Source organism: Mya arenaria, chromosome 3 (genome assembly GCF_026914265.1).
Source record: "Mya arenaria isolate MELC-2E11 chromosome 3, ASM2691426v1".
In the NCBI taxonomy this organism is placed as follows: Eukaryota; Metazoa; Mollusca; class Bivalvia; order Myida; family Myidae; genus Mya; species Mya arenaria.
This window is the reverse complement of record NC_069124.1, coordinates 80660509-80719959: the sequence shown is the minus strand read 5'-3', so window position 1 is coordinate 80719959 and position 59451 is coordinate 80660509. Positions and strand designations below refer to the sequence as shown.

At 35.9% G+C, this 59451-nt stretch overlaps 2 protein-coding genes across 6 annotated transcripts; both read left to right on the top strand.

Moving 5' to 3' along the window:
- The first annotated feature begins 8155 nt into the window (after nt 1-8155).
- LOC128229411 (retinal homeobox protein Rx3-like) lies at nt 8156-12750 on the top strand. Its single transcript, XM_052941323.1, has 3 exons — nt 8156-8446; nt 11028-11401; nt 11953-12750. The coding sequence occupies exons 1-3, from the start codon at nt 8317-8319 to the stop codon at nt 12520-12522; spliced, it is 1074 nt and encodes a 357-aa protein (XP_052797283.1). The 5' UTR covers nt 8156-8316; the 3' UTR covers nt 12523-12750.
- Nucleotides 12751-39845: 27095 nt separating this feature from the next.
- Nucleotides 39846-59082, top strand: LOC128228743 (dynein intermediate chain 2, ciliary-like). Of its 5 annotated transcripts, none has more exons than XM_052940231.1 (22): nt 39846-39940; nt 41721-41759; nt 43824-43877; nt 44050-44097; nt 44691-44771; nt 45413-45539; nt 45752-45828; nt 46195-46227; nt 47005-47136; nt 47721-47822; nt 48499-48582; nt 50183-50270; nt 50655-50816; nt 51368-51612; nt 51879-51968; nt 52240-52327; nt 52578-52723; nt 53820-53944; nt 54109-54208; nt 54764-54897; nt 55103-55154; nt 58542-59082. In XM_052940231.1, exons 1-22 carry the CDS (start codon nt 39908-39910, stop codon nt 58650-58652), a joined length of 2151 nt encoding a protein of 716 aa, XP_052796191.1. In that variant the 5' UTR covers nt 39846-39907; the 3' UTR covers nt 58653-59082. The 5 variants fall into 5 exon arrangements, with proteins under 5 accessions (XP_052796191.1, XP_052796190.1, XP_052796189.1 ...); XM_052940230.1 differs by lacking the exon at nt 41721-41759 and adding an exon at nt 41593-41646 and having other exon boundaries at nt 50186-50270; XM_052940229.1 differs by lacking the exon at nt 41721-41759 and adding an exon at nt 41593-41646.
- The last annotated feature ends 369 nt before the right edge of the window (nt 59083-59451 follow it).

Below are 59451 nucleotides of genomic sequence, written 5' to 3'. Positions count from 1 at the left end.
TCAGTTGTATAAACAACCTTAATTTGTTATCATCATCCTTTACCTTTAAATAACAACGTTTCTAAACAAAGGATGTATAATAACGGAAGTCAACTACTGAGAAGTACATTTTTAAATCATACCATTAAACCATCTTTAGTTTAGACAAATTTGACCTTATAATGAGCTCAATTAAAACATGACTTTCATCATAACATTTCAAGGTTTATATATTCTGCAAATGAAATTCGAATCTCACAAATAAATGTTCGTTCCTTACTCTTTTTTTTACTTTTTAGTGTCATGTTTGATTGTCTTATCCATTTGTTGCGGATGTATTTGCTACAAAGATGGTGTTGTTTTAAGCAATAAATTATGCAACTGAACTGAGAACATTTTATTTAGTTGTTTGTCAATCTGTACAATTTCAAATAAAATGTGATGTCTTCAACAGAAAGTATTCACGGCTTCGTTATCTATAAGCCGAAGTAATACAAACTCTGAGATGCCCATATCAGGCGCGTGCCAGCTTCCGCGATACCGCGCGAGAAATAATGATAACTTTGTGTACACTAGTTTCCAAATACATTAAACTTCTAATCCTGTTTTCTTCATAATAGTCTCTTAATTGCTTTTAACTAAGAGCAGATTGCTTCATTATTTGTTGATGCTTTAGAAAATCGGGCCCTATCTCTGTCGCACCGCCATTAGCACGTGCTTATCCTGCCAATTTCCCGCCTTCTGAGATGAAGAGTATCTTTAAGGATTACGAAGGGCAATAACCAAGGAATTTTGAAAACACTTGAAATGGTTTTTACCTCCGGGCAGTGCTTGATTTCACATAGTGGTCTTGTTGACACACATAATGAATCGCATTGTTTGAATGATTAAATGAATCATGTTTTGTCTTTAGCGACGTTTGTTTTGTTATAAATGATCCCTTTTCACTTGTCTTTTAAAGGAATTTTTGACTGTTTTCTTTCTTATTTCTCGATATACTTCATACCCAAACCATATCGCAATATTTAACTTTGATGGTTAAAAGAATGATGTTACTATTGATTGTATTTTATACTGTTTTTTGAAGACAACAGACTGACTTTTAATTGTTTCTATCGCTTTTATACTTTGATTCTAGACCAAAGTATGTTTACATCTAATGCATGATAACATTTATATAAAAAAAGCACATATGGAATTAAAATGGAGACGTACATGTTAAAGAAATAACGTACATTACAGCCGTGCTTTCCATCATTCTGCGCTATCTAGTAATACATGTTCAGTAACAACATGGTCTTCTACTGCAAGTCTTTATTGCAGAGCAATACTGCAGTCCTTTATAACAGTGGTATATTTGTTATATTGCATTTTTATATTACATTGTTATTTATGCTGAGCTATACTGCAGTGCTTTATTGCAGCTTTATATTGCAAAGCTAGAGTGCAGTTGTATATTGCAGTTGTATATTGCAGTGATATATTACAGTGATATAAAGAAGTGGTATATTGCAGTGCTGTATTGCAGTGCTAAATTGCAGTTGTATATTGCAGTGATATATTACAGTGATATAAAGAAGTGGTATATTGCAGTGCTGTATTGCAGTGCTAAATTGCAGTGCTATATTGCAGTGGTGTACTGCAGTGTTATATTGCAGTGTTGTATTGCCGTGCTATATTGCAGTGTTGTATTCCAGTGTTATATTGCAGTGCGATATTGCAGTGCTATATTGCAGTGCTATATTGCAGTGTTATATTGCAGTGCTATATTGCAGTGTTATATTGCAGTGCTATATTGCAGTGTTGTATTGCAGTGCTATATTGCAGTTTTCTATTACAGTGCTAAATTGCAGTGTTGTATTTCAGTGCTGTATTGCAGTGTTATATTGCAGTGCTATATTGCAGTGTTGTATTGCAGTGCTATATTGCAGTGTTGTATTGCAGTGCTATATTGCAGTGCTGAATTGCAGTGCTTTGTTGCAGTGTTGTATCGCAGTGCTATGTTGCAGTGTTATATTGCAGTACTATATTGCAGTACTATATTGCAGTGTTGTATTGCAGTGCTATATTGCAGTGATATATACCAGTGATATATTGCAGTGCTATATTGCAGAACCATATTGCAGTGTTGTATTGCAGTGCTATATTTTGCAGTGCTATAATATTGCAGTGCTCAGTTGCATTGTTGTATTGTAGTGCTATATTGCAGTGCTATATTGCAGTGGTATATTGCAGTGCTGTATTGCAGTGCTATATTGCAGTGCTGTATTGCAGTGCTCTATTGCAGTGCTGCACTGCAGTGGTATATTGCAGTGCTGTATTGGAGTGCTATATTGCAGTGCTGTATTGCAGTGGTGTATTGCAGCGTTATAGTGCAGTGTTATATTACAATGTTGTTTTGCAGTGCTAAATTGCAGTTTTATATTGCAGTTATATATTGCTGTGTTATATTGCAGTGGTATATTGCAGTGCTGTATTGCAGTGCTATATTGCAGTGCTGTATTGCAGTGCTGTTTTGCAGCGTTATATGGCAGTGTTATATTGCAGTGCTATATTGCAGTGGTATATTGCAGTGCTGTTTTGCAGTGCTATATTGCAGTGCTGTAGTGCAGTGTTATATTGCAGTGGTGTATTACAGTGCTGTATTGCAGTGTTATATTGCAGCGTTATATTGCACTGCTATATTGCAGTGTTGTATTGCAGTGCTGTTTTGCAGTGCTATATTGCAGTGCTTTATTGCAGTGGTGTATTGCAGTGTTGTACTGTAATGATATATTGCAGTGGTGTACTGCAGTGCTGTATTATAGTGGTGTACTGCAGTGTTATATTGCAGTGCTGTATTGTAGTGGTGTACTGCAGTGCTGTATTGTAGCGGTGTACTGCAGTGTTATATGGCAGTGCTGTATTGTAGTGGTGTACTGCAGTGCTGTATTGTAGTGGTGTACTACAGTGTTATATTGCAGTGCTGTATTGTAGTGGTGTACTGCAGTGCTGTATTGTAGTGGTGTACTGCAGTGTTATATTGCAGTGTTGTACTGCAGTGGTGTATTGCAGTGGTGTACTGCAGTGCTGTATTGTAGTGGTGTACTGCAGTGTTATATTGCAGTGCTGTATTGTAGTGGTGTACTGCAGTGGTATATTGCAGCGTTTTATTGCAGTGCTATATTGCAGTGTTGTATTGCAGTGCTGTTTTGCACTGCTATATTGCAGTGCTTTATTGCAGTGGTATATTGCAGTGTTATATTGCAGTGTTGTATTGCAGTGTTGTACTGTATTGGTATATTGCAGTGTTATATTGCAGTGGTGTATTGCAGTGTTGTACTGTAATGGTATGTTGCAGTGGTGTACTGCAGTGCTGTATTGTAGTAGTGTACTGCAGTGCTATATTGCAGTGGTGTACTGCACTGTTATATTGCAGTGGTGTACTGCAGTGGTATATTGCATTGATGTACTGCAGTGGTATATTGTAATGGTGTACTGCAGTGGTATATTGTAATGGTGTACTGCAGTGGTATATTGTAGTGGTGTACTGCAGTGGTATATTGTAATGGTGTACTGCAATGGTATATTGTAGTGGTGTACTGCAGTGTTATATTGTAGTGGTGTACTGCAGTGGTATATTGTAATGGTGTACTGCAGTGTTATATTGCAGTGGTGTACTGCAGTGGTATATTGTAGTGTGTACTGCAGTGGTATATTGTAATGGTGTACTGCAGTGGTATATTGTAATGGTGTACTGCAGTGGTATATTGTAGTGGTGTACTGCATTGGTATATTGCAATGGTGTACTGCAGTGTTATATTGTAATGGTGTACTGCAGTGTTATATTGTAATGGTGTACTGCAGTGGTATATTGTAGTGGTGTACTGCAGTGGTATATTGTAGTGGTGTACTGCAGTGGTATATTGTAGTGGTGTACTGCAGTGCTGTATTGTCATGGTGTACTGCAGTGGTATATTGTAATGGTGTACTGCAGTGGTATATTGCAGTGGTGTACTGCAGTGGTATATTGTAGTGGTGTACTGTAGTGTTATATTGTAGTGGTGTATTGCAGTTTTGTATTGCAGTGCTGTATTGCAGCATTGCTATATTGCAGTGGTATATTGCAGTGCTGTATTGCAGTGCAAAATTGCTGTGCTATATTGCAGTGTTATATTGCAGTTGTATATTGCAGTGCTGTATTGCAGTGCTAAATAGCAGTGCTATATTGCAGTGTTATATTGCAGTGGTATATTGCAGTGCTATATTGCAAATGTTGTTCTGCAGTCTTGTTCTGCAGTGCTGTATTGCAGTGCTGTACTGCAGTGTTATATTGCAGTGTTGTTCTGCAGTGTTGTTTTGCAGTGCAACATTGCAGTTTTGTATTGCAGTGTTGTATTGCAGTGCTTTATTGCAGTGTTATATTGAAATGATATGTTGCAGTGCTATATTACAGGGTTATTCTTCAGTTTTATATAGAAGTGGCATATTGCATTGTTGTGTTAAAGTGTTATACTTCACTGGCACATTTGAAATGCTATATTGAAGTGATATAATGCAGTCACTGTGCTATATTGCAGTGTTATGTTGCAGTGTTATATTGCAGTTTTATATTGCAGTGTTATATTGCAGTTCTATAGTGCAGTGTTATATTGCAGTTCTATATTGCAGTTCTATATTGTATAGTGCTTTATTGCAGTGTTATGTTGCAAATGTCTATATTTCTTATATTGCAGCGCTAAATTGTATACGTTTCCCTGAAGATGATCAATTGGATCGTCTATACAATGGGCCATCTTATATCAACGAGCGATCGACAAAATGTCGTAATTTACTTAAAAACTCATAAATATACTATAAACTATAAATCTATATACTTTGATTTAGCTGATGTATAAAGCTCTTAATTTCGAAAGATATATTAAAACTACTACAAATGTACTAATTATAAATGCGAAAAAGGATCGTACGACACGTGCGTTAATATGACTTGCTGTAGCGCATACAATGTCTTCAATACTAACAAATTAAATTCTTGTTTCGTTGTCTGGCCAAAAATGGTATATGGTTATTATATCATATTGGTATGGTAGATGTTTTATTTAAACAGAATAGATTGAACTGGTTTATGTAACGTGGTTGACTGCGCGGAAAAAAAAACGTTCATCCTGCACATGTCTGCGATTGTATTTCTTTTCGATATTTAAAGCGAAGAGTGTAAATGATTCGTTATTGAGCATTTCTTATGCAAAATATTGCTTTCCGTACATCAACTAAAGTATCCAACCGATATTCCGTTCAGTCTCTTATGATTTGTCTTGCTGTTTGATCTAACAAGACGAATCATGTCCCGAGAGTTATAGCTCTAACTTACCAAATAATTATATTTTGCTTAAATGTTTAACTGTCTCAAATGCAGCGATCTGTTACCGAACTTGTCAAAGTGAAGGTTTGCAAATGTGCGCATATAAGTCTTATCATAAGCAATATCGTCGTAACAAGGTAGTCACTAAAAATAAGAATTCAAGTATTATAGAAATTAAATGTGGAGAATATTGTTCATCTATGGCAATATTGAAAGTTTCTACTACATCAATTTGTAATAATCTTGTGACAGTATAATGGAATTGTTATATATAATTAAGAGAAACAAGAAGAATGTTTATCCAGAAAACAAATATGTCTCAAGAAGTTCAATATCACCCATGGTCAGATAAAGACAATATAATGAAAGCAATATGAATAAGTAAGTATTCGTACAATCATGATGGATGGATATAGTATAATGGTTCATTGCATATGTGTATGTATATTTCACGTGCTTTGCATGTACATAATGGGACTATAGCTAAAATATATTATAAATCTTCATTTTATTATATTGAGGGCTAAGAGTACATGCACGTTTATACTCAACGGGTGGAAAATGTTGAAAAAATAAGTAAACAAATTAACAAACCTCGATAAGACCTGACGTCTATTAGCGTCATTGTCGAGCACCTTGCGGAGACTCCACACGTCCCTGTAAACCGTGAATTACATTCAATTAGCTAAAATTGGCTGCATGACAATTCTGAACTAGAGGACCAACATTAATCGATTCTATCACTTAACAAAAGAACTTCCAATCGACAACAAATGGTTAATGCAATATGCTGTCATAATAGCAAAGATAATGCTTTTAAATCAGAATGTTATCCACTTTTAACAAATTATTATTTCAAAATCTGTTAATCTCAATGTTAGAATCAGAGATAATCCGGGAATTAGGATAGACATCCAGTAAAGTAGGGAACTGCAGGGAACCGTTGACACTTAGCTGCTTGTTTCGACATAAGTCTTTAATCTTGTATGTCTTCTATTCATACCAAATAGACTTACATTTTGACACTATTCAGCAATCGGGTTGTTTCCTTAAATCTATGTTAATCAAATTGTATGTATTATCTTAATGCAGTTAATTGTAATTATAGTTCATTAAAATCATATATAGATATATATATATGATACAAACGAAATCAACGGAGGTCAGGTGGAGGAGCGTAGTGTCTGGTCCGATAGCCATAACAACGATGGTTATGAGGTTTAAACACCTTACTTTCTGAACGTTTAAATAATATACACAATGTGCTATAACAAAACTCTTCCCCACATTAACCAAAGTTCACATAGAAAATTGAACTCAACGAAGTGTGCCTTTTTAACAATATTAAGTTAAACTAAACGTTTCGATGATATTAGTAAATTGTTATAATTGGGAGTAAGTACTCTTTCACAAAATTTATGTATGGTTATTTAATTTGGAAACACTTGTCTTTATTTCCGTTATTTTCAAAAAGTACCAGATCCTAAATTATATTAAGCATATTTATTTAACATTGATATTAACGACTCCTTCAGAAACAATGCTTTACTTACCAGTTGTAAAGTAAGTGTGTTTTATTTATTTAATCAATATGGTCAATGATGGGGCTACACCATGAACGGTTAAATGGTTAATTTGTTGCGCAAACACTCGAGTCCCTGACACTTGCGCCAAGAACGGCTTAATTATACCTGCAACTGCCAGAACTGGATCATTGAAGAAGTTACAAAATTAAATGTGGTATTTGATTAGTATTTCAGCAAACTTTGCACACCATTTCCAGCTTAGTGTCACGAAAATCTCTACCGATAAGGGGTAACAAACTCGAAATGTTTGTCAAACAAACCTAATATGTTTTCCTCTTCAAAAATCGCTTCAAATCGCATTATCGTTAAATGGACACACGTCGTGAGCGAGAAATTTCTTTGTCTGACCTTGTTGAAAATAAATTATCAATAGAATTTCCACAATCTTCGGCGATTGCATTTTGCGAAGTGTCACACTTGTATAGATTGTTACCTTATCAACGAATTTCATAGTTTGTATCATCCACTTGAAGGCCAGCTTGCGTTTTGCAGCCCTGTTATTCGCATATTCGTCTAGCAAGACACCCGTTAATTGTACAGTACAATGGCTGGTGATAAATGAAAGCTAATTCCAGAGAAGAGGCGATTGATTATGTCCACACGCGTTAAAATGTCATTGAAAGACACAGATTCATCTTTAATTTTCTATTATTGAAGCGAATCTTTCTTAATCATAGTCTTGGCTTGTTAATAGAAATCCCGAAAATCGAGTCAATTATAATATCGCAGTAACATCTTCAGTACTTGCTATATTTAAGACAGAACACGATAAAAAGATAGTTAATGAAGCGTTTAAGCAATCACTTGGGGGTCAGAACAACTTTATCCTGATCTGTTGAAGCGAATTATATGCCAATTTACCATGCTTCAAATAATGAGGAAGATTTCAAATCTCTTATTACGATTTAATAAACCGTCGAAATCTCTCCTCAGAAGTACAAATAATGGAGTGTAACGACAAGTCTCCTGGCATTGTCAGCAGCATTGAAAGAGCGATTCGCCACTAGCTCCGCCCCCTACTGGCGGATTAGGCAGTATCAATGGTGGATCGATTTCCCGCAGTTAATAAATATTTATTCCTTTCAATAGACAGATAACGATGTAACAATAGCACTAGCCAATGAGAGACTCGCATTCATTCTCGAGTGTTGTCCTTTACTGAATAGGCAAATTAGCGATTTAATTACCTTAAAAGGCATTACTTTCAGCGTTTAGGGAGATATAATTGGAAATCTTCTTTGGCAAACGATCAGAATTATATTTGACCAGCAGCAGGAGTTTGTCTGATATTCAGTAAAGAAAACATGGAGTGCTTGGAATGAACACTGTGGTGGACAATTCTTATATTTAACATCTGTATAGAAACTATTTCTTTTTCGTGGTTTATTCATTTTAATAATAACAAATATGGAAGCCAAGGCAAAGGTGTCGTCGTCGGTGAAATACAGTATAGACAGTATCCTTGGTAAACCCGACCGTAGGATCCCCGACATTCCCGACGATGTGGCAAAAATGAGGGAATCGCCGACCATGCTTTGTAAGTACTTATTTAATATAATATATTTATTTATTTCAACTAAACTCAACTTCACAATGTGTATTGCATTAAACATATATACATGTTAATGGCAATAACGACATATACAAAGACATGAATTTACTAACTTAATTATTTATTTACTAACTAATTTATGTATTTACTAACTTATTTATTTATCAAATCAATCATTAATTCATTAATTCGTGCATTCGTGCATTCGTTCATTCACTTATTCATTCATTCATTCATTTATTCATTTATTGCATTTTATAGTATTTGGTTTCTGATGGTTGATAGAGATTTATCAGTAAAATGAATTTGATATTTTACTCTTTCATGCCATGGAAGAACCAATTTGATAGTGTTCACTTTTTTAAGTTTTAGCCCGCTCTGGTGAATCAATTTTTAGCGTTAACATTTCGGTCAAACAATCGCGTTCTACAACAGCTTGAAATAAAAGGCCCTAAAACATTAATAAAAAGATACTTACCAAAGGAAATGTATTCGATGTGTATTAATTTAAGACATATAATCTAATCTATTTCTGTTTAAGGGAAGGTCATTTCCGTAGACACGTATCGGTACCACTTTAAAAAGTGCACATTGAGTTAATGTTGTACTATTGTTTCATAACAAAGTAATCATTTAAGCAAAAGAAATGAGATCATATTGACAACCTCGCGATTTTTTTTTATAGAATTTCGTTTGTTACTGAATCGTAAATTTGTTTCGTTTTTCTTTGTTTCTGGAAAAAAATATAATTAAATAAAAAGGCGCATTTAATATGATTTATCATTTCGTGTTTTTTCGTAACAATTACTTTTTTTCAATGTCATTATAATTTATCTCTCTTAATCGGAGATGCATGAGTCAATGTATGCCAATCTTGTATCATTTGTGAAATTGATAAAATATTTAAATATAAATCATTCTTCGATACAAACAATAACTTTTAAATGTGTTGCTGGACGCTGGGTGTGTTTCTAATATTATTGTATATGAATCATAAAATATCTTTTTTGTCGGTACAATTGTGAAATGGACTAGATGTTCCTGAACGGAAAATGTACCGCTGGCGAAATTGAGTTGCAAAACTTTGCCTATTTCAAAATAAAAGTGGACATTTATGATAATGTATGTACAAAATATTATATCGTGTCAGAAGACAATGGCATTGAAACAAACACGTTAGGAACATTTTTAAATGAATATTGAGTTGAGTTGAGTTGAGTTGCAATAGCTATACAAATTGCATTACTAGGGTTCCCGTAGCACGTACATAACTATTTACTTATATATACACACTATGTTATCTATACATGCGGACTATTTCATAAGCGATTTAGTGAAATATGAGTTCAGTATTTGTGTAAGAATACACTGATTGACAAACTGCTATCTGTCAATAAGCCATCTGGCTGCCATATCACTGGAAGGTTAAATTATTGAATTAAATAACAATCAGACAAGCACTTGCCAATTTTAAATACCAACTGATGAAGTGGCGCCTGTCAGACATTGCATTTACAAGTGATGCACAGTGCTGGACACGTTTTCGATGTCTAAAATGCCATTTTGTGACAATATGACACATCGCAATACCTAGCATTAATAAATGTGTTACCTTGTCGAAATCGAATGCACTTCGATACTGATTGACATCAAAGACAACTTGTTGTTTATACTGATCATTTATTTTTCAAACATTCTGGAAATGAAATAATACTTCCGAATTTTCTTCACAAAAGAAACGGAAAATTGGCCCCATACCTTTTTATGAAGGATAATGGCTTGCATTAAATGATTCTGAAATTATTGCAAATTGTAACATTGTGCAAAAAGAGATAATTTACTGTTTTTCAATATATAATGACAACTTAGCAAGTGTTTTGATGTTAGATAATCAAGTCTATTTTACAAATGAAGGAACAATTTCTAATTTTCTTCTGCCAGACACTCGGGCGCGTTCCTGTGAACGCCCTTTTAGGATTTTTAACAAAATATCAATTTTCTTATTGGCATTATGTGAACGCACGCGACATATAATAATCAAATTTAATACCAATTTGTATCATAAATAGAATTCAATCAACAATGTGAAAAGATGTGCAGAATAATGAAATATTAAGATTATCTAAGAATACAGCTTTTAATGCTTTCATACACGAACTGTAACCATTTAAAAGTGCTATAATTTACTGTTTGATTTTTATTTTACTAATAACGTCTTCTTTTTAAACTGATGATCAAATCAATGTTTGCATACCTTTGAAAATTTAAATCATTTTGGAAAATTTAGTTCGTTCTTAAAGAAAATTACAAATAGTCATTGTTATATACCGGTTTTCATTAGTGTTTGGGTTCATAAAAGGTCCGACCATTTCAAATTAGTATTATTCCGTATCTAGACACTTTCAACTGTAGTGATATATTTTGTTAAAGGATTATGTATTTTTACAGTAAGTAATAATTGTTTATTTGTAAAAAATGTTAATTTCGTGTTCACATGTTTAGTAAGTTTTTATCACCCTCATCCTTTTGCGTCTTCTAACCGTGTATTGCTTTTTTTCTTCGACAGGTCAACAAAGGTCATCGCTTCTGTCGGTGCAGAGTCCTTGCAAGTCGGAATCCGACGACCGCTCCCCGGGCACCTCGAGAAACGGCGAGAACTACTTCGACTCGAGCCCGGAGAAATCCGACGGAGGCGACAGGAGTTCCGGTCTGGATCATTCCCAGAGAGACCTGAACGGCTCCCTGTCTGATGCCGAAGTGGACGACGATGGCAGCGGAAGTGGGGGGAACAGGCCCCGGAAGTTGCGCAGGAGCCGCACGACATTTACGACCTTTCAGCTGCACCAGCTGGAGCGCGCGTTCGAGAAGACGCAGTACCCGGATGTATTCACTAGAGAGGAGTTGGCCCTCCGCCTCGACCTAAGCGAGGCTCGCGTACAGGTAAGACAGCTAGAGACTTCGTAAATATGAACACGTTGCACAACGCACACAAAGCACTAACGACCATAAATGATTGGTTTTACTTGCAGCTATTTAAAATGAGGTGATGCAAGAAAACCGCATTTAGACCACGTTTCCAATAAGATAGCAGTCCTTTGGTAAATTAAAGATTAATTTAATTTAGACGCTAGAGAAGTGGGCTCCGTATTGTATATGGTATTACACTTGATTATCACTACCCGGTGAAGCTGTGTAACCCGCTAATGACGATCGGACCGCCGACAGAGCCGCTAACAGGTGTCGTGTCGTGCTGAACTGAACACAAAGACATTTAATGATGTCCAATACATAAGCAATTTAATTAGCACTTTGTGCCCGTAAAACCCATATGATATAGTTGCTAGTTGATGCATTAATATTGGTTCATTTAATTGAAATCGAAGAAACACATTCACTAAATGTTAAATAATCGCATATTTTTAAAACCTAAATTAACTATCTAGATGACCAAAGTGTAAGTTGTGCTCTGACAATGTTTGTACCTATTTCAGGTGTGGTTCCAAAATCGGCGTGCCAAGTGGCGTAAGCGTGAGAAAACACTTGGGCGTGAGAGTCCGAACTTCCTGCAGCGAGAGCCCGGGCTTGGTATGGCAGACCTGGGAGCCCCTCATCTTGGATTCCAGTCGCCCCTGGAGGCGTACTGGGCGAATCGTGTGCCCAATCTGACGGGCCTCAACCCACTACTCTCCGTCCCGCATGGGAGCGCCATGCTTGGGAACATGGCCCAGTATATGAATAAGATGAATTCCGGCGGCTTTTTCACAAACTACTTTACATCCAACGCAGGTAGTCATTTGGGATCACTGCCGGCCATGTATATGCGCGCTGGCCTATCGGAGATCACAGCAGCAGCTCAGGCGCAGGCGGCGGCTGCTCTCTCCGGCCAACTTGCAGCCCGCTACGCACACGAGCCAGAACAGGGCCTCGACTTCCGGCGCTCTAGTATAGACAAACTTAGGTTAAAAGCTAAGGAACATACAGTCCAGGGAGACAAGTCAGAGCCCGGCTCCCCCGAATCGCACAGTCCATGCCAAAGTCCGGGCCGCATGTGCAATAATTGAACAGCTTTCGTGACAAGTGGACATTGTATTATTTCTTTTACGGATCACAGGGTGTGTTAAAGTATTTTTATCGTTTTATGTACCTGTATCAATGAAATAGTGCTAACTGCGGAAATAACAAAAACAAACAAGATAAATCGTGAGTGCAGATATTACGTTTATAATGCATGCATGCATGTATTGAAATTGTCAGACATAATTGTTACATGTGTACTATTACTGAATCTGTTGCGTGTTGTTGAATATTGTTTGTTGCCATGGAGTTGTTAATTATTATGTTATTAAAAGTTAAAAAGCACTGTTAAATTGCATTTATTGTCCTTTTGTGGGTTTTGCTCAGGTTGCAAAGCTTCTCCTTAAACTTTATTTTGACATTACGTCAATTTAAGGAGAGAAACATTATCTTTCCACCCTTTCTTATAAATTGAAAATAAAATCACTCAAGGCGCTGAGGTACGGTACTCCATTCTGACCCATTGGGGATATAATGTGCTGCCGATACTGCACTTGGTATAATGTTTCAACAATTACGATTAAGTTGTTGTACGGTCAACGAAGGAAGCTATCAAATAATATTTACACCTCAACTACCATTCCTTAAATGAACTGCCTTTTGGCAATTGCGTTTATCAATCGATGAACGCAACATCTTCGGATATGTTCGGTTCGCAATTCATCGTATAACAATATGCATGAAAACTATCGATCTTGTTATTGTTTGTATTGTGTCAGCAGGTCCTGTCAAATATTAATCAACATTTAAGGAACCATTAATTTATTATATTTTAAATGTATTGGTTCTATAAGTGTTTAATTTCACGTTTAAAAGTGATTGTAAGTGGTTGATCTTTTCCCGCGTTTTGTGACGAAAAAGGTAATACAACATATGAACCATTAAAAAGTATACATAATATGTTCAAATAAGGTGAGGATGAACAGAAACAACATCGCACTTCCACATTCAGTATTGTTCGCTTTAAATACAAAGCTTCTTTAACAAACAAAGATATTTTCATAAATTCTTGTCTGTTTTTTTTTTAATTCAATAATAGTGATTTTTACTTGTAACTTGCCTTTTCTTTGAAAAACTTTATACTCTAAATATCAAATTGATCAATTTTGAAAAGTAATATGCTCGCAAATGCCGTTCTGTTTACAACATATTAATTATATGTAACTAGACATCAATATAATATCCGTATTTATATTCGGGTCAACGTACTATCTGCTTTACATGTATTATTATCAAATATCATGCAATTAGAAAATGATATCCCGTCTCAATATTGATAAAATGGTCGACGCTCTGTTGCTAAGCTACGAGTCGATTCGTTTAACCCCTTGAATACTCTATTCTTTGAATGTGTTTTTCGTTGACATATATTATGTTACGTAAGTTCTGAAAGTTAATGCTAAATATCCGTAAGACCAAAATTACGGACTGAGGTTTTAACATTTTTGGTTCACCATTCCATCATTCACAACCCTAAATCCATATCAACTATATCCGTGTTATCCTGGTAAAGTGCATTTATTCATTTTTTACGTATTGTTGATCGTCAGCTAGACTGTCAAAATTTGACTGTAATTCAGGATTATTATACAGCTTTTGCATGGGCATTTGTGTAACAGTCAAAACTGTCGTCCCTAGGTGGAGGGGATGACTTCTGAACTGTTGCCGATGGGCAAAGACAAATGCCCATGCAACAACTGTATTATTACCTGATTATATGTTTTTGTTTAATCACGAAAACGACAAATACTTTCGAATATATTGAAGTTTCACAACAAACATCAATATCACATGAGAAATATTCACTTCATGTACAACTGCCAATTAACTTAAAAACAGTTATAAAAAACAACAAATGTCTACGTCTGGTAATGATCTTGATCATAAAGACGTTTGAGCGCTTGAAATTTCTTCGGTATTCTCCACCAACTAAAATTACAAAACCAATACCGGCAATTCACGATATGCAATTTGTTTTTAGAATCTCGGTTAAGCCCATGACGTACCTATGACGTAGCCTCACGCGCGGTTTACAGTTCATACTGTTTACCAGTCAACAGTTCAAAATATTCTAAAAGTTCAGAATACTTTTAAAAAAGAAGTGAAATCACATCTCATTGTTGGTGTGAAATGTGCAGAAATGGAAGATTTCCTTTTTTATTAATTGTTATTCATTTAATCTTGCATATCAGTCCAAAGATTTTTGTCATATTATGCTAAAGTGTCATATGGTTTTAACAGTCGGTTGCATTATAACTGTAAAAGTTCGATATCAAACATTTAATCATTCTTTAACTGGTCAAGAGTACATGCATGTTATTTTTGTATAAGTAAACCTAATTTAAACAGCTTATAACTGAGATCTTGGCAAATAATTATATTTGTCATAAGGACCCCATTGGAAATAAGTTGAATAACTTTAATGGGTTATCCTGTGTTATATATTTGTCACATTGAATTAAATCTTTGTTAACGCACGTATGTATCCAAAGCATTCTAATGATGTTGTGCTTTAGTATAGATATCATCACTAATACTTTGTTATTCAGTCTGTGTTATAACTTTATGAGATATTTGGTTTGTTACAATGACATATATATGCACGAATAAATCTATCTATCTATCTATCTATCTAATGTTGGCTACTATCTGTAAAATAGTCGAAAATAGTGAACTACATTTATATAGGGAATCGGGTAATAATATGTTGCATTAACATTGCTTTTCATTCAATATTAAGAAGAGCATCATTTCCATTTTTTAAGGTTAGATTTGAAAAAAAGACAGCACGTTCTTAACTCTACGCAGCCGACAAAAAACTCTTCTTAGTGCATATATTACATTATATAGCATGTAGCATGAGCATGTGTTATATTCCAAATTCTCACTTATGTTCATATTAGGGTCCGCGTTTAACCGAGCGTCGGGGAATGCTTTGATTGTCTAGACCCATATAGGAAATCAACTCCTACTTTAGCACATAAACCGAATTGGCTTAGGTCCTAAACCGAAATGGCTTAGGAAGTTCGGTCTCAGATGTTTCATTGATAAACCACCACTTCCAATTGTGTTCACACTATGCCCCACTGTACAGGAGCTCAAAGCGTCTAAAATTCGCCCTCTCGCTCGAGTATATATATATATACTGTTGCTCGTTGAAACTCAAAACATTCAAGACCGGAGTCTAGATCGCTGGTTATTTTAAAATACAGCATTTGTTTCGTCAAAAAGTATTGTAATCTAAGCTGAAGTGCGACAACTATCCAAAAAAGCAATTCTATTGAAGAGTGTAAAGGTTTATGTGACTTATAAATGACTCATGGCTATAAATGGCGACCAATCAGCATACAAAATGATATTAAAGCCATGATAATCACGACAAATATACTTAATGATATCATCTTGCTGGCTGTTTCGTCACTACAGTAGACTCAGAATCTGGGTAAGGTGTGTGTTGATTGTTAGACGCTTGTCGCCAGACCTAGACAATTATAATTCATTATTAAATGAGGAATTCACAGCTTCTAGATTACTTGCAATGGTTTCAAATGACCGCGTTAAAAGCTTACCACGGCATACTTCCACATAAATGAACAGAGATGCAACACCTTTACCAGAACATTTTACCACAATGAAGGTCGCATCAAGACTGGCGAATGGTTCGTTGCTATATTCAGAGGCGGTTATCACGTGATACATTGTTTTGATACCAACCATTAAAAAATGGCAGCGCCCAGTGAGACGGTATGTATTTTTGTTAAGTTTCTCTCATAATTAAACAATTAAATTTCGTAACATCGACCATGTTCCAGCGCCCATTTTTCCCCGTTATTTGGTACCTTTATTTTGTTAGACAGTTCTGTAGTTTATTTGGAATGCGTGTCACAAGTTTTCAATCGAAGCGAAATGTGCTTCGGAAATCTTAGAACCAAGCATGAACTGTCATTTATTTTTAAATGTTGTCCTTAATATACGCAATTTCGTTTACAGAGCTATTTAAAAACATTGCATGAACACCTATCGGTATGCCCTAAGTTTTGTTTCCACTGCAACGTACGTATGTTTCCGAAATAATGTTACAATCATTTTTAGAACCAAGCACTTACGAAGTATTGTTCGAACCAAGCACTACGTAATCTTAAACGTGTTTTGAATTTGTTTTTCAGGCTGATAAACTAGTCGTTGAACAGCTGAAAATGAATACTTCTTCTGCAGCATAGTACTATACAGGTTGTATATCTATTCTAATGTCTATTCTAATATTGTTTTAGTATAAATAAGAATTCTATTGAACAGTCCGGGCATTCGTTATTTTGTATCGAAGTAAAGGTTATTTAAAAGTGTATAACCCGATTCTCCTTCCATAGTTATGATAACCATACACAATTAGAACAATTCAAGTATAACTATATATTTGTATACATGCAGTAGGGCATGATAGCAAGCAAAAGCCATAAATGTAAATATTGACTATTTATCACATTACGACTAATGTTGATTAACCTTTGAAGTGGTTAAAATGGAGTTTTTGGATGGTCATTTCCTTCATTTTACGATTATATAGAATTCAGGTAAAACGGTGAAATAGACTTGACACAGAGCAATATAAGCGATTAAAAAAAGTTGAAACTAATGTTTCCGACAATGTATTTATACACTTATAAGTGGTATTTTACATTTCACAATTATAAATATAACACAAATGTCTTTTTCAGATCATGGGAAAAACGAAGTCAAAACTGAGGAAGTACGTCCGGCGAAGGAGTGTCAACCTGTTCCATAACGTGTATGTTGTTATTTGTCAACCTGTATCATAACATGTGTGTTGTAAATTGTCAACCTGTGTCATAACATGTGTGTTGTTATTTGTCAACCTGTCTCATAACGTGTTTGTTGCTATTTGTCAACCTGTCTCATAACAGGTGTGTTGTAATTTTGTCAACCTGTGTCAAAACATGTTTGTTGTAATTTGTCTCCCTGCCTCATAACACATTTATTGTCATAACAGAACTGTATTCAGTAGGCAGAGCTCTGACCGTGGAATTAGGCGCGTGCGGGTTAATAAACAAGACATTCTCTTTCAGGCACGATCCTTATTGTACGCTTGGTAAAAATAAACCATTTGTCTCCCTGTCTCGTTGCATGTGTGTGTGTCTATTTGTTTATATGTTTCGTTACATGTGTGATATCATTTGTTTCCCTGTCTTGATACATATGTGTTACCATTTGTCTCCCTGTCTCACTACATATGTGCTAATATTTGGCTCCCGGTCTCACTACATGTGTGTTACCATTTGTCTCCCTGTCTCACTACATATGTGCTAATATTTGGCTCCCGGTCTCACTACATGTGTGTTACCATTTGTCTCACTGTCTTGATACATATGTGTTACCATTTGTCCCCTTTTTAAACTACATGTGTGTTACTATTTGGCTCCCGGTCTCACTACATGTGTGTTACCATATGTCTCCCTGTCTCACTACATGTGTGTAACCATTTGTCTCCCTGTCCCACTACATGTGTGTTACCATTTGTCTCCCTGATTCACTGCATGTGTGTTACCATTTGTTTCCCTGTCCCACTACATGTGTGTTACCATATGGCTCCCTGTCTCACTACATGTGTATTACCATTTGTCTCCCTGATTCACTACATGTGTGTTACCATTTGTCTCCCTGTCCCACTACATGTGTGTTACCATTTGTCTCCCTGATTCACTGCATGTGTGTTACCATTTGTTTCCCTGTCCCACTACATGTGTGTTACCATATGTCTCCCTGTCTCACTACATGTGTGTTACCATATGTCTCCCTGTCTCACTACATGTGTGTAACCATTTGTCTCCCTGTCCCACTACATGTGTGTTACCATTTGTCTCCCTGACTCACTACATGTGTGTTACCATTTGTCTCCCTGACTCACTACATGTGTGTTACCATTTGTTTCCCTGACTCACTACATGTGTGTTACCATTTGTTTCCCTGACTCACTACATGTGTGTTACCATTTGTCTCCCTGTCCCACTACATGTGTGTTACCATTTGTCTCCCTGACTCACTACATGTGTGTTACCATTTGTCTCCCTGTCCCACTACATGTGTGTTACCATTTGTCTCCCTGACGCACTACATGTGTGTTACCATTTGTCTCCCTGACTCACTACATGTGTGTTACCATTTGTCTCCCTGACTCACAACATGTGTGTTACCATTTGTTTCCCTGTCTCACTACATGTGTGTTACCATTTGTCTCCCTGTCCCACTACATGTGTGTTACCATTTGTCTCCCTGACTCACTACATGTGTGTTACCATTTGTCTCCCTGACTCACTACATGTGTGTTACCATTTGTCTCCCTGTCCCACTACATGTGTGTTACCATTTGTCTCCCTGTCCCACTACATGTGTGTTACCATTTGTCTCCCTGACTCACTACATGTGTGTTACCATTTGTCTCCCTGTCCCACTACATGTGTGTTACCATTTGTCTCCCTGATTCACTGCATGTGTGTTACCATTTGTTTCCCTGTCCCACTACATGTGTGTTACCATATGTCTCCCTGTCTCACTACATGTGTGTTACCATTTGTCTCCCTGATTCACTACATGTGTGTTACCATTTGTCTCCCTGTCCCACTACATGTGTGGTGTGTTACCATTTGTCTCCCTGATTCACTACATGTGTGTTACCATTTGTTTCCCTGATTCACTACATGTGTGTTACCATTTGTTTCCCTGACTCACTACATGTGTGTTACCATTTGTTTCCCTGTCCCACTACATGTGTGTTACCATTTGTTTCCCTGACTCACTACATGTGTGTTACCATTTGTCTCCCTGACTCACTACATGTGTGTTACCATTTGTCTCCCTGATTCAATGCATGTGTGTAACCATTTGTCTCCCTGTCCCACTACATGTGTGTTACCATTTGTTTCCCTGACTCACTACATGTGTGTTACCATTTGTCTCCCTGACTCACTACATGTGTGTTACCATTTGTCTCCCTGACTCACTACATGTGTGTTACCATTTGTCTCCCTGACTCACTACATGCGTGTTACCATTTGTCTCCCTGACTCACTACATGTGTGTTACCATTTGTCTCCCTGACTCACTACATGTGTGTTACCATTTGTCTCCCTGACTCACTACATGTGTGTTACCATTTGTCTCCCTGATTCAATGCATGTGTGTAACCATTTGTCTCCCTGTCCCACTACATGTGTGTTACCATTTGTTTCCCTGACTCACTACATGTGTGTTACCATTTGTCTCCCTGACTCACTACATGTGTGTTACCATTTGTCTCCCTGATTCAATGCATGTGTGTTACCATTTGTCTCCCTGTCCCACTACATGTGTGGTGTGTTACCATTTGTCTCCCTGATTCACTACATGTGTGTTACCATTTGTTTCCCTGATTCACTACATGTGTGTTACCATTTGTTTCCCTGACTCACTACATGTGTGTTACCATTTGTTTCCCTGTCCCACTACATGTGTGTTACCATTTGTTTCCCTGACTCACTACATGTGTGTTACCATTTGTCTCCCTGACTCACTACATGTGTGTTACCATTTGTCTCCCTGATTCAATGCATGTGTGTAACCATTTGTCTCCCTGTCCCACTACATGTGTGTTACCATTTGTTTCCCTGACTCACTACATGTGTGTTACCATTTGTCTCCCTGACTCACTACATGTGTGTTACCATTTGTCTCCCTGACTCACTACATGTGTGTTACCATTTGTCTCCCTGACTTACTACATGTGTGTTACCATTTGTCTCCCTGACTCACTACATGTGTGTTACCATTTGTCTCCCTGACTCACTACATGTGTGTTACCATTTGTCTCCCTGACTCACTACATGTGTGTTACCATTTGTCTCCCTGATTCAATGCATGTGTGTAATCATTTGTCTCCCTGTCCCACTACATGTGTGTTACCATTTGTTTCCCTGACTCACTACATGTGTGTTACCATTTGTCTCCCTGACTCACTACATGTGTGTTACCATTTGTCTCCCTGACTCACTACATGTGTGTTACCATTTGTCTCCCTGATTCACTGCATGTGTGTAACCATTTGTCTCCCTGTCCCACTACATGTGTGTTACCATTTGTTTCCCTGACTCACTACATGTGTGTTACCATTTGTCTCCCTGACTCACTACATGTGTGTTACCATTTGTTTCCCTGTCTCGTTACATGTGTGTTACCATTTGTCTCACGGTCTCATGACATGTGTGTTACCATTTGTTTCCCTGTCTTGATACATATGTGTTACCATTTGTCTCCCTGTCTCACTACATATGTGCTAATATTTGGCTCCCGGTCTCACTACATGTGTGTTACCATTTGTCTCCCTGTCTCACTACATATGTGCTAATATTTGGCTCCCGGTCTCACTACATGTGTGTTACCATTTGTCTCACTGTCTTGATACATATGTGTTACCATTTGTCCCCTTTTTAAACTACATGTGTGTTACTATTTGTCTCCCGGTCTCACTACATGTGTGTTACCATATGTCTCCCTGTCTCACTACATGTGTGTAACCATTTGTCTCCCTGTCCCACTACATGTGTGTTACCATTTGTCTCCCTGATTCACTGCATGTGTGTTACCATTTGTTTCCCTGTCCCACTACATGTGTGTTACCATATGGCTCCCTGTCTCACTACATGTGTGTTACCATTTGTCTCCCTGATTCACTACATGTGTGTTACCATTTGTCTACCTGTCCCACTACATGTGTGTTACCATTTGTCTCCCTGATTCACTGCATGTGTGTTACCATTTGTTTCCCTGTCCCACTACATGTGTGTTACCATATGTCTCCCGGTCTCACTACATGTGTGTTACCATATGTCTCCCTGTCTCACTACATGTGTGTAACCATTTGTCTCCCTGTCCCACTACATGTGTGTTACCATTTGTCTCCCTGACTCACTACATGTGTGTTACCATTTGTCTCCCTGACTCACTACATGTGTGTTACCATTTGTTTCCCTGACTCACTACATGTGTGTTACCATTTGTTTCCCTGACTCACTACATGTGTGTTACCATTTGTCTCCCTGTCCCACTACATGTGTGTTACCATTTGTCTCCCTGACTCACTACATGTGTGTTACCATTTGTCTCCCTGTCCCACTACATGTGTGTTACCATTTGTCTCCCTGACTCACTACATGTGTGTTACCATTTGTCTCCCTGACTCACTACATGTGTGTTACCATTTGTCTCCCTGACTCACTACATGTGTGTTACCATTTGTTTCCCTGTCTCACTACATGTGTGTTACCATTTGTCTCCCTGTCCCACTACATGTGTGTTACCATTTGTCTCCCTGACTCACTACATGTGTGTTACCATTTGTCTCCCTGACTCACTACATGTGTGTTACCATTTGTCTCCCTGTCCCACTACATGTGTGTTACCATTTGTCTCCCTGACTCACTACATGTGTGTTACCATTTGTCTCCCTGACTCACTACATGTGTGTTACCATTTGTCTCCCTGTCCCACTACATGTGTGTTACCATTTGTCTCCCTGATTCACTGCATGTGTGTTACCATTTGTTTCCCTGTCCCACTACATGTGTGTTACCATATGTCTCCCTGTCTCACTACATGTGTGTTACCATTTGTCTCCCTGTCTCACTACATGTGTGTTACCATTTGTCTCCCTGTCCCACTACATGTGTGGTGTGTTACCATTTGTCTCCCTGATTCACTACATGTGTGTTACCATTTGTTTCCCTGATTCACTACATGTGTGTTACCATTTGTTTCCCTGACTCACTACATGTGTGTTACCATTTGTTTCCCTGTCCCACTACATGTGTGTTACCATTTGTTTCCCTGACTCACTACATGTGTGTTACCATTTGTCTCCCTGACTCACTACATGTGTGTTACCATTTGTCTCCCTGATTCACTGCATGTGTGTAACCATTTGTCTCCCTGTCCCACTACATGTGTGTTACCATTTGTTTCCCTGACTCACTACATGTGTGTTACCATTTGTCTCCCTGACTCACTACATGTGTGTTACCATTTGTCTCCCTGACTCACTACATGTGTGTTACCATTTGTCTCCCTGACTCACTACATGTGTGTTACCATTTGTCTCCCTGACTCACTACATGTGTGTTACCATTTGTCTCCCTGACTCACTACATGTGTGTTACCATTTGTCTCCCTGACTCACTACATGTGTGTTACCATTTGTCTCCCTGATTCAATGCATGTGTGTAACCATTTGTCTCCCTGTCCCACTACATGTGTGTTACCATTTGTTTCCCTGACTCACTACATGTGTGTTACCATTTGTCTCCCTGACTCACTACATGTGTGTTACCATTTGTCTCCCTGATTCAATGCATGTGTGTTACCATTTGTCTCCCTGTCCCACTACATGTGTGGTGTGTTACCATTTGTCTCCCTGATTCACTACATGTGTGTTACCATTTGTTTCCCTGATTCACTACATGTGTGTTACCATTTGTTTCCCTGACTCACTACATGTGTGTTACCATTTGTTTCCCTGACTCACTACATGTGTGTTACCATTTGTTTCCCTGACTCACTACATGTGTGTTACCATTTGTCTCCCTGACTCACTACATGTGTGTTACCATTTGTCTCCCTGATTCAATGCATGTGTGTAACCATTTGTCTCCCTGTCCCACTACATGTGTGTTACCATTTGTCTCCCTGTCCCACTACATGTGTGTTACCATTTGTTTCCCTGACTCACTACATGTGTGTTACCATTTGTCTCCCTGACTCACTACATGTGTGTTACCATTTGTCTCCCTGACTCACTACATGTGTGTTACCATTTGTCTCCCTGACTCACTACATGTGTGTTACCATTTGTCTCCCTGACTCACTACATGTGTGTTACCATTTGTCTCCCTGACTCACTACATGTGTGTTACCATTTGTCTCCCTGATTCAATGCATGTGTGTAACCATTTGTCTCCCTGATTCAATGCATGTGTGTAACCATTTGTCTCCCTGTCCCACTACATGTGTGTTACCATTTGTTTCCCTGACTCACTACATGTGTGTTACCATTTGTCTCCCTGACTCACTACATGTGTGTTACCATTTGTCTCCCTGACTCACTACATGTGTGTTACCATTTGTCTCCCTGATTCACTGCATGTGTGTAACCATTTGTCTCCCTGTCCCACTACATGTGTGTTACCATTTGTTTCCCTGACTCACTACATGTGTGTTACCATTTGTCTCCCTGACTCACTACATGTGTGTTACCATTTGTTTCCCTGTCTCGTTACATGTGTGTTACCATTTGTCTCACGGTCTCATGACATGTGTGTTACCATTTGTCTCCCTGACTCACTACATGTGAGTAACCATTTGTCTCCCTGTCTCGTTAGATGTGTGTTACCATTTGTTACCCTGTCTATATGCATGTGCGTTACCATGTGTTTCCCTGACTCGTTACATGTGTATGACCATTTGTCTCCCTGTCTCGTTACATGTGTTTTACCATTTGTTTCCCTGTCTCGTAACATGTGTGTTACCATTTGTCTCCCTGTCTCGTAACATGTGTGTTACCATTTGTTTCCCTGTCTCGTAACATGCGTGTTACCATTTGTCTCCCTGTCTCGTAACATGCGTGTTACCATTTGTCTCCCTGTCTCGAAACATGCGTGTTACCATTTGTCTCCCTGTCTCGTAACATGCGTGTTACCATTTGTCTCCCTGTCTGGTAACATGCGTTTTACCATTTGTCTCCCTGTCTCGTAACATGCGTGTTACCATTTGTCTCCCTGTCTCGTAACATGCCTGATACCATTTGTCTCCCTGTCTCGTAACATGCGTGTTACCATTTGTCTCCCTGTCTCGTAGCATGCGTGTTACCATTTGTCTCCCTGTCTCGTAACATGCGTGTTACCATTTGTCTCCCTGTCTCGTAACATGCGTGATACCATTTGTCTCCCTGTCTCGTTACATTTTTGTTACCATTTGTTTCCCTGTCTCGTTACATGCGTGTTACCATTTGTCTCCCTGTCTCGTTACATGCGTGTTACCATTTGTCTCCCTGTCTCGTAACATGCGTGATACCATTTGTCTCCCTATCTCGTTAGATGCGTGTTACCATTTGTTTCCCTGTCTCGTAACATGCGTGTTACCATTTGTTTCCCTGTCTCGTAACATGTGTGATACCATTTGTCTCCCTGACTCGTTACATGTGCGTTGCCATTTGTCTCCCTGTCTCGTAACAAATGTTTTACTATTTGTTTCCCTGTCTTGAAACATGTGTGTTGCCATTTGTCTCCCTGTCTCATAACATGTGTGATACCATTTGTCTCCCTGTCTCGTTACATGCGTGTTACCATTTGTGTCCCCGTCTCGTTACATGTGTGTTACCATTAACTTTTGTGTCCCTGTCTCGTAACAAGTGTTGTTTTACTATTTGTTTCCCTGTCTCGTTACATGTGTGTTACCATTTGTCTCCCTGACTCGTTTCATGTGTGTTACCATTTGTCTCCCTGTCTCGTTACATGTGTGTTACCATTTGTCTCCCTGACTCGTTACATGTCAATTACCATTTGTCTCCCTGTCTCGTTACATGTGTTTTACTATTTGTTTCCCTGTCTCGTTATATACATGTTATAATTTGTCTCCCCGCCTTTTAAGGTTTATTTACGCATTTGACTAATTACATGTACATGTATGTTAGAATCTGTGCCACTGTGCACCGTGGTTGGACGGCTCATCTCTAAATTTACACGCCTACAATTCTATGTTTTAAATATGTCAATACATTTATAGCTCGGTTCTACCTTTTTGTGCTGATCTTTTCCTTACATTGTTTTATTTTGCAATTTCCTTTCTTTCCACTTACTCTTCCCTTAAATATTTCTACTTTTTATTTATACATCGTCTCGAATACTTTTTAAGTTCCATTTCAATTAGATGATTCATTTATTTATTTCAATGTCATTGTATCATACACCAACCGTAACTGTTTCACTTTCACAAACATCTTAAACGTAACCATATGCGAGACATAGAACAATTTAACGTATTCTGTCACTGGCACCGGATTTTCAAACTTAATCATTTTTTAAAAAAAATAAAAAAAATGGTACATGTTAGTATATCATAAGTACAAAGTTCATATTTAAAAAAATAATATTTTTTAATATTTTTTCACATATTCAATATTATATTTTTTAGTAAGGAATTATAAGATTTTTTTTGATTTTTTATAAAAATGATTAAGTTTGAAAATCCGGTGCCAGTGTATTCTGTCTACGTCAATATCAATACGAACTAATAGTACTTGCTTAATGCTTGGACCATTCTTTAAAATAAATAGTGTTTAACCCAATTATTTCAAAGGCCTATATATTTTTCTGGAGTTAATGTACTTGGCCTATGAATATATAGGTATTTTTTCAATACATGATGATTATGAGATATTGGCTTACTGTAAAACTTAATCCTGAAATCGTGTAAAACTTAAGCCAACTCCAATACCGAGGCACCTTTTCGGCGAAAAGCCGAGCTAAACGTCACATTTTCGCAATGAATTCAACACCATTACGGATTGAGAACAGGTACAAAGTGCACTTTATTCTTTATCATTATGATTATGCAACTAGCAAGAGTACACATGATTTAATATACGCAAGAACTGTGATACAAAAGCATTAACTACCCTGGCAAGGTGTTTTCACTGTTTGGCATTAAAAAGTTTCACTAGTATTCGGAATTGTCGCCATGGTCACATTAGTGCTAAAATTTGGAAATGTATTTTAGTCATTTACGGAATAAGCTGATAAAAGGATCTAGCCACTGAACATGACCAGCGATTGACAGTTTCATGAACATACAGTAGAAAATACTTTGCTAAAGTCATTAGCAGGCTATCACAACCCTATTTACTAATCATCTTCTCATCACAAATTACGCGCAATTTATTAAGCAGCCGACAATCTCAGTTCTGTGCTAATTTTGGTCCTAATTGACCAACCGATTCCCAAACGAACCAAATTAGATCACAATTCTTTTGTATGATTATGATTATGAAATGGAAGCGTCAATATCACTGGTAGCTAGTGGACTTGTTCCGAATAAGCCTAACTAGATTTTCATTACAAGTGATAATTCCTTCTTGTAGAGAATAATAATAATTGTGGTTTCTGATAGGGAGGGTAATTGTAGCGATTGTTCGACTAACGATCACGCGCTGTGGTTGGTAATTGGACGGGGAGAATGTCGTCTGCAAGTGACGGCATCATGGTGGCCACATAGTCTGCTGCAGACGACATCGGGAATGGTGCTCCACATTAAGATAATTGATATTAATATACAATATATCTTCATACGTCTCTTCAATGAGATAAAACATACAGTTGCCGTTGTTTACAACATGAACCTCATAAGTTCCTTTTACGGTACATGAACGTATTCCCTGCATTAACATTAGTGATTTTATCATTTTTGTAAATAGATTCTCCGTGATATAGTGTACGCATGTAAATTAATTTAAGCCTTAAAGCTGCACTCTCACAGATGTACCATTTTTACAACTTTATTATTTTTAGTCTTGGAAAGAGCAAATTTTTGTGTAAATATCTGCAAATCATTGATAAAAGATTGCTGCAAAAAGATCAGATCGCTGATTTTCATATTTCCGTTCGAAAACTAATGTTTTATGGCTTGCAGTCTTATTTAACTAGTGTCCATGGATTTTCTCAAAAAATGGCTCGTTCCAAGACAAAAAAATACGTTGTCAAACCGTTCAATCTGTGGGAGTGCAGCTTTAACTAAAGATCTATTTTTAAAGAAGAAGGAACACTAATCAGGGGGTCCAACGTGAAATGTGTTCGCCGAATTTTATTTAAGTGAGGGAAATTGTGTGAAGCCGAATAAAACGGCGGCGTTGAAAGGAATTTCGGTGTTTCAAGGATGTATTTTCACCTGGTAAGTAAGTTATATCACCTTTCTCGCAATATAATTACGCCTACCCGGAGACCACACGTGTAAGCTTTTCTCGGTTTTTTTAACCTATGTTTCTAGAGGCCTTTACAAAAAAGTTATTGAATGTATAAGCTGAACAATTGATTGTTTACAAAGTGAAAATAGAAAATTGCGTGACTTGAAACTGTGTGTTTCGGCCCAAGTTTACCATTCTTGTACCTGTTTTAGCTATTTGTTATTGAATATTTGCATTATTTATCTTTTCGACCGCTACTGCACTTACATGGGTATTATACGGCCAATTTTTTTTCATGTTTAAACACCTTTTATGTTGGGCGACGAAGTTTTATGCAGTTTTTGTGTGAAGCAGAATCAGAATATACATGCGTTAATACAAGTTTAATTAAAACATGAGCTGTAACACATGTTAATAATTATAACAAATGGAAATTTGAACGCACCGTGTATTTGTTATCAGTGCAATGTAAGTGCAGTAGCGGTCGAAAAGATAAATAATCCAAATATTCAATAACAAATAGCTAAAACAGGTACAAGAATGGTAAACTTGGGCCGAAAACACAGTTTCAAGTCACGCAATTTTCTATTTTCACTTTGTAAACAATCAATCGTTCAGCTTATACATTCAATAACTTTTTTGTAAAGGCCTCTTGAAACATAGGTTAAAAAACCGAGAGAAGCTTACACGTGTCGTCTCCGGGTAGGCGTAATTATATTGCGATAAAGGTGATATAACTTACTTACCAGGTGAAAATACATCCTTGAAACACCGAAATTCCTTTCAACGCCGCCGTTTTATTCGGCTTCACACAATTTCCCTCACTTAAAATTCGGCGAACACATTTCACGTTGGACCCCCTGCTAATTGATGCTCTAGATAGGCGTCTCTACGCCATCCTACACAAATAACGAACATCATGACTGCTAATTTTATTGTCTCCTTTTAACCGTTGATATGTTAACTATTATTTTATAGAGCATCCCCATTAGTGGATATTAAGTCAAATCAACAAATTCACCACCAGTTCGTTTTTGTAGCGACGTTTAACTACGCATTCTAAAGGTTTGCACGCGATCGCGGAATCTAGTTACAAGAAGGTATCCGCCGTGTTAATGGGCGCGCTTGATTTATTATTTTACCAGTCACAGATTTGTAAATCGGCTTCCGAACTTCTCTTAATTTGATCTACCTAATAACGTCACCAATCATGGTCTTGTTAGGAAAGGATGGAAATAAACGAATTGCGTTTCAAAACGAGATGTAATATGCGTTTATACCACGAAATAAGTCCCATTCGATTTCCGGCACTGGTGTTGATTGGAATTTCATTGCTTTTAAATCTCATTTCCATTACACACTATTTGGCGATAAATAACTGTCTTAAAATAATGGAGGGCATTAACTAGCTTGTTTATTTAAATATCTTTCCTGTTAAAGAGATTCTGGCTTTAATGTAGAGGGAGATGGAAATGACTTTTGTAATAAAGCAATCACCAGATAAAATAAACGCTTCTCTATCAAAAACGTTAATTACCTAGTTGTTGTTTGTCTATTTTTTAGCAGCAAGTTGTATTAAAAAGCTTGGATTTTCTAACAAGCATAAATAAGCAAAAAAAAAAATGTATGAGGACTATTTGCATTATTAGCAATTTGATAATTACAAAGAAATAGCCTTAAATAGCTGCATGGCGGAGCGTAACTGGACTGTTTCTACATGCGAAGTCGTGACCCATTCATTTCTGATTTCACAGCCGCTCATTTCCATGTGAGGCATTTTCATTACGGTTCATTTATTCGATTTACGTTAAATAATGGACAATATCTAACCTCCTTAGCTCATTGAGAACCAATAAAGCCTCTCAGACGAGATAATTTCCGACAAATACCCCTGATCAGCTACTTTCTAAGAATTCTGGTTATCTCGTTGAGGGTAACAATTTCATTAATTTTCTTCAAATTACCACCAAAATGGTTTACTCGGAAATGATATTACAACGCTGTTTTTTGGACAAAAGCTAATAAACAGAAATTTCTCGTTCAATTACTCTACATCTCGGCGGCGGTTTTGAATCACTTTAATTTGAGCTTGTCATCTGCAAAGAGTAAACTAATTTAATATTGTATTAGAGTTGCAATTTAATAAAGCGATGTATCTGAAAGGCCCATTACGGCAAACGAGGACGAATCTCTTTACGTGACAGGCGCAATATTAGCAACTTTATTCGCAGATGATACTAAAAGACTCTTTGTTACAATGTACGCCAAATTGCAATCTTATAACGTAAGATGCTGACAGTGATAATTAGAAGCTGATACGTTCCCTTTGTTAAAAGTAAACAAAAATACATTGTTTTGTCTTTCTCAGAATTGTTATTGTAAAACAAGCCCTTCTTTCGTCATCAAAATTATCGGATAAAACAACTGTGATTATTTTGTTGACCACATTGATGATTTATGCAAAAAAAAAAATATACATGAATTCGCGAATCGGATATGTGCTTTCTGGAGTGCTTATCATTATCAAACACATCTAAGTATTATTTTTATGCGCCATAGCGAATGCAGATAATTGTTTTTATATATATTCAATGTTTTTTTGACAGGTTTAACATAGGTTAAAATAGCAAAATATTACATTCGATCAATATTTGCATATATTTCGAGAAAAAAGAGTGGTAAAAATGAAAAACATAACAATCAGACTGTTGATCAAACCCAGGCTTTATATTACACCCACAAACATTGTAGCCAAATCTTGTAAATATTGGATAAACAATTATTGAGTGAACGCATGGACAAAATGAAACTTGAAAACATTATGACACATAAAGGCTCATTTTGCTTTGTTTAAAATGAGAAACCAATGGACTATAAGTATCTCACACGGCCGAGAGTGTAAGATAGGTTCATTGCGACCCGAGCGTAGGGTGTTTTGCGGAAACGAGGTTTACCGAGTTTCCGCAAAACACCCTGCGCGAGGGTCGGGATGAACCTATCTTACACGAGCGGCTATGGTAGATGCTTTTTCTCCCACCTCAGTTAAACAAAATTAAGTAAAAATGTATTTTTTTGCTGGAACTATTTTGTTCTTAGTGAAAATAATTGCGTACGGATACGCGATAATTCGTGGTTGTCATGGATATTCGCGCAGTGATTCAGAGTATGTAACTGGTCTGATCGGTCTTTAAATAGTTCTAAGAAGAGTGAAGCATTATTTCTTGAAAGGTGCGTGAAAACTGTTTTCTGGTGACATTCGAAGCGAGAAATAATTAACTAGCGTTCTAAATATTGCCACAAGACAAGGTTTCTATGATGCGCTACAGACAACAGTCTTCAACAAGGGAGGTAATTACAATGTGGTGATCATTAAAAGAAGTTCCATACGGGCATTTTATCTTCGCCCGTGGGCAAGATAAGAATTTCTAGCATGGTTAAATGAATGGATCTACTTATCTGAGGTGGGAGAAAAATTATTCTGTACCTGTCTAACAGAATCATATAACACCACAAGCAATGTGAATGTTAACAGTCAAAACTGCTGACCAGAGCAGGCCTCATAAACCCGATTAACCACGCCTCCTCTGCCAAGGCTTAATTGCTGTCCGGTTGGATATTTTGGGTCATGCACCCCGGGCTTTAACAGTGCGATCTGTTTATTTAACTCGGCCAAGACAGTGTGCCAATAAACATTGTTACCAAGTTTGGTAAAAAATTAAAAATCGATAACAAATGTGTGCCATGGACGAGGACGACGCGGACGACAACGAAGACGTCGGCCAACATCATCCCTATATGTATGCAATGCTACACAGTTGTAAATCATAACATGCATAACAAGGAGTATTTAGATTTGGAAAAAAAGACAACAGCTGAATAATTAATCCAATATAATATTCATTTCGAAACAAATTTGTTAATATGTAAATATATATGTTTTATTCTTATTGTACAGCTATCTAGAAAACATGGGAGTTCTAAGTCAGCATTGTACAACAACCCAGTGCACATAATCTAGTAACAATGGGCATGTTTGGTTTATATTTCAAAGCACATGGGTATGGTGTGTTTCTATTTCACACCAATATAGTCTATACAGGGATGTTCGGTTCTTATTGCACAACAATATGGTCTACATAAGCATGTTTCATTCTTGTTTCACAATAATCTTATATTCATGGGCATGTTTGGTTCTTATTTAACATTCTACATGGGCTTGTTTGGTTCTATTTTCACACCAATCCATTATACACGGGCATGTTCGGTTCTACTTTCACACCAATCCATTATCCACGGGCATGTTCGGTTCTTAATTCACACCATTCCATTATACATTGCCATGTTCTGTTCTTAATTCACACTATTCCATTCTTCATTGTCATGTTCGGTTCTTAATTCACACCAATCCATTCTACGTGGGCATGTTCTGTTCTTAATTCACACCATTCCATTCTACATGGGCATGTTCGGTTCTTAATTCACATCATTCCATTCTACATGGGCATGTTCGGTTCTTTATTAACACCAATCCATTTCTTCATTAGCATGTTCTGTTCTTATTTCACAACAATCTATTCTACATTGGCATGTTCGGTTCTTATTACACACCAATTCATTATACATTGGCATGTTCGGTTCTTTATTCACATCAATCCATTTCTTCGTTGGCATATTCTGTTCTTATTTCACACCAATCCATTATACATTGGCATGTTCGGTTCTTATTTCACACCAATCCATTCTACATGAGCATATTCGGTTCTTATAACATAACAATCCATCATACATTGGCATGTTCGGTTCTTATTACACACCAATCCATTCATCATGTGTTTGATTAGTACATATTATTATTGTACCAACGAGTTTAAAATACATGAATGAAATACCCTAGACGTATTATGGCGATTATATTGAAACTATTGATGTTAAAATTGCATTTATTTCATTTACATCAGTTGCTATGCCTTAATGTGCAAACAAACACATTTGAAGCCTTAATTGGCAATATCACATTGTAGTTGCAAGGCTAGTTTCTTAAAACGAGCTTAATTGTTGTTCCTTTCATTTTTAATCTGATGAATAGCTTTTCTTTATATCCAACAGAGTTTTCCGAATGCGATTAAATATTTCATTTATATTTCGGCGGAGCAGTCAACGAGAGAAGTTCGACTCGCCAGGGGGAGATAGGGAGATGGGATTATAAAACAGCTCGAGTGTTTATTAGTTGGAATCATGCTGATTCTGAATGCGTATTAAATTCGTTTAATAGGGACTCAAATCAAGCTAGCGGAATACTTAACCCTTTAATAGTATCACCTTTTAAAGGGTATTAAATACTCCTTTAAAGAAAGCCTGCATTTGTGACAACACTTCAAAGTACAAAACATTTTTGTGGTTCTCTTCTTGAACCAGCAGTGTTTTAGACAATACTATCTTTTACATAACCAACCGCGCGGTTTTATAGATTTATAACATACATGTACTTTGTATACCTCTATATTAAATTTAGTTTGAAATTTGATAGAAATATATGTTATTGTGTACATGATACGGTAAACTAGAACTATATGGCACTAAATTGTTTATCGTGCTAATACGATATATATATATATATATATATATATATATATATACGAACATATGGGATCCTTATTCAAATTGTTTATCAGTAAAATGATCTATTGAACGTAGACTTGACTCCTTATGTATAAGTGTTACGTAGCTAGTTATACTATATCATACAAAACATTTTTTTCAACATGAAATTATAACATAATTATTAGTTTCGGAAAACCGTTTCCAATATGCAATAGGTTGTAACCTACAATCCAGTGGAGAGGTCTTGGGTCTGAAACCTGTTACGGGGGGGGGAGGGATTCTCTCTCATAGCTTCGTTTTTGGCCTAATAAATTGTATATATCAATACAAGATTTCTTTTGATGACTTGAACAGATGAATGACCATAGACATTGGTTTGGTGTGCAATACTTTAAAGAACGATACATTGCCTTGTACTCATGATCCGAGTAAATAAGAACGATACATTGCCTTGTACTCATGATCCGAGAACAATAAGAACGATACATTGCCTCGTACTCATGATCCGAGTACAATAAGAGATACATTGCCGTGTACTCATGATCCGAGTACAATAAGAACGATGCATTGCCTTGTACTCATGATCCGAGTACAATACGAACGATACATTGCCTTGTTCTCTTGATCCGAGTACAATAAGAACGATACATTGCCTTGTTCTCATGATCCGAGTAGAATAAGAACGATACATTGCCTCGTACTCATGATCCGAGTAGAATAAAAACGATACATTGCCTTGTTCTCATGATCCGAGTACAACAAGAACGACGCACGCCCATTTCTCAATGAATCTGAGTAATTTGTTATTATCGAAACAATTTTGAGGAGTAAAGGTAAAACACTGTACTTTTCAATTTGTATGAAACTTAAGCTGTAAACATCATTACTTAAGGTGGAAGATGTTTGTATTGTTGGCTACTGGACAATATAACTGAATATTTGCCAAACAGCTTAGAAGTGTTAGATATTTCTTAAATGTAGGAGATTATGCGCATACTGCATATGTGAATGTAAATATTGGTTGGACACCATTTGTCTTGCAAAGAAAATAATGTTGGCAACGGTGCAGGTTTAATAAAATTATGAGATGTCGGAGCGACATTATGACAGAAATAAGTTTTTCTGGGCTGAAAATCGTATAAAAAATAATTTCGAAGTATCTTGTTCATTACGTAAATATGAATTACATGACTCGTTCTTTGTTATTATTGTTAAACAAGATAGTAATCTGCTAGACATGGTCATGGTTTCCGGTTACACAAGGGTCTCGCCAAGGAGGTATTATTAGCCTGCTTCTATATGACCTTTTTTGTATGCTTTAATGGATCTGATCGTAGCTCGGTCTGCGTTGCTAATGAGATGGTTCTAGTGTCTTTCTCCAAAGTAAGTTTGCAGAAAATGATTGACATATGATTCAGTTACGAATATTCAAAAATCAGGCGTTACCATAATGATTCCTGGAAATCATTCTCGGCACCCCAGCGTAGCATAACCTATATAATTGGTTATGATACGCTGGGTAGCCGAGGATGCCTGGAAATGTGCTGTTGTTGTTTTAATGAGGCTTACCATGCTTATGAAATTCAATTAAGATTTTAGCATAAAGGTGTGTATTAAAATATAGAAACGGAATTTTACTCTCAGCCTACATGATAGTGGTTCCCATCTCATTTCATGATTTAAAAGTATAAGTCGGTAGGGTTGCCAAAATACTTGAACAGATATGAGGGTTGAGCCTCTTTCACTAACTGCAGTTTTACAGCTAGAAAGAGCTGACTGGCAGATCTTGTATAAAATTCATGTATATTCAAACACAATGACAGACACTTGCGTAAGTCTCGCTAATGTACTGTTATCTAAAATTGGCCCGTTTTTTATCTTGGACAGACACGTCTCATGAGTTACGTCGTATTTTCCAATCCTTTTTTGTATTTTTCAGATAAACAAGCGCCATTTTAGAATGGAGATAATCAATTTTCTATCTGTGTTGTTTAATATATGCGATGAAAATAGTTTCAACAGAGAATTGCTAGTTAAATACGTACCTGGGTTTTGAGCAACTTGCAACCTCAAATTCGAACCGGTTAAGGGCTAAAAACCCAGCAAATGTGAGCTTTTCGTGTTCAGCGTTAGCTTTCTTGGTAATTTAGTTAGCGTTAGTGGTATGGAGACTGATCCCAAATCTACAGAGTTGTCTTCTCTTGACATGTGAGCTGGTCCTAAAATTGCCATGCTGCTGCGCTCCCTCTAGGGTTGTACCGGTTATAACCGACCTTTCGTTAAAGATTACTACCAACTGGCGAAACCTGAATGATCTTCTTGTTGGTACCTCCACAAATAAGAAAACAAAGCACCATACAAATCCACATGGCACTGGTCAGATACACAATAACGAGCCTTTTAATACTCAAACAAAAGGTTTAGAATTTTGTGACAATTTCAAGAAAACAAAGACCGTGTTATTGCTGATGGCAGTATGGTAACGTGGTGATGAAAAAACCTATCCCGTTCACAGAATTATTCTTTTTGTTTCCTTCTTAGAGGTCCTTTGTTGTTCTGAATCTTAGGATTGGGTTCTGAGCGTGTTCAGTGCTCTAGTCTAAATGGTCTCCATTGGGTATTGTAGCAGGGAAAAGGTATTGCCGTCGTGTGTTCGAGTTGGTTCAGTTTGGTATTTTGTGTAAAGGGAGCGCTTTGAGGGCTGAATCGCCAGCTGTTTGAATGTATTTAAGTGGGAGAAGTAAGTTTTTTTTTAATTTTAAATGGTTTGCTATATCGTGTTTTTAAATGGCCGTACTTTCAATAGTTGGTACTGCCTATGTTGAAATGTCTGCATAATTATGTCGGTAGCAAAGTCCGGGATCGAACCATTTACATTCTTCTTTCTCAATTGTATCGACTTGCATTAGAATATGACGACGTTGAATCTTTAGTTCGACATTTCCTCGTTTTATAGTGCAAAGTGGAAGCTGTCGTAAAATTAGTTAACAACCATTCCCTGCAGCCAATAGTTTGCATGGATTATTTGTCTTTGGAGCCTTCCAAAGGTGGAATCCAAAACATTATTGCGATAACTGATTATTTCACACTGTATACACAGGCGATTCCGAATAGAAATCAAACGGCTACGATGACCACCAAGGTTTGTTTTGAAAATTCTTCACTATGAATTTCCTTCTCGTTTTCATAGCGACCAGGGTCGAAAGGTTTAGAGCCGTGTGGTTCAGGAGATATGTTACCTAGCTGGAGTTCAGAAGTCAAGAAAAACTCTTTTATCATCCGATTAGGAATGGGGTGACGGAACTTTAAGGATAAGAAGAACAATTGGTTGTTAATTTTTGTTCTTCTTTTTCATGCATACAACGCATCCATTCATATTAGTAAAGGCTACTGCCCCTTCTTCGATGCCTTTCTGTGGTAGACAAGGCTGCTAAGCGAAATAAGACGAGGTAATGAAGGCTGTTTTAAAAACTTGGTGAACGGGTATGGGGAGAAATGTAGTTCCCTTACAGGAAAGGGCAAGTCTGCGGACAAGTGGACTTGACTGATACTCCAGTGCAAAATATTCCGATGGAATACATTTTTCGTAAGACTTTCTAGAAATTTCTTTTTGCCCTCTAAATATGTTACTGCGGCATCACCGGTTATGAAAAAGAATAGCCCAATGAAGTATGGTATGACTCAAAATCGGGTTCTAGGAGTCGGAAAGTGATGTTTCATCCGGAGTGTGTTACTTAGAGAAGTGATCGAAACCCAGTTGCTCGACTTGTTTCAAATGACACTATCTTTTCAAATGCAGTCGGTTTACTGCACAACGGCTGCAATTATTCCTTCAAACTAGGCAATATCGCCCACTGAATACCAATAAATTACTACACGGCCGCAGTTATCTGAATGACGCACCAAAAACATGCATTTTCCACAAAGTGCAAACATATATTGTTGCTACTAAAAGATTTAAAATAAATGGAGTTCAGTAGCCTGTCTATCATTATACTTGTAGTACTAGCCACGGGGACTTGGCGACAACAGATTCGTTTACATGTATCTTTTCTCATTCTATCTTTCTCCCCCCCCCCCCTCTCCCTCTCTCTCTCTCTCTCTCTCTCTCTCTCTCTCTCTTCCGTTAACTTATCTTTAAGTCAATCTCTTACAAATTCAAAACCTAAAATTGATTATTATCATGAAGTTTTATTTATTTATGCACATGTAAATTGATCTTGTCATAACTTTTCAATCTAACCGATAGTCTGACACACTGCGGGAAGGGCCATTTTCTAGCGTTGTTATAACTTCTGGCCCAACCCAATTGTATAATTATATTATTTGTTGAAGTGATTTATATGACGTGCGTATATTATATACAATAAAATACGATTAAACTAACTGTCGTTCAACATGTACCTTCAATCAGTCGTGAACCTTTTTCGGTTTACACCAATTCAGTCGAAAGATCTACTGTTGGCCGTCATACCACCCGATGCATTTAAACCCGCGATATTCCGCACCCGAGGCAAATGTACCCACGTTTTACCGCACCCGAGGCAAATGTACCCACCATTTTCCGCACCCGAGGTAAATAAATCAGCAATTTACCGCATTCGTGGCAAAAACACAAGCCCTCTGCTATTAGGCCGTTATATAAGAAAAAATAGACCGTAAATTGCGTTTTCTAATATAAAAAGGCAACCGTTGCCAAATGTCTCTAAAGCATCAACCTACATTTTTGGCTGTTAACAATTCTGAAAAGCTTAAAATTAGGGTCGGTATATTATCGATACTCATCACGTGACTTTCACGTGCTAATTATACACACTTGATTGCTTCCGAAAAGGTAAGTCAGTGCAAGGAAGTGGAAAACTGCTGCGAAACAATGTAAACACAGAGCCCGACTACGGAATGCCGTTAGGGCCATCGCCTGTGAATGTGTTAATCTGAAACGCAATACTCGAAAGTACCACAATGAAAATGCGTAAATACGACAGTACGATGGTGAAAACGCGACAGTACGACGATAAAACGCGACAGCACGAGAACGAAAACGCGATAATACAACTGTTACAGTACGATGGTGATAATGCGATATACTATCGTGTTTTCACCATCGTATTGTCGCGTTTTCTCCATCGTAATAATTCGTTTTCGTTATCGTAGTATCGTGTTGTCGCGTTTTCGTTAACGTACTGTCGTGTTTTCATCATCGTACTGTCGTGTTTCCATCATCGTACTGTCGCGTTTCATCATCGTAATATCGCCTTTTCATCATCGTACTGTCGCGTTTTTGTCATCGCAATGTAGCGATTTCATCGTTGTACTTTCGCGTCTTTATTATCGTACTATCGTGTTGTCATTATAGTACTGTCGCGTTTTCACCAACAAACTGTCGCGTTTTCATGATCGTACTGTCGCGTTTTAATCATCGTACTTTCGCGTTTTCACCATCGTAGTGTCATGTTTTTATCATCGTACTGTCGTGTTATCACCAGCATACTATCGCCTTCCGGTGTGCATGCGCATAGAAGAAGTACCCTCCATGTGGAAAAAAATAATGTCGGTTTCAGGGGTACGTGTATTTAGTCTTTGGATCATGTCTTCAACTGAAGATTTTATCAGGTATTTTGAATTGATCTTAAATACTGTATATGTAAAAGTTTTAACAAAAGTAAACACAATAAAGATCGAATTATAAATTGTCTGTATTCAATAAAACCAACCAGTCAAAACAGTATCTTCGAACAGTTTTCCAAATGCAATACCTCTCAGTTCATCATCATTTTTAAGCAATTCCAAAAGTTGGTACGGTTTATTAGAAAAGTGTCAATATTATCATCATCATTTGCCACGTCGTCGTTGTCGTCGGGAAAAAGCTAACGTTAAAATTATCGCAAAATTTTGGTTAATCTTAACGAAAAAAATCTGAATAACCACAAATAAACACAATAATGTCAGTTTTATATATTTAACAACATTCTTTTTCATATATTCGTAGATAACTAAATAAAAATTTCAATAAATCATCAATTTACACCAATATGATTATCAAAATAACAGAACATATAAATGTACACTATTTATGTTAAATATGAGTGATACAAAATAAAAGCATGGAACTTCACAGTATTGGCATCAAAATGCATCAGGATACTGGCGTATTTGTTCTTTAATGGCGAGTGTAGCAAAACGCGGAGTTGTCCCTGTAGTTGAGAATTCTGACATTACCTTCTTTTGAAAACATATAATTAAATGAGATCATAATTGCGAAGAATTAAATATTATGTCAAATACTGTTTCTTTTGAATCAAAAAAAAATACTGCAAAAGCAATGGCATATAGAAACTATCAACAAAATTATGATAATTGGTCAAAGAAACGTGCAGTCATTTTTTCCCTCCTTGAACTCCCAGCATTGACATACCCTGAACCGAACCGAGGGTGGTCGTAAATCACCCGAGCACAGCGGTTACAGTATAAATGATATAAGGGCCGACAATTAATGTATTTTTTATTATTATACTTTAATTAACAATTGTAAGGTGTTGTATGCAATTTCCTTATACTTCTATCTTGTCTGTCTGAAGATAGCCTATTTTACTTGAAATGTATAAAGACATTAATTAGTGGCCCGTAACCATAAATATTGAGCGATAGTCGCACAGGCGCACTACATTAACTTGTCGTTGATTTTTCTTTCCGTTCAATACCAGTCACATTGTTGTCTATAGCAACTTAGTCGGCCATTACTAGTTGTAAACAGAAGTTTGGGAAAGATCTCAAAAATGCCACCAGCAAAACTGGGCAAAGGAAAGCCGGTAATTTAATAACAAATCATTATATTTTCAGAAATTAAATGGGAGATCTTTAACTGCAACTTGTTTTATTCAATAGCATTGTTCATATGTTTAATTAAAATAAAACAACAAAAATCAAAATAGATTTTAAAGTAATTTACAAAATTTTGCATTAACCCAAAATGGTTTCTGCCTAATTGACCATGATCAGAATTTAACAAATTTTAGAAAATCTTGATACTGGTTGAAATTAGCAGGAACTATTAATTCTCAAAAATGTTAGACTTTGTACAGCGGTAGCCAACCAGTTATGTTAGAATTCAGGCTTGTTGATTCTATAGTCTAATTTGGATGACTGTTTTAATTACATGTTTAATATAAATCACCATTAAGTGTACCCAGTTCTACCTGTGATTATATGGAGTTATTTAATAATTGTTTATATGCTGAGTCAGGTCCCATGTGACATAGTCATCCAGGCATTGGCCTACACACATCTTAATGTGTGTTGAAATTATCTGGATTTAAGACAAGTTTAATTGGTATTTATATATATCATTGTTTGCATTCCATATTTCTCGTTCCAAAAGATGATTTTGATGAAAAATAAGCGATATACTAAAATTTCCAGCAAACCCAATTTTGGCAACAAATGTGTACAGTTTAAATGAGCATCATATTTAGACATGATGGAAGCCTTATGAGCAAAAGAAAAGTTTAAGAAATTTGAACTAGCCTGCTTCAGGCTCAACCCAAAACCAGATTTACCGAATGTGAAACATACAAAAGATGCCAGGAGATTTTTGGTATTTGAAGATTTGTTGTGTCCATAACACTTGCTTTTAATTTATTAATGAATGTTCATGTACTGCAGTGGTTATAAGCCATGCTAATTATTTGCTCCAGATATCTGTCAGTAGCTTAATTACAATAATAAAATTGACACACGTGACTTCACAAAATGGTAAAAGCGTTATTGAAATTTATATTTACATATAAACAATTCAACCATACTTTATGCCATGTTCTTATATTTCAGCTACTCCTCGTCCAAAGTTCATTCCAATCGAAAAAAATACATCATGTAGTCAAGAACTTAATCATAAATACATGTAAATGATAGGATAAGTTACTGTAGAAAACTCATGATGTTGGACAAAATTTATCAAGTTATCAAGTCACCATTCCAGCCCAAACATTCTGATGTTTGATATTTCAAGTTGTCAATACAAGAAATATCTCGTGCATGGTGCTATATTCTGTATTCCAGATATTCTTTACCATATTGTTTTAAATGTTGTTACTTTTGAAAAAAATGCTTAAAAGGACTCATTCACATTTTATAGGGTCAGACAACGAAAAAATCAATTTTGTATGAAATGTGAACAAAATGCTTGTTTTCGATTGCTCAAACTAGAGGCTCTTTTGTTAATAGTTATTTTAAAATATAATGAAAATTGCCCTATCTTGTCGAAAAGCATCAGTAATACCAGTTATCGGAAATTAAGTAGTTTAAGTTTTGGATGTACAAAGTTCTATATCTGCTGGTTGCATTTTAGTTTTGTTCATAAAAGTAAAATAAATATTTGGAACAAAGTTTAAAAAAACTAAATAAAATCTGTGAGGGAGTCCCTTTAAAGAAAAAGTATAAAATATGCCTCTTTCAACTTTAGGAGGGCATGTCAGGAGTAGCTAACATGATGAAAAGAAGGCAAACCAGAATTCGTGTAAGTTACATTCTACTTGCATTGATATTTAAGTGAACACCAATAAATAATGTGTCACATTTTGTTCTCATCAGGCACCGGCTAAGGCCAAACCTACACGCCCAAAGGCGAAGGTAAGACCTGTGTTTCCCTAGGACATTCTGTGTGCAGTTTCTCTGCTGGGGTGTGCTTTGCTATTTCAGTCATCAAACACTTATTCAATACGTTTGTTGTATTTCATTTTTACTATTTTATATTTCTCTAAGTTATCATTACTTAAATATCACATAAATAAGAGTTTTGTGCAAGAGTATAGTTTCAAATACGAGGGTAGTGGGTGATGTAAACTGTTGTATACTATGTTGTCAAGGACATGATTCAATAACTTAAGAGTTCATATAAGTGAAGAGCATTGTCAAATATTTACATACCTGTTATTAATCAGTTAATCCTTGCCTAATTTTCACTGTTTCAATATGGGAGTTAATGAAAAAAGGAAATACTCTCAAACAATAACAATTAGTCTTTTTTTAATATTTGTAAGTAAGATTTTATTATGTAAATGTCCTAACGTCACATATTCATTTGTACACTTTTGCACATACTATCCATACTGTCAGAGTGCCTTCATCAGATTTGATTATCTAGTGTTATATTATTTTTGAAATGTGCGACAATGAAAAAGCGTTTTTTCTTCACCAAGCCTAAAAGGGCATTTAATTAGTAAGTAATTTGTGTACATATATCAAAATTATTGAATTTTAATTTGTGTATTTCAAAATGTACTAATTTGGTTCATGAAATTGTAATCACCAGTACAGTTTTCCAACCATAAGTGAAACATTTTTTTCTCAAGTATTTTTATCTTTAATGTGGAAAATGCTAAGAGCTTTTTGTATTAGTAATACAGTGTATATACTTATGTATGCCCAAAATAATTGCAAACAAAAATCATTAAAAATTAATAAGTGAAAATAATTCAATTTAGTTTCCAAATGTAAATTTGTAATATATTGCTTACTTTCATTTGACATAAATTTTGAATAAAAGTCCAGGCCCAAATTTCTTGAATGTTCTGAAGGGTACATGGTGCTTAAGTAGCTTATTTCATTAAGCCAAATTTTCAACTTAATCATGATTTTACTAGAAAAAAATAAGATTATCATGATTATAATAAAGATCTTTTTTTTTAAATAACAAGAACTCTTAAGTGTGTTGATATAACACAAAATATACCAAAACAAAACTAGCTTAGCTTAATCCTGTTACAAGAGACTTATGATTTTTTTGAGAAATTGGGACCAGTTTAAACAATTTACCTGTCAAAAAAACTCTGACATTTTAGTAACAAATACTTGCTTTCCAGTCCAATTCTGGTCTGTTAATGATATTTCTGCTAAAATCTTGTGTGGATGATTATACCAAATCACGAGTATTGGTTTATAACCTAGATTATCTTGTTACATGAAACACTTCACATAAGCCTAAGTTTTTTCTTATTTTATTTTGCAACTCAGAAACTTTTGAAGCATTTTGGAATCAATTCAATGCTTTGATTGTGTTACCTTTAAAAATAAAGAGAGCAGTGACACCCCCGTAGAGTTTTAATTGCACACAGTCCTGGGCAGCTTGTTTGGTGTTTGGTTTTTGCAACTGTTCGTTTTTGTCTAAAAGAACTTCCAGATGAACAAGCATCATTAAAAAAGAAGCATTTTTCATTTTGCAACAAAGATGGTTTTATATGTTACAGTTTATGATTGTTTGTCTTTAATTTATGCTTTTAGTGTTTGTGTTGCTGTTTTTTTTGACAAAAAGATATTCTAAATGTGTCAGTAACACGTACCTGTATAAAAATGTCCTGTCTGTGTTCAAGTTTTGCAACAGTAATATTCATTTTAGTTTTGCGTATTGTTGTGTTTGCCAGTGAAATATTAGTTAAAGTTAACTCAAGAGGAAATTGTAGATAGCTGGCGGATCTAGAACTTGCCTGGTGAAAGAACCAAACATTCTCATATTATATTTCCAATATGTAATATTAAATGTGAAATCTAGTGCAAAATTAATTAAATCCAATCATACTTAATAAAATGCAGTTTAAAGATTTATTTAAATAATAGTAAGCGTAAAAGTTGTTACTATAATCTAACCCTCTGAATGAACCAGCTGTGTATTGCTCATGAAGACTTTGTGTTTGACAGGATGGTGATGACATGACAGACATTGATGGCACGGACAATGATGAATGGGTGAATGTAAGTATTCATATATTATTTGCTAGCTAATGTTTAAGAATTGATTATGTCAGTGTTTCACTCCTTTGTATAAATATCATTTTATTTTGTACCATTTCGTAATTTATATATAGTACTTTTATATATAAATAATTGTATCTATTATATTACCTAAATGATTGTTATGTTTCAGACCAAGACGCTGGTGAAACCAGATGACCAGCTGGACCTTTCAGAACAGGTAGGTGGCGATATACACCTCTGCATTAACTTCTCATTTTTTAATTATTAGAAATCACTTTCAACTATATTTATATGAAAGTTGTTAATTTATAAGCTTGTCTGCTTTCCTACAAAAAACAAGATATTGTCATAGCCTTGATGTCGTCATTGGTGACATTGTTAAAAAAAAACATGGCGCTAACTCAACAACAGTTCACTGTTTTTAAATGAAACATGGTACAATGAATATTGCTAGACACAATGTGTACATGTGCAGCCAGGCCCATAGCTCTCATTTTAATAATTGATGAGTTATGCCCCTTGTTGAAATGTAAAAACACAACAACAGATGAGCACTTGTGTTTGCTTTGCAGCACTTCTCAAATTTATTTGAATACACAGTCATGTGTTATTTTTTATGTAGAAATCAGCATATATAAAGTGGAAAATATATCATAGTACCTTTGATATAATTTATTTATTCATATAAATGCATATATTATGTTTGACAATAAACTTTATTATTCTTAAACTAAGTACCAGATTTTAAACCTAAGGTGCAGGTTCCTTCACTTGGTGTTAAGTAACATATGAACATGTCTGCACCCACAGGAGCTGAAGGAGGAGTTCACACGTATTCTGACAGCCAACAACCCTCATGCCCCACAGAATATCGTCAGATACAGCTTCAAGGTAAATGCAAATTAAACTCATTTTTAATATTTATGGTGGTTGCACCATTGTAAAACTGGTAGATTCACATCTTTACTTGAGTACAAGAGCTATTAAGCATTATATAATTACACAAACTTAGATTAGAAGACTACCTGTATACTGACTTAACCATGTTTTATTATCTATGTATTAGGTAAAATTCTGATCATAACAGAACTTATTATACACACTGTAGACATATTTGGGGTTTTCTCACACTTCCACATTCTATAGTCATAAAAAAACACTATATTATGATTTTTCTTTCATGCCAGTTATCAACTGAAAATAGAAGACAAAAACAATAAAGCAATAATAATCTGATTACCTTGTTCAATATTTAAACTGCAACCTAGAGTCGGAATCCATTCATAAAGCCAAATTATATGCCGTACTGAAATGACAAACAGGAGTGTTTTTTGTACAATGGACGCAAAAAAGGCGAATAGTTGAAATTTTTCTTCTTTTTTTCATTCGTTTGCCAATGAATAGTGAATATTATGATGAGCGGCAAATTGTTCTGACACACGTCGCTGCACCGAAAGAGTTGAAGGTGACTACAAAATGGAGTAAAGTCTCGGAAAATAGTTCAAAACCAGTTATGTATTGTGTGTTTTTAGGAGAAGCAGTACAAGCAGACATCAAGTGTGGACCAGCTGGCGATCCACTTTGCCCTGGATGGCAACATGATCCACAAAGACTCGGATGAGGCACAGAGGCAGCAGGCCAAAATGGGGGTTCCTGAGGGTTAGTTTCTGTCACTATTTATCAAGGTTGAAGATGTCTTTGCAGTCGAAATCATGACAACCAAGTATCAATAACACATACCAATACAGTTACAAGATATGAATGTATTATATTTACGTTGTGTTTATTATGCAAGTTGTCTGGTTGAATGTGTTCCATGGAGATTTAAAAAGACCACAATTTAAAAAGACCTGTGGTTGGGATATTTTCAGCTCACAGTGAGCACGCAGTAAGTGAGGCAGGAGAGGCCCCTTCCGCTGGTGCTGAGGGAGAGGAGGCCAAAGAGGAGGTATGCTATATAGTTTGGGTAGGAGAGAAGGATAAGGATATATATATATATATATATATATATATATATATATATATATATATATATATATATATATATATATAATGTATGCAAGGACACTAATTAGATGAACTTCTTAGTAGAGGCGGGCATTAGCCAGATAAAGTAAAGCAGGGGAGACTACCGGTGCCTTGATTCATGTCTTGAAATTTTAAACTTTAATAGCATTGTAAAGTTGCTACTCAAATAACATAGATAATGGAAAATCTGTCTGCTAAGATAAAAAATTGATTTATGATTGCTATTTTGTGTGTGGTGTTCAAAATTCAATTTCTTTGGGTAACTGTTGGTGTATTTACCTGGTAGCAATCCCCCGTGCAGGAAGCAGACATGGATGAGGTGACAATACTGTAGCCAATGCTTTCACTATTTTCTGTAATCTACAAGCAGAAAATTAGTCTGTTGTCATATCTGGGCTCTTAACTGTCATGGTTGGGCTCTAAACTGTTACGCCACAATTTTGGCTGATCCTGTATTAATCAAATCTCTAAATACAACATTTACAAATACAATCCATTGATTCTGCTTGTAGATTTTAACAGGGCTTGATGACAATGTTTACGAATTCTGTTTGCATAAAAGTGAATGTATGTTGTTCACCAATACTGCACTCCAAGTTTCAATTCTGCACCTTCTTTTTCAGTGACCTTTTTCATTACATGGAGAATGAAATGTCTTTTAAATATATCTATTTTATTGCTTTTATTTGACTGAAACACTGCATTGTATTTGTAGCAAATTATTGTTGTTTTTTCACTTGTGATTGCTTATCAGTAGTAAAGCATTTTGTTTAAAATAAGTATTGGACATTTCCGGCAAAATATTTTTTGTATTACAGATATTAGACTCAGTGTCACTGTTGTGAACATGCATTGCTTGTTAACAGTAGCTAACTTTTGTTAATGTTTGTATGCAATATGGCAAATTTATTTTTCTTATGTACTTTTTTTCAATTTAACATGGTTCCCATCAGCCAATTTAATGTCTTTGAACCAATTTTTCTAGATGATCTTACCTTGATTGTAACAATTAGCCTATTCCACTTTTGCAGTGGAACACATGCTTTTTTGTATTAATGTAAATTCCTAACCATCCCATGTCAAATATCCCATGCAGGCCAAGGATGAGCAGAGAGAGGATGCTGTGACTCCAGCCCCCGCACAAGCAGCCGGAGGTGCCTCACGGAAACTCACCAACCAGTTCAACTACAGTGAACGGGCCTCACAGACATACAACAACCCTTATAGGGTAAGTGCCCCTCTCACCTGAAAATTCAGTGCCTTTTGGCACTTTAGAGCTGCACTCTCACTAATTGAAAGTTTTGACATTTAGTTTTGTCTAAGCCGATGTTAGTGTACATGTCTTCAAAATTAGTCATGCAAGATAACTCACAATAAAACAGATCTCAATTGATTAAAAACGTGCGGAAAAGTTTGATTTTACATAAAGCGTTAGAAACGCTTTTAGCCATAAAGCAACAATTTTTTTACCTAAAGATGAAAAGCTGCGATCTAATCTTTAGTCAGCCTTCTTATATCACTGGCTCAAGACATTCACGCAAAAAATTTGCTCATTTTAAGACAAAAAATAAAAAATGGTCAACACGGTTAGTCTATGAGAATAAAAAAAAATGTACAGATTCATGCAATATGTTTTCTCTTACTAGTTTGCAAACATTTTGTCATGATTAAACATTGACCCTGCCATATTCAGATTTGTTTTTTATGGTCTTTGAATTTGATATAATTGCATTATTATATACCTAAATGATGAAATGTTTCTTGAAGTAAAATAAAAGACATGCTTCTAACATCAGACCTTTGGCTTTGCAGGAGAGGGGAACAGCGACAGAACCACCACCACGTGCTGTGTTCTCCTCAAATGTCACACAATGGGAGATCTTTGATGCCTACCAAGAGGACTTTGAGAAACAGGTCAGAGCTAGCCTATCCCTGACTTCCAGGTTCAGATGCTTATAGGTCAATTGACTCTAAGATATTTATGCAGCTTACTATTTTTCTAGTACACAAAAATTTATATAGATTTGTGACCTTTATTCGTTAAGTACAAGGCCCCAATATCATTAAAAAACTGAAGTCAATTCTCAGTCTCAGCTCATTTTATCACATAGTGGTAGGATATGATTTAAATGCTTGAATCTGTTTTAAGCACTTTCTCTCATAGATTATGTTTTCATGAAAAGTAATTATAGAGCAAAAATTGGTACTTTACTAGGTCCATTTTCTTATTTTTGAGTTCATACTTAAGTACATTTTGTGCTCTAGAAATATGTCTGTTTAGAATATTGAGCATTGCTGTTTATTAACATAATGCTCAAGAGATTTAACTTTCAAAAATAAAAAAAAACATTAGTAATTGTGAAAAATGTGATGTTGTAATGTGGAAAAAAAAGCTGAGTTTGAGATTGAGAAATAACTGGAGTTTGGCCAGAATCGAAGTCAATGAACTTTCAATGGATGAACTTTGAAAGTTCAACAAACTTAGAGATAGATGTAGAGAATTGACTAAAATATTATGCCATTATTTTTTCATTAGTTTTTTGTATGTTAGTGGTATAGATTTGTCATGTTTTGCTTATGTATTGCTCAGGAAAAGAACAAGGAGAAAAAGGTGATCCCAGGAAGAAAGGAGGAGGAGAAGTCACGCAAACGCCTCACCATTACTGAGACTTCGGTAAGTCATGCAAACACCTCACCATTACTGGACGAGTAAGGACCTGCAACATTTCATAACTTTGTGACTTTGGTAAATGCTGTTCAGCCTGGTTACCGGTAGTCCAGGAACAGCCTGATGGTTGCAAAATGGAACCTTTCAAGGTTACGTAGGTCTGTGTCATAATGGCTGCTTGCACTCGTATGTAATTGTCTCCCCATAAATAAAGCTTGGTTTATAACCCTTTCTTTGTGTCAATTCCAATTGGTTGATGATATTTAAATCCTGTGTTAAAGAATACAGTTAAATTGTTCTTAGTGGCATGTAAAATATTAACATTGATTTTTTATGTTTCTCTCACTAATCTTTTTTTTCTTCTTTTTTTATTACAGCAGGTAAGTCCAAGAGAAAATACTCGCTTTAAAAGTTGTAAAAATTATGAATTACAGAACAATATACTGACATATATTTCTTATGTTGTTTTGTAACAGTACTGAAAATATAAAAAATTCTTTAGGTTTAGTTCAGTTCTTAAGAATATGAGGATCATAATTAGTGACGATTAAATATATTCACCTTGTAAGCTTTAAATGAAAAATAACTCAACTCCCTTTATTCCTTTAAAACTCTACAGCAGGTAATATAAGATCAATGTTGCCAACCTGATCTAACTGGTCTTGTTCCTGATTTAAGATAACTTATACATTAACAACCTTCATATTTGTTTATTGGACTTAACATATTTTTGGTTATGCAAGTGCCTATAATACTGTTTCCCTCATGGAATGTATATAGTGCTCTCCAATTAACATTTGAACTTTTTGGCAAAGCACTGTTGCCGGTGGTAATTAAAGAATGGCAGTTTTTGCTGCATGATAAAAAACACAAGCAAACATTTGCTTCTTCAATGTCTTTCCTTAGCACTGAAACTAATAGTTTGTGTATAAAAGTACAATGAACCCTGCCTAACCTGTACAGTGTGTTTTCAATATATCGACAGAAATTGTAACAAACAATCATTTTTGAACACCTGCATCTAAACAACCATACTCCATTACCCTCCCTTCAGTGTCAGTGATCATCTAAACAACCATACTCCATTACCCTCCCATCAGTGTCAGTGATCAGATTCAGTCTAATTTCTGGCTTTGGTCTGTTCAATTCAAACTGATTTCTGCGTCACTAGTAATTTGCTTAACATTTCAACTTCAGAAGCATTCTGCTTGTTAAACAAACTTCTACTAATGTCTTTTATACAATTAAAAATACTATGGGTCTATTTCATTTTTTTTCAAATTTGTTGACATATACAGATGTTAAGCTTAATCAATTGCAATTTCTTGTTTACATTATCTTAAAATTTGCTAGTAAGCAAATGCATCAAGTAAGCGTTTACTTTTATGTTTGAAATAAGCAAGAGTTTTCTTAGAAATACAGATTTTGTAACAAAATTAACACAAGACTCAGCGATAATATCATTTGACATATCTGCAATAGATATTTCTTAACCTTCTAGCATACAGCATACATTCTATTTCCACGTGTTTTGCTATGTGACCAAAAATATATTTAGTAAGATGTATTCCATGACTCATGTTTCAGTTTTCCTTTGTTTGTTCTACAGGGTGATGACGTGTCACGCATTTCAAAAGCTTCCAAGATCGTGGAGAGAATGGTTAACCAGAACACATACGATGATATTGCTCAAGGTACATATAGCTTGCTTTAGTTATTGCAAGCTTTCCAGCAGCTCTACAAGTCCTTAAACAAATCTTACAAAAGATTTGCCAAAATTCGTAAAAAAATAAAAAAAAAATCCTGGAAAAATTACTTTTCCATTAAAATTCCATGATTTTTAATAAAACAGTAACATAGCAATTTCACTAAGCCCAGTCTGAAATTTGTGTGTTTCTCATGTAATTTACCAATCAATAAGTAATGAAATTGATAGTTGTTAACACAAAAAATGATGAATGATTTAAGATCCTTGTTCGTTTCACATGTGCTCACAAAATAAAAATAACAACATTTGATAGAAGTTCAGTGTCAAAATATAGCAACAACAACTTGTTAAATGTGCATCTGTCATGTAGATTTCAAGTACTGGGAGGATCCGTCCGATGAGTACCGTGACAATGAAGGAACACTCCTCCCACTGTGGAGATTCTCATTTGAGAAAGCGAAGAAGCTTGCTGTGACCTCCCTTTGCTGGAACCCAAAATACAGAGACCTGTTCGCTGTCTCCTTTGGATCCTGTAAGTATTGTCAAACATAAGAACACTTTCATTGAGCAGAAATACTTTAATGTAAAATACCTTACCTTAATTTGTGTTGAAGCTGCATTGAACACCAAAATTAGGGATGCAATCACGGAAATTTTGGGTCCAAAATCAGAAATATATTATTTTCTCAGTCAGTTAAACTGACATTAAAAGGGTGTCAATTCATCTTTAGTTGCAAAAGTGCCCTAAAATTTTGATGACGTCAAGCCATTCAGGAAATCATTGGTTGTTTGTCCCAGCTTTTGGTTAAAATAACAGTGCATGATAACACTAAGATATCAATTATATCCCCGAGTAATAATTTTTTTGACATATGGCTTTGAAACTTTTATGCACGTTATGTATTGCATTGAAATCTAATCTAACAGTGATCCATGCATGTTTTGCCAAAACTTTTCAATCCATACACTGAAAAGCGGCGGAAGAGTCGAGCGCGCTGTCTCTGTGACAGCTCTTGTCTATAATCCAATGGATAGCACATAATAAACCAAGTTTTTTCTCACTGTTGAAAATACAACTTTCAGATGACTTCATGAAGCAGGGAAATGGCATGATCTTGTTCTATTCCCTTAAGAACCCCTCTTTCCCTGAGCACATTTTTGAGACCGACAGCGGAGTTATGTGCCTTGATGTGCACCCAGAGCACCCATATATGGTGGCCGTGGGTTTCTATGATGGCAGCGTAGGTGTGTACAATGTACAGAAGAAGGATGGACCAGTCCATAGATGCACGGCCAAGAATGGCAAACACACTGACCCGGTCTGGCAGGTAGGCTCTTCAAACTGAAATCTAGAAGTAATATTGCACATAATATTTTGTTTTCTGTATTTAATTGATGGACTTTTAGGTTGAAGACTAATGGTTAAGTGATCTAAGGTAAAGAAAATGAATATCTTTAGCTAACTGTCTGTAAAATTCTCATACAAAGGTATACGATTTGAGGCACATCCACAACAGTGGTTTTCAGTACCAATGTAGTTAAGACAATACAAAGGGGTAATTATTTGGTCATGAATGACTTGTCTTAATATCAGGTTCGCTGGCAGAAGGATGACCTTGAAAACAACCACAACTTCTATTCCATCTCCTCCGATGGCCGAATCGCACACTGGACCATACTTAAGGTAAGCATGCCAGCTTTTTTATGGCTTTATTGTCTGTGGAAGTACCATACTTCAGAAAACTTATTATCAATGGTTCTTAGAGAATTGTAGGAAGTTAAGGGTGAGTTAACATTCTGTTTTGAATTTTGTTTTATAAAAAGCATTCTTTAAAAATGAATGATGTATATTTTTGTTTGTTTTGTTGTTTGTCTTCACTAGGTTAATACTCTGATAGAGGTTTATGCTTTCTTTAAGCTTTTGCTTGTCATTTCAACTAATGTGTGTGTTGTAGAATGAGTTGACATTCCAAGATGTGATCAAGCTCGCCTTACCTGACGCCCCAGCTGAAGGTCCAGATGGTACAAAGATAAGCACTATAGGTGAGCCCATGTCAAGTGTTCTATCTTCATTATTGAAAGACTTATAACTACGCTGCCTTTTTATTAAAGTTTTCTTGGCTATATATTTTATATTTGGAAATTTACAATTAATTAATGTGATTATTTGTTGTCATTGTTTAAATATGTTTATTCAGTGTATTGATAAGAATCTGTGAAGAATTTCTGAAAGATTGCAACAAAAGCTTTAGTCATGTATCAGATATGTATATAAATGTGTGCATGTGAACAGGTTGTGGCACTGCCTTTGACTTCCACCGTAAGAACGACTACCTGTTTGTGGTGGGGACAGAGGAGGGCAAGATCCACACATGCTCAAAGGCATACAGCAGCCAGTTCCTTGACTCCATGGATGCACACAATATGGCTGTATACAAGGTAAGCCAAACATGGCCATATACTAGGTTAGCCAAACATGGCTGTATACAAGGTTAGACAAACATGGCTGTATACAAGGTAAGCCAAATATGGCTGTATACAAGGTAAGCCGAATGTGGCTGTATACAAGGTAAGCAAAATATGGCTGTATACAAGGTAAGCCAAATATGGCTGTATACAAGGTAAGCCAAATATGGCTGTATACAAGGTAAGCAAAATATGGCTGTATACAAGGTAAGCAAAATATGGCTGTATACAAGGTAAGCAAAATATGGCTGTATACAAGGTAAGCCAAATATGGCTGTATACAAGGTAAGCCAAATATGGCTGTATACAAGGTAAGCAAAATATGGCTGTATACAAGGTAAGCCAAATATGGCTGTATACAAGGTAAGCCAAATATGGCTGTATACAAGGTAAGCAAAATATGGCTGTATACTAGGTAAGCAAAATATGGCTGTATACAAGGTAAGCAAAATATGGCTGTATACAAGGTAAGCCAAATATACTAGGTAAGCAAAATATGGCTGTATACTAGGTAAGCCAAATATGGCTGTATACTAGGTAAGCAAAGTATGGCTGTATACAAGGTAAGCCAAATATGGCTGTATACTAGGTAAGCCAAATATGGCTGTATACTAGGTAAGCAAAATATGGCTGTATACAAGGTAAGCCAAATATGGCTGTATACTAGGTAAGCAAAATATGGCTGTATACAAGGTAAGCCAAATATGGCTGTATACAAGGTACCAAACAAAGCTGTATACTAGGTAAGCCAAATATGGCTGTTTACTAGGTAAGACAAACATGGCTGTATACTAGGTAAGCCAAACATGGCTGTATACAAAGTAAGTCAAATATGGCTGTATACTAGTGTTTGAAAATCGGACCCCATTCCACACGTTCCATCATTACTGTATACAAGGTAATCCGAATGTGGCTGTATACAAGGTAAGCAAAATATGGCTGTATACAAGGTAAGCCATAATTTTTGCTGACATTTATTGTGTATCAAATTACTGTTGTCCTGGAATAACAATTTATTAAATTAATTAAAATAACTATGTAAAATTAATTTTGTCCATATATATTTCAGGTTCGCTGGAACCCATACCACCCCGACATCTATGTCACATGCAGTGCTGACTGGACGGTCAAGATCTGGGAACGTGGAACAAAATCTGCATCAGACAAAAATGAATCAGGAGATTCCTCAGCAAAGTATGTTCATAAGTTAAAACTTGACTTTACAATGACATTATGCTTCAAAAAATACTAGCAGAAGGTGAGTTCTTTATGTATGTAAAAAATAATTGAACATAATAATAACATGTGTGAGATTTTCTATGTATGAAGATATTGAGAAACTGTTTTATTGCTAATAGGAAGCCACTGTTCACCTTTGATCTAAACAACTCTGTTGGAGACGTAGCCTGGGCCCCATTCTCATCCACTGTGTTTGCTGCAGTCACTGCCGATGGCAAGGTATGTTATGTGGCCAGTTTACCTTTTTTAGTTAATGATATGTCCTTTTTGTGTCCTTAACTTTTACTGTTTACCCACAATTTGAAGATAAAACCATATGTTTTAATATTGTGTTAACATATGAACGGGCCATGATTTTATATACTATAATGATTTGTTGTCATATGTAAGTGATACTAGCCTGAAACATAGTCACGATATAGTGATATGTTGTCATGTAAGTGATACTAGCCTGAAACATAGTCACGATATAGTGATATGTTGTCATGTTAGTGATAGTTGCCTGATACATAGTCACGATATAGTGATATGTGTTCGTGTGTAAGTGATACTAGCCTGAAACATAGTCAAGATATAGTGATTTGTTGTTATATTTTTTATGATAATATACTAATTTAATTATACATGTACTTGCTGTGTGGACCTGATAATAGTTGCCATGTAAAATTGTACTTCAATATAATTTCCAGAACAATATACTATGGAATTTATATTGGCTAAGACAACCATTACAGAGTGTGAATTGTAATGATTACACATTTATTTCATTTTCAGCTGTTTGTATATGATCTGAATGTGAACAAGTATGAGCCGCTGTGTGAGCAGATGGTGGCACAGAAAAAGAAAACCAAACTCACCCACCTTGAGTTTAACCCGGTCTATCCCATGGTTATAGTAGGAGATGACAGGTACAATAGACAACTGTAGTCCTTCTCAGTTTGTGATTTAGTGTTCAGATCTTCAGAATTCTTACATGTGTATGTCACCTTCTTGTTAATTGGCATGACTGCTTAAGACTGTTTGAAAATATCAAAATATTGCAAAACTTCCTTATTTAGTTAACAGGAACATTTCTGCGTTCTTGATCTCTGCTACAAGTCATTTTTGTTTCAGGGGAACTGTTACCAGTTGCAAACTTTCACCAAATCTTAGAAAACAACCAAAAGTAAGTATTGAAAGAAAGAGAGGGTAACTGTTTTTGATATTTATCTGAAAGTGCATAAAGTAATGAAGAGATCAAAATTATTTCTACTCCTTTTGTATATTTCTGATACTAATAATTTTCTGCTCTCGACTAGTTATATTATGTGATAATGTTAGTTATAACCGAAAGTGTACATGTTTTTTTGTTATAAGCAAGTGGGAAACCAATTATGTCATGATGTATTTCATCCTTCTGTCTGTAAGCTAATTACATTGTGTGCAACTCCTCATTCATTTACATCTTTGACAATATTTCACACATATTCAGTTGTGTTACGGGGATGGCCTTAAAGCAGGGTCTTACCCTTTATTATTGAGATTATTTTAATCTTCAAGCATATTCTCACTCATATTTCAATGGATCTTTTTCAAACTCATTTGCAAATGTTCAGTTGACAGTGTTATTTTTCAACTGAAAATTAAGCTGAATCTCAGCTTTTTTAAAGTCACTAAAAGTCTAAAGAAGTTTAGTCTCAAAATTCACCATCGTAATTAAATAAGTAAAAGAAACCTATTTATCTTAATATTCTTAATACCAAAGATCTCAAAGGGGGCTTTGCTGTTTTTTCTTTGTATGAAATTTTCTCCTGTTTCCGGCATTTTGTCTCTATTTTCACCATTCTAAGAGCCCTGGCCCAATCCACAAAGAGGTGGAAAAAACAGTGGTGATGCAAAATTATTGGATAAAGCATTATTAGATTATTCACTACAATATGTTGCACTCTTCAACCACATCTTGTAGATATTCCTGGAACATAAGTCACATTTACATGATGATGTCTAAAAATAAAAATTGTTTGCGGTGCCCTTTTCTTAACATTCATGATTTTCCAATTCATATAAATTTTCACTACCATAGTATTGCCTGAAAGTAACGTTTATTATACATTTGCTTTAAAATGTAAATTATGTATTCAGAGATATTGCCATGCTTGTGCTCTTTGAAATTACATCTGGTCTAATATATATTGACATATTAAGCAATTTACACATTTTCTTTTTTTCATGGCATTGTTTTTGTTAAAAAAGAACTATTATATTCTCAATTATTTTAAAGAATGGTGCATTGCTGGATTTGTTGCTAATGTTACTCCGTTGTTTTAATGTTGATAATGTTGTTGCAAGTCTAATGAGGAGGAGGAGGACAGTTTGAGTCCCTTATCTGTCCTTTATCATCGGCTTGTTGTAAGTCTGGCGGAATGTATGATTGCTGGAACCCAGGTCGTAATCAAGAAATGTCACCTGCTACCCAAACACATTGACTTCAAGTTGAAGCTTGAAATAATGAAATACAATTCTACAGTGAAATCAAAGTCAAAATGATAGGTACATTCTGATAATATTATGAAACTGGTTGGTTTATGCTGGATATGGCCAGAAATGCCTTTCATAAGTCATTAACGTATAGGTTTTTTTAGTGCAATTCTGAAATAAGAACCAAATCAAAAACGATAAAAGAAGCCTTTAACTTCAATGAATGAAAAATGTTAATTATGGGGTAAAAACTGTGAAAGTATCCAACAACTTACACAGCAGGTGGCATTTACAAACTATCGGCTCATGGAGTTCCATGACAACACAACCTAAGATTTATCACATGCATGATGAGAATGGTTGGTTATATGGTCAATAAGGACATCATTCACATGTCAACTAGTGCACTATCTCTATGATGTTTTCATTAGCTTTTTTCTTGCACATACAGTTAGTAAGATTTCCTGTATGTTTTATTTATTTTTTTAAAATAAAAGTTCATATGAAATGAACACGATCAACAGTCAACAATTCCCTTTGGATGGCACTTATCATTGAATTCTGTTTGAAGATAGATCACTGTGTTCTTGATAAAAAATATACCCGATTACATATTGTTACTTTTGCATGGTTAGTTAGTAGTGTCACATATAGAAATGAGAACAAAATTAAAGAATATATAATGTTTTACTATTAGGACTTATTACATAAAAATTTGGACTTATTACATAAAAATTTATTGCTCTCTGTTCATTTTTAAAAAAAAAGTAATTATTTTATGAACAACAGTTACCCTTACTTTTGTTTATTATGTCGAGTGATTACCAATTTACCCAAGTGAGTACAATGTATTGTCGACAGGCACTGTCCTACCTCTAAAACTTGCAAAACACGCTTTTATGTAGGACACAATCTTTAGGGATGTATATGGGAGTGAGCTATACAGTTGGTCGGTCTTTTTGGACAATAACTCATGGAAAGGTCAATAATTTAAAGAATTTTTGTTCACATGTTTAACACCCTAAGATAAACGTCAAGTTTGACTTTGATTACAAACTATTAATTGGTGGAGTTTTTTGCCCTTTTCAACTTAAAAATATTACAGGTGTCCGGAAAATGACTCATGAAAGGGACATATTTAAATAATCTTTTGTATCCCTTAACATTACTCCATGTCATCCTAAATACAAAAAACTTAGTATTTGCCCAAATTTGGTTTCCTGATGATAACTTATTAACAGTAAAATGGTATTAAACAGCCCCTTTTCAACTTAAAATTTGCCAAAAATACGGTTTTGGGATAATAACTTATGAAACGATTAACATGTTTTACACCATAAAATACAGGTGTTATGGCATATTATCAAAGCCTACAATTCCTGTGTCCAGGTGGCTTGTTTTGTCACTCCCGTGACAGCTCGAGTTGAATTCAGTTACCTTTTATAGCCACATGATAGCCACATGTACATGTACTTTGCCTTTCTTCTGATTCATTGAGGATAATATTTGGTATTCTACTAGTAATTCATATTCATTTTATTATTATTATTCTAATTATAATTATTGTTCAACACTTCAAAATTATCCTGCATGTATACTATAATGATAAGTATTTATCAAATTCAATTAAATTGTTAAAGTAGACCTGCCTAGGTGGTTTCAGTTTTTTTTTCCATAGTCAACAGCAAATAACATGCAGCAAATAACATGCAGTCCTTGGCCCTTATATGTGCAGTTATTTTGTCCATTCCACTGCTGTTCAACTGGTGCTGTTTGCTGAATTGTTAATAAGAGTTCTGCATCATATATCAGTTTGTGTCAATAAAAAACGTTGGTTAACAGTGCATTGGAAGAAAACAAGTTATTTCGCGATGTGGTCTTTTAGTGAGTAGTTTTTTTTGTCACAGTTTTAATGTTCTTTCCAACAATGGAAAGGATGGCATTTTATTGTTTATTTCAAATTCATCACAAGAGCTTCATCAACTGTTTTGTATGTTGAATAAACTTGTCATCTCTAAACTTAAAACAGACACAAACGCCCTTCTGCTCTTCACTTGTACCCTTGGCTCTATGTAAAACAATGTTTGTGTTTTAGGAGAAGAAGGGCGTTGCAGCCCCAGACCCGGCAGCACGTGAGCAAGCAGAGATCGCCAAACTTGACAAGATCTTGCTTATGGTGCGTGATCCCCCAGAGGGCAAGAACTAGAGCAAAACACCAACCATTGCCTGTACTGCTGATAACATACCAACCAACTTCAATCTTCTCGGTTGTTATTTATTCTGTGGAATATTGAAGGATCTACAGTAGTATGAAATATCAGATACTCTAACTTTAAACAAAGATACTATCATACGAATCTAAATACAGCTTAATTTATTTGTGAACAGCACCTAAGGTGGTTATTAATTGTAAATATGCTGTGTACACTGACGTGGACTATGACCTTGCTGGATATGGACACAGCTATAACAATACGAAAATACCCCTGCCAATATTTTATCTAATGACAGTTGATACTATCTTAGTATAAATCTATTTATTTGTTGTTGATAATTTGTTGGCATTTTCTGTGATGTTGTATTTCCAATTTTATTTATTGGATAGTATGTGAACACCAATAAATTAAAAAGCAACATTGCAGTTGTATTTCTTTGTTTTTTTATGGAGTTTTTTTAATTCATACTGCAATTGATAATACAGTCATAATTGGTATAACTAAGTGCCTAGTGATTGCCTGAGGATGGAGTATCAAAAAGACCCAGGTAGACCAACCCTAATGAAAACTGTTCAGATTTATCCTTTTTTATGTTGTTAGCACAGACATACAATTGTGCGAGAGTTTCAATGTAGAGGAAGTTCAAATCCATAAAAAAAACAGCTTTTTTTTCTTTGTTTCCATTTAAGTAATGAATTGCGGGGTTGATGTCATTATCGGGGTATGAACGCAATTGGGTTGGTCAATGTGTGTGGAGTCCGAAGGACTCCACGCGTACTTTGACCAACC

Coding starts and splice junctions, on each gene's coding strand:
- LOC128228743 (XM_052940229.1), top strand. CDS start 39,908: ATGCCACCAGCAAAACTGGGCAAAGGAAAGCCG. Junction 50,817..51,367: donor CGCTGTCTCCTTTGGATCCT/GTAAGTATTGTC, acceptor TACAACTTTCAG/ATGACTTCATGAAGCAGGGA. Junction 55,155..58,541: donor ATCTTAGAAAACAACCAAAA/GTAAGTATTGAA, acceptor TTTGTGTTTTAG/GAGAAGAAGGGCGTTGCAGC.
- LOC128229411 (XM_052941323.1), top strand. CDS start 8,317: ATGGAAGCCAAGGCAAAGGTGTCGTCGTCGGTGAAATACAGTATAGAC. Junction 8,447..11,027: donor GGAATCGCCGACCATGCTTT/GTAAGTACTTAT, acceptor TTTCTTCGACAG/GTCAACAAAGGTCATCGCTT. Junction 11,402..11,952: donor TAAGCGAGGCTCGCGTACAG/GTAAGACAGCTA, acceptor TACCTATTTCAG/GTGTGGTTCCAAAATCGGCG.